We start from the raw sequence: 72,089 nt of genomic DNA, 5'->3' as shown, positions 1-72,089 counted from the left end.
GTATCGCGACATTGTTGCTCGCGTTGGTCGAGATCCAATGAGTGTTACCAGAATATGGAATCGGTCGGTTCAGGAGTGTAATACGGAACGCCATGCTGGATCAGAACGGCCTCGAATCACTAGCAGCCGAGATGACAGCACCTTATCCGCATGGCTGTAACGGATTGTGCAGCCACGTCTCGAATCCTGAGTCAACAGATGGGGACGTTTGCAAGACAACAACCATGTGCAGGAACAGTTCGACTACGTTTGCAGCACCATGGACTATCAGCTCGGAGACCACGGCTGCGGTCACTCTCGACGCTGCTTCACAGACAGGAGCGCCTGCAATGGTGTACTCAACGACGAACCTGGATGCACGAATGGCAAAACGTGATTTTTTTCCGATGAATCCAGGTTCTGTTTACAGCATCATGATGGTCGCTTCCGTGTTTGGCGACATCGCGGTGAACGCGTATTGGAAGCATGTATTCGTCGTCGCATTACTGGCGTATCACCGGGCATGATGGTATGGGGTGCCACTGGTTACACGTCTCGGTCACCTCTTGTTCGCACTGACGGCACTTTAAACAGTGGACGGTGCATTTCAGATGTGTTACGACCCGTGGCTCTACCCTTCATTCGATCCCTGCGAAACCCTGCATTTCAGCAGGATAGTGCACGACCGCATGTTGCAGGTCCTGTACGGGCCTTTCTGGATACAGAAAATGTTCGACTGCTGCCCTGGCCAGCACACTCTCCAGATCTCTCACCAATTGAAAACGTCTGGTCAATCGTGGCCGAGCAACTGGCTCGTCACAATACGCCTGTCACTACTCTTGATGAACTGTGGTTTTGTGTTGAAGCTGCATGGGCAGCTGTGTCTGTACACGCCATCCAAGCTCTGTTTGACTCAATGCCCAGGCGTGTGAAGGCCGTCATTAAAGCCAGAGGTGGTTGTTCTGGGTACTGATTTCTCAGGATCTATGCACCCAAATTGTGTGAAAATGTAATCACATGTCAGTTCTAGTATAATATATTTGTCCAATGATTACCCGATTATCATCTGCATTTCTTCTTGGTGTAGCAATTTTAATGGCCAGTAGTGTACATGCTCTACAGCCGACTGTTGGGCAGTCTTCCGTCTCGTCCGCTTTGTGTTGGTCGTTCGTGAAAATTGACGAAGATATCTGCAGTCATCCCAGCTTTTAGCATGTTCGGCCCTCCATCGCGTTGGAGCCACACCTCCAGAAATTAACCGCAGTAGCCATTCGGTCGCGTCGCGTAAAGATATGCTCGATTACCGTCGGCGCACGCTGTCTGCGCTGCGAGCCGACTGCAAACAGCAATAGATTAAACAGTTTCGCATAAAAAGTTCTCGGTTCACTTGCCGCATCAGATTCGGATAAATGCCACGCTTCCCATAACATCCACCACCATCTTCGTTAGGGTCTAAAACGGACCGTCGAGAGCTAGCATTGTTTCTTCTTTTATAATGCCAGAACGGCATCCAACTGGCTGGATGACGCCATGAGGTGGCGAGCTCTACATCGACAGACATTGCTTGCGCTCTCTATACGAGTAGCGTTGCCTGCACCTCCATCTATCGCATCAGACTGTGAACTGCGGAAAGTATTCGTCTGTGTTTTTTCTTGTCTAGTGCACGTTTACATGTACTGCTGAGGGCATAGCTGGTGCCTCTGTTGAAGCTGTTTTCACGAAATCTGATTTCAGCAGCTTTAATCACGCAGAGTCCCGATAGTTCGAAGCGTGAGAGATTATTTTCGTTTGTTCAAACGGGAGCTTGAGTTGATTTAACAAGCTGGGTACTGCCACTGCTGGTTTATCAAAATGCCTGTATTTAAGGTGAAGATGATCGACTGACCCACGTAACTATTGCCACACTCGCAAAAAATGTTATAATATGTCAGCATTTCAGGCCGAAATTATCTTTAACGGGTCGCAACGTATTTTTCTGGGTGGCCAGAAAACTACCTTCCTAGTAGTTGTACGGCAGAATGGAAACCTCTCTATGTGTTGGTCCTCTTGGCTTGTTTGAACGGCATCTCGTCTTGGTTTTCTCAATAGCGTTGATCTAATGTCTTGGCCAGAGTATCCTTTCCTTCTGAACACCATCTTCAGACGACTAATCCCGGAACCGAGGTGGTGCATGTCCGAAATAGTTCTGGCTCCGCGTCCTAAGGTGTTCAGCATAGCTCTCTTCTGAGCTGGGTGGTGAAAGCTACGCCCGTTGATGTACAAATTTGTACGTGTCGTTTTCTGAACATTGCATGACCATGTCACCCATCTAATTGACGTTTGATAACACATGTAAGAAAGGTAACTTTCCGTCCTTCTTCATCTAAACTGTAAATATTAGATTGGGATGCATACCATTCAAATGTTCATCGAATTGCTGCATCGCGGCACTGCCATGGGCTGAGATCAAAAATGTATCGTCAACATGTCTGAAGAGGCAAGATGGCTGGAAGAAAGCATTGTTCAACGCTCTGTCTTCAGAGTCTTCTATGAAAAACTTAGCTACGATTTGTGACAGTGGCGAAAACACGCCTTTTCCATCAGTCATTTCATAATAATTTCCACTATTTAAGAAATATGAGGTCGTCAAAGTGTGGCGAAATGATTTCAAAATTTTCGGGAAGAAATAAGTGTCCAGCAGTTTTAATGTGTCTTCCACTAGTACCGCTGTAAACAAGACACCACGTCAAGGCTAACCGTGACCTCATTCGGACCCATCCCCATCTGCTTTACAATATGAGTATATTAAAAAATTTTGTTTGCTAACTACAGTTCCGCATACAGCACACGTTGGTACTTTGAACACAGAAACAAACAATGTCAACTGATATGTTATAATTAAAATACTCAGGACAGTAACGGCCAATGGCCATTAAAATATTACAGAAAATAAAAAAACGGCTATAAAGTTACGGCCCAAAGAACAACCGACATCTTTAACGCATTTACTCAGTTATAGAACAACGAGTTCTGTGCAAGAGCCCAAGAGTCTTAAAATCTTATTCACTTAAAGAGAAAGAAAGCATTATTTACTTAGGCAACTTCAACATTGGTGAAGCCACATTTGTTTATAGTGAAGGATAATTTATTTAACTAAACAAACTGAATACATCAAAGGGACCATGACAATTTACAGCAAACAATGGAGGTCGTCACGTATTCCTGACTTACTTGCAACCTTACATAACATTCCAAAAAAAGTGCATGGCCAATAACTAAAATTAGTTTAAGTAAACGTGGCCAGGTTCTACTAAACTCTATAACGCTTGACAGTTTAAACACAACCAAGCCCTACATTACCAAAAAAGCATGATCAGAACATAAAAATTTTAGTTTAAAATTATTTCCTATACTAGCAAACTATTAACGATGGCAAAGGCAAATTGTTTCACGACACGTTTCTTACAATACCAACACCTCACCAATGGCGTTTGCCGGCCGCGGTGGCCGTACGGTTCTGGCGCTGCAGTCCGGAACCGCGGGGCTGCTACGGTCGCAGGTTCGAATCCTGCCTCGGGCATGGGTGTGTGTGATGTCCTTAGGTTAGTTAGGTTTAAGTAGTTCTAAGTTCTAAGGGACTTATGACCTAAGATGTTGAGTCCCATAGTGCTCAGAGCCATTTGAACCATTTGATCCAATGGCGTTTGATGGATGCCGCATTTTCGGGAACGCCAGCTAGTACAAAGTCCAGTGGTTCGCTGTGGTATTGTGCCAACTTAGTTCACACAATTAACAGGTCAGAAGATGAAGTCTTCTCGGGCTGTTAGACGATTCCAGGATGCCTATTCTGTATCTTTCCGCCATTGTGGCGATCGCTTCGGTACTCAAGAGCACCGAACGGTCGAGTACTCGAATTAGAGCGCCTGCATTATACAATATGCATTTTGGAAGCGATACCGTTCGGATCTAGAGAACAGAAGCGCTGTTGTCGGTTCGCCTCGCGCAAGCCAATCAAAAGCAAGTGGCTGTAGAACCGCGCATGCACACTGCAGCGCGCACAGCACCACGAACACAAAGCGGCTAGCAAATGACAGAGGTGCGCCATTCTTCGAAGAACCGAAAATTGTGATTACATTGCCATAACGTATGACTCCGCATTCAATCGATCTGAGCTGGCCGGCCGCGGTGGCCGTGCGGTTCTAGCGCTGCAGTCCGAAATCGCGGGGCTGCTACGGTCGCAGGTTCGAATCCTGCCTCGGGCATGGATGTGTGTGATGTCCTTAGGTTAGTTAGGTTTAGGTAGTTCTAAGTTCTAGGGGACTGATGACCTAAGATGTTAAGTCCCATAGTGCTCAGAGCCATTTGAACCATTTTCTTGATCTGAGCTGCCCGCCTTCATCGCTCTAGCCTCCTCCTTAACAGTATAAAGTGCAGTATATCCATTTCCATGATTCTCAGCTGAAATGCATAGAAATTTTTAGTCTCCCTGACCGCATGTTTGCATACATGCATAATAACGATAGCGAATTTGACTATATTCTGCAGACTGTCGTAAATGCCGCATTATGTCATCTTATTCTCATTCACACCGAAATCGTGTTTTGGATTTTACGTTTCGGAAAATGAGTTAAGAATAGTGTGTAGTACCACATTGTACAAATACATCTATAAAAACACCCGAAAGATTTATTCTGAGAGTTTCAAAGAATAAGGAGATAAACAGAGTATGGTTATAACTCGCCCCTAGAGATCCAAATGATTAAGTAGCCCACTTCCGTATATGATACCTCACCGATTTGGGTCTTAAAAACAAAATTGAAAAAACGCATTTTCGAGAGCTACAGCAGTTCGTCGAATTTTATTACATGCATCTTGTGGTGTCACCGCCAGACACCACACTTGCTAGGTGGTAGCTTAAATCGGCCGCGGTCCATTTAGTACATGTTGGACCCGCGTGTCGCCACTGTGTGATCGCAGACCGAGCGCCACCACAAGGCAGGTCTCGAGATACGGACTAGCACTCGCCCCAGTTGTACGACGACTTTGCTAGCGACTACACTGACGAAGCTTTTCTCTCAATTGCCGAGAGACAGTTAGAATAGCCTTCAGCTAAGTCCATGGCTACGACCTAGCAAAGCGCCATTAGCCTTACATAGTTTGATAGTTATCGTATGAAATGTCTCATCAAGAATGCTGTATTCACAACAAGGATAAATAAAAGTTAAGTATTCGAGGAGCTGCATACTATTCTTATTAGCATTCAATACTTATCCTGTTCCAGAATTCACGCCCGTCTGCGTTAGATATCGTGCATTTCGGCATCCTCTATCTACAAGGTGTTGGCACATTTACCAACACATCACATCTTATAAATGTATATGTTTCGTATATGGTGCTAGAGTCCAAAAATATGTGCCGGCCAGTCTGTGAATGGTTTTTAAGGCGGTTTTCCATCTTCCTCGGCGAATGCGGGCTGGTTCCCCTTATTCCGCCTCAGTTAAACTAAGTCGGTGATTGCTGCACAAACACTTTCTCCACGTACGCGTACACCACAATTACTCTACCACGCAAATATTGGGGTTACACTCATCTGGTGTACCACTGCGGGCTAGGGCGGAGACGAAGCCTCTCCTTCGTTTCTAGGTCCCCAAATCCATTTAATACAATACAACACAAAGTAAATACATCAATATTATGTACATGAATTGAACAGTTTAACCATATGTAAATTTTGTACTTAATCACTGAACATTATGAGGACTAAGAAATCGAAACCAAGCCAATGAACTGACAGCCTGTGTGCCTGACCATTGGCATACCTCTCCGGTTCCTGAACTGCTGCTCAAAAACTCCTCGTACTCTATGCGTCAATCTTTAGAGAGCGTTTTACCTTTTCCTACAGCCCACTCGGACGAAAGGGACAAGTGCCTGGTTCTACTCACACAATTTGAGCCAAATCGATGAGCCACATCTGCCTGTTGTTAGATTTACATTTGTAGAAGATCTACCTAATTTTCCAAATCTCACTTTGTCATCCAAAAATATACTAGAAAAGTGCCTCTGCCTGTCCTTTCCTGACGGCGTTTCTCTTCGCATTATGGTAAAGGTCATGTCCTGGAAATAATGTACTAATAAGTGTAATGGTGTGCGGTAAGGTACGTTGGAGAAATGCCAGGATGTTTCTGATCGCTTTCCATATTTCATGCATCGTTACCTACACAATCCGGTGTTCATCTGTGTCTGACACATGGCAGGTTGCAGAGAGGGTGAACTCTGCCGCGAATCCGTGGGAAGTTTCCTACTGACCACGTAATACCGCAAGACTCTCGCACTCATTTTCAAATGTGAGTGATGGACACTTTTCTATATGATGTTCCGATCGACCTCCCAGTACTTATCTTCTATATCGTTCATGGCATGTTCCGCGATCAGATGTTTGTACACTGCTAGTATTGTGGCTACCTGCGTCTCGCGCACCCCATGTTCATGTATTCGGTCAAACAATATTTGACATGTTGCATGTCATTTGGTATGTGGTAAGCGTCCACTGACGCTTTAAGGTTGGCCGGCATTATTTATTATTTTGTTCAATAAAAAGTTGGCGATACTATTCGTCGAATACTTCCACATAAGAATGTGAAGCTTCCGTAAAGAGCCCGTGTCTTCACATATACGTCACTGAGGTTTAGTCTGCCTACTGCAGTTGCGAGAGCTAACTTAGAATATTTCATACTGAAATTGTGGCCACGGCTGACGAAGGGGCCGAATGTTGTTAGTAATCTGTTGACTATCGTGGGAGGTGCCGAGAGCACTGTTGCCAAATAGTTTACTTTAGATATGAGACAAACATTCACCAAGACTAGCCGTTGTAGTTCGCGCAGGGATCGGAAGTTGCGTACTGTATTAAGTAAATCGTTGTAATCGACTGCAAACCGTCGTCGAATGTCTCGAGTGAGTTTCGTTCCCATGCACTTTATGACTGTGATCCCCTTTATCTGTCTTTGTGTGGGAGACCCTAGTTGGCGCAAGATATTCGGCACACCGAACTTCATCACAGTCAGTCTTCCTGCACTGCTCTGTTCTGCCTTTCGTAGTTGTATCTCAGTGGGGTTTTGACTAGAAAGGCCACGTCTTCTGCGTCGGTGTGGCAGATGAACTTACGGCCGTGTATCATGATTCCGCGGAGCTGTCTGTTCAACGCCGTTAGCAGTGACTCGAAGGCTATAGCAAATACTGCCACTTACCTTGGGCATCCTTATCTGACTGAGCTGTCGACTGTTATCTGCTCCACCTCTTGACTGTTTATCAATATTGTGGACTGAGAGTTTCGCTGAAGACGTGTGATGATTGTCACGTAACGTTGTGGGAAGTTCATTGCCAGCATGGTTTAAGTAGGTAATCGTGGTTAACACTGGCAAAGGCTTTGTCAAAATCGAGCGTGACAATGGCGCAAGAGATGAGACAGGCGGCCGCTAGTGCGATTATATAACAATAATCACATAAGGATGGTGAACGTGGCGGTCTTCGCCGATAGAGGTTTCAAATGGTTGAAATGGCTCTGAGCACTATGGGACTTAACAGCTGAGGTCATCAGTCCCCTAGAACTTAGAACTACTTAAACCTAACTAACCTAAGGACATCACACACATCCATGCCCGAGGCGGGATTCAAACCTGCGACCGTAGCGGTCGCGCGGTACCAGACTGAAGCGCCTAGAACCGCTCGGCCGCACCGGCCGGCGGCGTTTTAGGAATCAGTTTAATCATGCATTCGCCAAAATGTTGTAGGATGTCTTTGTCTGGGACTCTCAAGTCCTGGCATATAAGCATTACTTTCGGTAGCATCATAACTTTTAAATCTGCGGTAGAATTCCACTTGTATACCATCTGGTCCAGGCGACTTGTTTTCTGGGCCTTTCTTCTGCCCATCGTCCACTTGCTGTTCCGTCAGTTCAGTCAGAAAACTGCTTCTTCCACCTGGTCTACCTTGTGAGCTATTCCTGACAGTAGGTCCTTCATCGCTACCTGGTCCAGAGGCATTGCGGTGAAAGTGTCTCATAATATGTCTTCAGCTCAGCTTTAATCTCCTGCTGTTGCAGCAGCAGTTGTCCGCCGGCCGTTCGTAGTTCATTGATGAGCTTCCTGCTGCTACCCATTCGTTCAGTCCACACGTCACCCGATGTCTGGAATGTTGTTCGCTTTGGACACCGTCTCGAAGTCGCGCGCTAATCCTCCACCACTATTTTATTTATTTATTTTTATTTTTTTCACGCTAGCGCTGTAGTCCTAGCCTTTCCCTGTTGTATGTCCTGGAGACTGTCGGCGACCGATGCGTCTGTCCGGAATAAGTCACGGAGGACCGGGAAATAGAAGTTCACGGTGCGGGTATAGCATTACATTCTCTCAGGTGACTACCTCGCGACAGCCTTCCTCACTGCCGGTTTTGCACAATTTAACCGCCAGTCTAGAGCCGAGGCGTGCTGTGGAAACTTTCTTTTACAACCTGCCCATGTCGTGTGAAATATTACATGGCATTCCGAGTCGTCCAAATGCGAGACATTTAACTTCCAGTATCTCCTACCACAGTACGGCCCTTGTCTTTCGAGATTGATTCTGCAAATGTATGCTGCGTGGTCAGAAAAAACTGTGGGCCATATCCCTGTCTGCAAAATTTTCTGACTTAAGGCTACTGTTACGTAAAAACGGCCAAGTCTGCTTTATGAGTCATTCGTGAAATGTGTATATCCTGGCCGACCGCATTTTACGTGCTCCCAAATATCGATTAAAGGCAGGTCCCGTATTATAGTTGCGGGCAAATGTTCAAATGCGGCATCTGGTTTTTCGGGGATATAACGAAATTGGAATCAGTCCTGAAGATCATGTGGTTGTAATTGCCAGCGAATAGAGGGTTCATTTCTTATTTGAAAAATTCGGCCCGTTTACGTCTATTGTCAGCGCCTGAAGATGCGTAGACGTTAATGAAGCGTGTGTCCTGTACGGCAATGGCAATACCTCGTGCTGTTGCCAGATACAGCACTTGTTTCGCCAGAATTCCTTTGTTTGTAACTACCGCTGTCCCATGGTCGTGTACTGTTGCTGGATGAGTGAAAGCCCTGTGTCGAATAATCTTGTGGAGGCCGATGTCGGTCACCACTTGCAGTATGGCAACATCTAACTCGGCAGCGTACAGCATGTCGCGTAAAGTGTGGAGCTTCAGGCTGCTGCTTACACTGTTGATGTTGACTGACCCTATTTTGTATGCTTGTGCTGGAATCATTCTTTGACGGGAGGCTCAGTATCCTAGCCCTTCCCTGGGGTCGTTGTTTTGTTTTCGTCACACTGGTAGGTCATTTCCCCGTTCTTGTGGTCTTTGACTCCGTGAGCTTCCCCTGTCCCGACACCTGCTGTCGTTTCTTCATTCATGCCTTTCATGTCTTTACCCGACGGATTCATCATCCCAGTTTCCTGTCATCCTGAGGTGGCTCGATGGCGTCCCGCAGTTGCACCTCTGGACTGGTTCGTTGCTGTTCCCTGTGTCCCATCCACTTCTATCTGATGGGTGGGCGGAATCCCTTTCTCGGGCTACTCAGAGGTGGCCACCGGATGAGGTAACTTGTGAATTCTGTCTTGGTGGCCGTCCGGTGTTTCTCCGTGGACAATCCTTTGCACTATTTCACGCATTTCCCTCGCCTTTATCTCCGCTTTTGGCGGAGGTCTACCTAGTTTTTTCTTTTATTTTCTTTTATTGGTAATTGCCACGACCTGCCACGTTATTGACTGAGAGTTCGGTCGAGTCCGGCGGCTTCGGGTCTTCCACTTCCTGTCACCCAACACGTTCAACAGGGACCTCTCTGAGTTGAATTACTCAGCCCGTTAATCTGTGGATTAGGGGAGTGATACTGACACCTCTGTCTGATCCATGTCCAATCGTGTGACGCGTTCCCCAATACATGTCATCCGTGGATCCTTTTTTTCAGCTTTTAAGGGCCCCATTCCCGTCTCCCTAGCTGCAATGTAAGTCACTCATAGTGACAACATTTGCAGGGGCCAATTACTTCTCCCAGAGGTAAATGGTCCATCCCCTTCTCCGTGCATTCAGATCATACATGTCCATCCCAGTTCATACATGTCCATCTTTTAAACATCCTGAACACTTTAATGGTTGCCCTTCTTACATTACGATCGCTCCACATCCGCAGACGTTAATACGTGAGGTAACATGTCACCGTGGGCCGACTGAAACCTAACACAGGTTTCAGTGCCAACCAGTGGCACGGCATCATGCTCCCCAGTTTCTGAATCATCACTAAACAACCCATGCACCACTTTGCGAGAACCATTGTGAACGTAGATAGATAACTATGCAGTATGTCCATTCATTGTTAATTCTCAAACATATATATACCAAAATACACCAGACAGCGATCTACATATTTTTTATCACTTCGATCATAGTGAGTAACTTAAAATTACAACTGCCCATCTTTCCCTATATAGATGGGAGTCTCAGAGCATTCTCGGATTGTTTGGACATTGAAATATATCTTTGTTGTCTTAGAACGCCCCTTCCTGCAACACTCCCACTGATTTAATCTGCAGTTCACCAGAAGTAGACCACTACATTCCACGTCTCATAAAGGAACAGAGCGAGCTGAGTCTGCAACTGTTGTTCCACACCAATGTTACTCACGGCGCCCGTCCAGGAGCACAAAATATCTCCAGATGCGTGCATGTTGAGGAGGTTAACACCCCTTGATGGTGTATTGTAGATATGAATGTGTTGCTATGATATATCAAACAGTTAAGAAGGAAAAACGTGTGGTTTACATGCATGATGGAGCTCCAGATGGATGGAGATTGAAGCATTTGACGTAAATCAACTGCACTATCAATTCTGAAGTATTGTTCTAGTGTCTGGGGTCAGTAACATGGAACTTAGGATCACCATAGGCACCAAACGGAAGACTCGATTTTTATGGTACACTATTCTGGCAAACCATGTGAAAATGCGTATGTTTTTGTAATCTCAGGGTCTGGAGATGGCTGTAGAAAGCATGGCAGCAAGCAAGCAAGCAGGTCAGGGCAAGGAACAGTAACGCCTTTGTGCCGAGGGGAACCAGACCAGCCTTTGTACACAACTTCGGAGAGTGACTGCAGTTCACTGAACAGTTGACTTGTGACTGCCGACCATGGTGAATGACCGACTGAATGGTTCGAATGACTCAAGGCATTATGGGACTTAACGTCTGAGGTCATCAGTCCCCTAGACTTAGAACTACTTAAACCTAACTAACCTAAGGACATCACACACATCCATGCCCGAAGCAGGATTCGAACCTGTGACCGTAGCAGCAGCGCGGTTCCGGACTGAAGCGCCTAGAACCGATCAGCCATCGAGGCCGGTTGACTGATTGAACTCACAGGAACTATCTAGTGCTGTGAGAACTATATAAGGTGCATGTGCTTATGTTTTTGGGTGTGTCTGTATTCGCCACATATGTTCAAGTGTCTAGTGGTCAATAGCAAAACACAGGATGCAGAATAAATGATTTTGTATGGTGCAGGAAACCAATTGTGTTTGCTATGTTGATATGGTATATGGTGATACAGCCTGGTTGGAGACCGATTTCACGCTGAAAATTCAAGCATTCCTCGAGAGTAGCACAGCAGTGTAACTGAGGAAGTGTCTTTGGCGATAGATTACGTATTTCACAATCTGAAGATCTTTTGCAGGGTTTAACTGTCAGTACAATATGACTGCTGTATGTATTTTTTTCGATCTATACAAAATTGTTTTGCTGTTCAAAGTCTCGTAATTTGTCTGTCTGCAGAAAACGGCGGACATGCTGTCACACCAGCAGTAGCATCAGCAGTTTGATGGGTAAATTCAGTAAGAACCACTCAGAATGCTTCATTCACAAGACAGCCCAACACTTCAGAGAGTCACAAGACATTCTTTGTTTGGGGCGTAGGAGCCTCTACGGACTGGTTCGAGCAAGATGGGGCGAGGTATCTATGGAATTTTCTGTGAAGTCTGAGAGTCATGTGATATCTTCTTTGTATGAGTATTCATAGAAAAATGCAAGCAGACCATCCTCCTCTTGTCTGGACAGGCAAGATGCTGTCACTCCCCTGCCATAGTGCCATTAGAACTTCTCCAGAACAGCAGCTATAGGACATCTAAAATTCACCAAAGTTCTAGCCATTTTCGCTTTCATAGAACAGTGCTTCGAATTCTGTTTGTGTAATTGTTCCGATTTTCTCATCTGTGGTTAGACACCGGAGTGTGCATCGAGAAGTGGAAAAAATAACGTCTCTGACTCCAACAGAAATGTAAATTGAGCCCACTCTCCATTTCAGAAAAATGATGAACATCACAGCAGCTGTAGGACTCAGAAATTCTTCGCCCCCCCCCCCCTCTCTCTATCTCTCTCTCTCTCTCTCTCTCTCTCTCTCTCTCTCTCTTAGCATAGTGATGCATTTCTACCCTGTGCCACCTTCAAGGTGCTTAAGTGACAGTATTCCGCACATTTATCAAACACCAGATCTAATAACTATTGAACCAGTTCGTGTTCAACGACCTGCGGTGTCTATTTGCAGGGGATGGGAAGGAGGAAGGCTGCGGGTGTGGCCTGCTTAGCACACACCCAGATTTGTGACTACCACGTACCAGCACTATGAGCCAACTGTGTGTATTCTTTCCCAGCGGACATGGAGACTCTGGGAAGAATGTATTGCCTCTTGCACTTTGAAAGACTGCCTGGACTTTTATCAAATGATTTACAGATTCAGCACATGCATTTATCAGCATGAGTTGCGAAGTGTAACGTAGCCCAATCCTGCTGTATCTTAATTATTTGATGAAGCATATTTGGCTGCATCACATATTCACCAGATATCATAGGTTTTCAAACGTGATGCAAATGGCTATCGACACAGTCCTCAGCAGCATCATTACAGCTAATATATCCTTTGAACTCCTCCTTCTCTAGCACAGACATGTCATCCATTGAACACATCGAACACACATAATTGTTACATCCATCCTCCCAGTCCAGCAGCTAGATACAAACTGAGCGAATTTCCCACTGCTTTTTCCCCAGACTGCCAACTCGGATTAAATCACTGATGGGGAAAGGGGATGGCCAGCAGTGTCCTCTGGTGGTGGTGTTGTGAACCAGGTCAGTTTGACTCTGGATTTTAAAGTACACACCAAGGATGGACCCACTGTCTATGACAACTCAAACCGTTTAAATAAACAACACATAGAAAATAAAGACTTACATCATCCTGCCTGGCAGCCGAGCAAAGACTGAGTCCTTTTTCCGCCAAGTTTGAGATGGGGGAGGGGAGGGGACAGAGTAGGGTAGGGGGTAGAGGGAAAGGGGATGAAATTAATGGAGCTAGTCCAATTGACCTATTTTCCCTCCAAAATTTTAATTTCACGCCATGACGTCACTGCAGTGTTGCCACATCTAAGGCTGTCATCTTGAATCTGCCTTCTTGAGTAAAGTTGGCGACAATGCAGCGTGGGATGACGCCAATTTTGCCCTGCTACTCCAGTGTTTCTCAAAAACGCCTCATACTCTGCTGTTTTACAATACATTACACGCAGTTTCAGTGGAAAATACTGACATAGTGCTGTGAGCAATATAGCGCTCATATTTGTGGGTGGGGTCACATCAGAACATACAGAGTCGCAAATTGCCTAAGTTGGTAGTGGCGCAGCTGTACATCACGTCAGCACTCGACACTGGTTTCTCGTCATCGTGGAGAGAGCACCACAAAGCACGTTTGTGTCCGTTTTATTTGCATACTGGAACGCTTTCGAAGAGGAATGGCATAATTTCGATGATACATCCAGCTCCCATTCGAAGACAATTTGCATAATTTTAGTGCGACATTTATAGTGTGTTGTAGCACATTATCACATTATAACGAGCCACCACTGTGTTTAACTACAATTATTTATTATCAGTTATGTAATAAATATTTCTACAGACTTTGATGTAAGTTGGACTGGTTGCTCATTGTGCAACTCTTCCCATTTCAGTCCATCCTCAGGAGAATTGCAAACTGTTGTAACAATATCGCTCTCAGACTTCGAAATGAGGACTGATCTACACTATCACAGGGGCTGTATGTACCTCAGATCAATCCAACACTGTGTACAACTCTGAGTAGCCTTTTACTGCCGTGAGAACAAGTTGGTTGTCATCCAATTGTCCTATCATTACATGGTTCAGCAGCTGCTCCTTAGTATGTTCATATTATTGCATCAATATCGTACAGGCATACTCTGTATGTGCTGAAATATCACGGAATATCCAATTCATTTGTTACAGAAACAATTTTCTACCAATTCGGAATACACCCACATGTCGATATATTATCGTCTGATATCGATTGGACACCTCTTTACTCATAGCCCTTAGTATAGTAAAGCTTTATAATGCACAAAAGCTTTCTTTGTCTCTCTATCAGTATCAACTAAAGATGTAGCCGTTTTTAAACTATTTGACACATTATAGAAGCCTCAGGCCATTCTTTTTTTAGTGTTGCACTTTTTATAAGTTCTACTCTGTTTCTTATATTCTTACAGCTTTCTTGTGAGAATCTTCATATCTTACCACCCGGAATCTTCCGCAATAGCGCTGCCACTTTTTCTCTGTGATCGTAAATTCTTGATTCTATTTTCAAACTCTCCTGTGCTAACCTCTTCGTCTCAGAGTAGCACTTTCAAGCTACATCCTCTATTACTTGCTGGATGTATTCCAATCTCTGTCTTCCTCTACAGATTTTTCCCTCTACAGCTCCCTCTAGTAATATGGAAGTCATTACCTCATGCCTTAACAGATGTCCTATCATTCTGTCCCTTCTCCTTATCAGTTTTTTCCACGCGTTCCTTTCCTCTCCGTTTCTGCGCAGAACCTTCTCATTCCTTACCTTATCAGTCCACCCAATTTTCAACATTCGTCTGTAGCACCACATCTCAAGTGCTTCGATTCTCTTCTGTTCCGGTCTTCCCACAGTCTATGTTTCACTACCATACAATGCTGTACTCTAGACGTACATTCTCAGAAATTTCTTCCTCAAATTAAGGCCGATATTTGATATTAGTAGACTTCACGTGGCCAGGAATGCCCCTTTCACCATTGCTAGTCTCCTTTTGATGTCCTCCTTGCTCTGTCTGTTATTGTTTATTTTACTACCTCGGTAGCAGAATTCCTTAAATTCATCTACTTCGTGACCATCAAACCTGATGTTAAGTTTCTCGCTGTTCTCATTTCTACTACTTCTCATTACCTTCGTCTTTCTTCGATTTACTGGCTCAAATGGCTCTGAGCACAATGGGACTTAACTTCTGAAGTCATCAGTCACCTAGAACTCAGAAATACTTAAACCTAACTAACCTAAGGACATCAGACACATCCATGCCCGAGGCAGGATTCGAACCTGCGACCTTAGCGGTCGCGCGGTTCCAGACTGTAGCGGCTTGAACCGCTCGGCCACCCCGGCCGGCTTCGATTTACTCTCTGTACTCATTAGACTGTTCATTCCATTCAGCACATCTGTAACTCTCCTTCACTTTCACTCAAGGTAGCAATGTCATCAGCGAATGGAATCATTGATATCCTTTCACACTGAATTTTAATTCCGCTCCCGAACCTTTCTTTTATTTCCATCATTCCTTAACGATGTACAGACTGAACAGTAGGGGCGAAAGGCTACGTCCTTGTCTTACACCCTTTTTGATATGAGCACTTCGTTCTTGGTCGTCCACTCTTATTAGTCCATCTAAGCTGCTGTACGTATTGTATACGACCCGTCTCTCCATATAGCTTACCCCAACTTTTTTCAGAATTTCGAACATCCGCCTTTTTACACTGTCGAACGCTTTTTCCATGTCGACAGATCCTATGAACGTTCCTTGATTTTTCTTTTGTCTTGCTCCCATTAGTAGCCGCAACGTCAGAATTGCCTCTCTAGTGCCTTTAACTTCCCTAAAGCCAAACTGGCCGTCATATAGCGCATCCTCAATTTTTTTCCGTTCTTCTCTATATTATTCTTGTAAGCAACTTGAATACTTGAGCTGTTTAACTGATGGAGCTATAAATCTCGCACTTGTCAGCCCTTGCCGTCTTCGGAATTAGGTGGTGATGCTTTTCCGAAAGTCAGATGGATTTTGCCCAGACTCATACATTCTACACACCAACGTGAATAGTCGTTCAATTGAAACTTCCCCCGATGATTTTAGAAATTCTGATGGAATGTTATCTATCCCTTCTGCCTTATCTGATCTTAAGTCCTCTAAAGCTTCTTTAAATTCCGATTCTAATACTGGATCCCTTATCTCTTCCTAATCGACTCCTATTTCTTCTTCTATCACATCACCCAAATATTCCCCTTATACAGGCTTTCAATGTATTCTTTCCACCTATCCGCTCTCTCCTCTGCATTTAACAGTGGAATTCCCGTTGCATTCATAATGTTACCACCCTTGCTTTTAATGTCACCGAATGTTGTTCTGACTTTCCTGTATGCTGATTCTGTCCTCCTGACAATCATTTCTTTTTCGATGTTTTCACATTTTTCCTGCAGCGATTTCGTCTTAGCTTCCCTGCTGTTCCTATTTATTTCATTCATCAGCGACTTGTATTTCTGTATTCCTGAGTTTCCCGGAACATTTTTGTACTTCCTCCTTTCATCGGTCAATTGAAGTATTTCTTCTGTTACCCATGGTTTCTTCATAGTTACCTCCTTTGTACCTATGTTTTCCTTCCCAACTTCTGTGATGACCTATCTAGAGATGTCCATTCTTTTTCAACTGTACTATTTATTGAGCTATTCCTTATTGCTGTATCAATAACCTTAGAGAACTTCAACCGTATCTCGTCATACCTTAGTACTTCCGTATCTCACTTCTTTGCGTATTGATTGTTCCTAATGTCTTAAGCTTCAGCCTTCTCTTCATCACTACTATATTGTGGTCTGAGTCTATATCTGCTCATGGCCACCCCTAAAATCCAGTATCTGATTTCGGAATCTCTGTCTAACCATGATGTAATCTAACTGAAATCCTCCAGACTTTTCCAGGTATACCTCCTCCTCTTGTGAGTCTTGAACAGAGTATTCGCTATTACTAGCTAAAACTTGTTACAGAACTCAATTAGTCTTTCTCCCGTCTCATTCTTTGTCGCAAGCCCATCTTCTCCTGTAACCTTGTCTTCTGCTCCTACCCATACAACTGCATTCCCCCCATGACTATTAGATTTTCATCCCCCTTTACATACTGTAATGCCCTTTCAACATCCTCGTCTGATATGTACAGTGAGGGCCGATACTGAATGGATTTATTAGTATAAAGTTTGATTTTTATCCATGTTTAAGCAAGAAATGTAAGCAAGAGTGTTCCTTGCTGCCCCCATACTGTAGTAGTCAGTAAAAGATCTACCCACAATGGAAGGCATGGCCCTCCTTTAGATGTAAGCAACAAAATATGTGTGTGAAGCGCTCCACCAGTGTTAACACCTTACCCCAACCCCTTGTGGTTTGTGCATCGCCCCTTCCGGAACCCTCGCTTATACGCTTCGGCGAAAGTTGCAGTGCGCCACAGCGCGCCGCTGCCAGCCGCGGTTGGTGACTTCAGCCGCCACTACCGCCACCGCCAACAGCTGATCGTCGCGTTTCGCGCCGCCACACGCGGCGTCCTACACCACCGTCGCACCGCCACCGTCGAGCAAATTTTGTTAAGCAAGCATTTATCAACCAATTTTTGTCATTTTTAATACAAGTCCGACAGGAAATCACAAATTACCAAAATTTACTGTTAAAATTATGTAGGGCCGCCCTCCGCAGGAGCCCCTAAGTAACGGTCAATTTACCATCCCCCCATGCTTTACTCCTGCGGGGGGGAGAAGGGTGTACAGTGAGGGCCGATAGTGAATGGATTAATTAGTATAAAGTTTGATTTTTATTTTTTCACTTTATGTTCGTCAGTGCCTTCTGCCTGGCGGCAAGCTGCAGCGTCTCAGTCACGTTGCCCAGAACCGGACAGAACCATTAGCTGCAGAATTCACGTGTTGCTGACGAGGTAACGCTACCGAACTACACATATTACGATTTGACCGACCAATATGGAGGCTTGGAGGTGGTCAAGTGGGTGTGGAACCGCGGCCGGCTGTCGGGAGCGGACACGCCGTTCGCTCTCTTCTGCAGGCAGCTTCCAAACCGATCAGACGCCCCCCTCATCTGCTCTCTTGGGCGACTACCCATTTAGTCTCGGCGGCTTCTCCAGGCCTGCCTTTCTTTACAGCATTAAAACTTCACACAGGTTAAACTATGTATTATTCTTCACCTCGATGGGTGCCTACCGCTTTCCCCTCCTGGCCAATCCTGACGCATTAGCAGACTCCTCTGTCTCTTCATCTTCAGCTTTGGACGTCGCCATATACACCTGAACTGTCGTTGTCGGTTTTCTGTCGATTCAGATAAGAAGAAACCTGTCATTGAACTGTTCACAGATGGACGCTCTTTGCCCTACCTTCCTATTCATAACGAATCCTACTCCAGTTATACCATTTTCTGCTGCTGTTGATATTACCCTGTACTCATCTGGCCAGAAATCCTTGTCTTCTTTCCAATTCACTTCACTGAACCCTACTATTTCTAGATTTAGCTTTTGCGTATCCCTTTTCAGATTTTCTAGTTTCCCTACCACGTTCAAGCTTCTGACAGTCCACACCCCATCTCGTAGAACCTTACCGTTTCGTTGATTATTCAATGTTTTTCACGTATTAACCTCCTGGAGATCCGAAAGGGGGACTATTCTAGAATCTCTCGCCAATGAAGAGATCATCATGATACTTTTGCAATTACAGGCTACATGTCCTGTGGATCCCATTGCCTTCTGCACCCTCATGATGCTGATCATTGCTGATTCTTCCGCCTTTAGGGGCAGTTTCCCACCCCCAGGACGAGAGAGTACCCTCAACCTTCGCCCGCTCCTCCGCCCTCTTTCACAAGGCCGTTGGCAGAATGCGGATGACTTCTTATGCCGGAAATTTTCAGCCACCAGTGCTAATTATTAATGAAAATTTAAGCAATGGTGGGACTCCAACCCAGACCCGAAGAAGTTCTGGTTATGAATCAAAGACACTACCACCCTTTTTTTATTTTTCATTGTTGATTGTTGTGGTTGGTCTTGCGGACGACACATGACATCCGTTCAAGTTCGTTTCTTGATCCTCGCACTCAGGTTTTTTATTACAGAGGACCCCTAGAACAAGGGTATACCGACCAGATAAGTTTTTACTTCGTCTGAATATGGTTTCACTTCAATCTACTTCAGCTCGCCCTAAGCTAAGACACAGTAAAGCATCAACCATACATTGAAGCAGCACTGAGAGAAAATTTTAGTTGAAATTTTGTCAGCATACCCATCATCAAACAGATTTGTACGAATGTATCACAAGAAAAAGAAATAATAGGAAGCGCATCCATAGATTACAGACTAATCGAGGGGAGAAACTCCAGCTCCCAAAATTGGTCCATGCTCAGTTCAGAATATAAGCGACTTTAGCAGATCTTAAAGAAACAGAAGAAGTTAGAAAAAGAAGAATCATCATTTTATCAGATTTACACTCAGCAATGATACTTTTACAATGCTACGACGTCAACAAAACCATAAACATCTAGCACACCACATTATGGAAGTAGCTAAGGTGCTTTACCACCTAAAGAAGATTACCGTGATGTTTTGGGTGAAGGAGCACAGCGGATTACAAGGAAATGAAGAATTAGATACTGTGGCCAAGGAAGTAGTGTGCCCTGGTTCAGTGAAATACGATAAACACCTGTCCATCTTCTACATACCATAGGGACAAGAAACAGGTTGCGATGGAACAAAAACCTGCACCGGTCTTACAAAAAAAAGGGGAGACCTTTCGCCATCTCTGCTACAGTCCTTACACCTTCCCTCCCTTCCATATTGCTTTGTAGCTTTGCTCCTAGGTACTTAATCGATTTGGCTTGGTCAAGCAGCACACTGCTAGTGCTGTATTCGAACATTACATAATTGTTTTTCCTACACATGTGCACTAACTTACATTATTCTACATTTAGAGGAAGCTGCCATACATCAAGCCAACTAGAAATTTTATTCCTCTACAGCTACCCAAAAATGACACCATCCTGCACACCACACTGTCATTTGCAAACAGTGTAGATTGCTGCTCACCCTCCCTGTTAGACCATTTACGTACATAGAGAACAAGAGCGGAGCTATCCTGAGGCACCCCTTGTCCCTGATGAACGCTCATCATCAAGGAAAATGTGTTGGGTCTTATGCTGAAAAAGCCTTCAAGTTACTCATACGTGTGAATCTATCCGTATGCTCGTAGCTTCGTTAACAATCTGCGGTAGAGCACCTTAGTATATGACATAAATTTCAACGTGATTCATCTACCCGTTCCTGAGAAAAAGGAGTTTTCACATACTGCCATACCCTTTGATAGCATTGACTGAGAAGCTCAAATTTTCTGCACCGCCAAGAGACCATGGATCTTAGCATTTGACACAAATTTCAAACGCGTACCTCAAACCGTTCCTGAGAAAAAGGGATCTTAACAGACGGACAGACAGTCGGACAGCAAAATTATACTATAAGGGTTCGTTTTCAAGCCGTCGGGGTACAGAAACTTAAAAAAAAAAAAAAGCTAGAAATTTAACTTTTGCTGTCTGTTTCACCATCACCTTAGTTCAGATTCATTGATCTACTACACTTTTTAGAATAATAGTTCATTTATGCTCCTTGCACGTTAGGAAAATTTTAAAAGGTATTGCCTATAGATCTCATTTTGGCTTCTAATATCACACGTCGACGATGATCTTACTGCTGTGCTGTTTCTGTTGTATGAGATACTATACTGAAAATTAATGGCATTACGTTTCTTTTTCAGAGGCTTATTTAAAAGTCGAGCTTTACCAGTAAACATCAGAGAAAGTTTGTGTCTAATAAATAGTCATTGATGGAAATTGAAAGTCTGTCTAGCTTGGACTGTTTCTCTGACACCACTATATCTGGATTATCTAGTCAGTAAATACGCTCTTATGGATAACAGATAACAGTTGGACAAGGCAGTTCAAATGCACAGACGTCCATGCGGTCGTCGCTGAATGTCTGCCATGTTGCAGCCGCAGGTCCAGAAAGCTGCACTTCCGACTTGTAGTTGCCATGAAAATGTTGCCCAATTGGACGTCCCCTCCCCCATTCGGATCTTATTATCAATTTTTTTCTCTTTTTTCCCTGTCCGCCCCGTACACTGCTGCAGTACAAGGTCTTCCTCAGCCCTCCGGAGCTCTCTAGGGTTTCTCACTCTCTACGGCACCTTCAGTCCCCCGGGGGGAGAAGGACGAATGTAATAAACGGCGAGAGCTTTATTGCCTCTCCAGCTGGCTCAGGCAATCTCGAGACTGTCTCTCGATGTCCAGTGAAGTCAATTTACCTCCGGGAAGGACGCACACAGAAGAATCGAACCCCTGCAAGTGCAATACAAGATCAAAAAAACCCGTAACTTCACTCTGTGGTACCTGACCAGTTGTTCCCCGAGGGTTGTCTAAAGAGCGGGACACATTTTTGGCACATCGTATACGGCATTAATCACTAAAATACTGGTGCTATACCTTGCAAAAGAGCAAACGGGTTACCGGTACTTTGACATTCTAGATGAAGTAACTTGTTCAGCATTTCATCGCTCCAAATGACTGTTGAAAGACAATGTGTACATTATTTCGACGCAATAATCTTACAGGTATGAGAGTGAAACAACTGTATTCATTTAGTACTGTTCAGAAATCCACAGCTAGGTTACAACGATTTATAAAGAGCGATAAAAAAGTTTCTGTTTCACGGCGTTGCTGTAACATATGCGACGTAGAATTACTCCCTTACGGGTTTGTGTGCACCGACATGTAGACATGGGATTAGTATGGCATTTGTGTCTTTCTGAGGTTCTTGTGGCAAATGCGGAAATGTGGATATGGCGACGCTATTATCAAACGCGTCCAAAGCTTAGTAACATGCTGCTATTCTTTTCTCGGCTGCTGAAGGACAAATGCCGGTAGGCATCCATCGCAGAATGAAGTTGCAACAAGTACGAGGACTCAAATTACGCAAGTGAAAGTAGTATGAAACATAACTATTAGAGTGGGAATGGCGTGTGAACGTGTATTTTGTCTCGTCACTTATGCGCTTTACGCTGTACTAAACTTCATTGACTGCGAGAATGGAAATTTTATTTAGCTGCGAGAATGTAAACTGTCAGTTACTTTAAACCAAACCAAAACTGTTTGAATTTACGTAACACAAAAAATGAATTTGATCCCTGAAATAATAGAATTTCTTACCTCTTTTTGCCCAATGGTAACGCTCTTTGTACTGCTCTCTGTTAGTACTTTAAATTGTATAGTTAGCAAATAGAAACAGCTGTTGTGCAAGGCTGTAGTTTAGCATACATTTTAATTAAATCGAGTATGACTGAGACAATAACTTCTTGAGAAAAATAGTTATTCAAAAGTGACATGTATCTGGGAACTGGTATTGACTTGTGGTAAGTAACAATACGGCAGTAACTTTGGAACTAGTTTTTTGACTCTTTTAAAGTTAATAATGATCATAATTAACACACTCAGTGAACTAATTACACATCAAAATTAGCTTTACAAAACCATTGGATATGAGTGCTGTACATTGTGTCAATCATCACTTACGAATACGCGCATTGCATTACTAACAAAAAATATTCCTTTATCTTATTTCCAACTTCTGTTGAGATTCCTTTTATAGTTGCAAGCATCATAGTATCTTCTACATCTACATCTACATTTATACTCCGCAAGCCACCCAACGGTGTGTGGCGGAGGGCACTTTACGTGCCACTGTCATTACCTCCCTTTCCTGTTCCAGTCGCGTATGGTTCGCGGGAAGAACGACTGTCTGAAAGCCTCCGTGCGCGCTCTAATCTCTCTAATTTTACATTCGTGATCTCCTCGGGAGATATAAGTGGGCGGAAGCAATATATTCGATACCTCATCCAGAAACGCACCCTCTCGAAACCTGGCGAGCAAGCTACACCGCGATGCAGAGCGCCTCTCTTGCAGAGTCTGCCACTTGAGTTTATTAAACATCTCCGTAACGCTATCACGGTTACCAAATAACCCTGTGACGAAACGCGCCGCTCTTCTTTGGATCTTCTCTATCTCCTCCGTCAAATCGATCTGGTACGGATCCCACACTGATGAGCAATACTCAAGTATAGGTCGAACGAGTGTTTTGTAAGCAACCTCCCTTGATGATGGACTACATTTTCTAAGCACTCTCCCAATGAATCTCAACCTGGTACCCGCCTTACCAACAACTAATTTTATATGATCATTCCACTTCAAATCGTTCCGCATGCATACTCCCAGATATTTTACAGAAGTAACTGCTACCAGTGTTTGTTCCGCTATCATATAATCATACAATAAAGGATCCTTCTTTCTATGTATTCGCAATACATTAAATTTGTCTATGCTAAGGGTCAGTTGCCACTCCCTGCACCAAGTGCCTATCCGCTGCAGATCTTCCTGCATTTCGCTACAATTTTCTAATGCTGCAACTTCTCTGTATACTACAGCATCATCCGCGAAAAGCCGCATGGAACTTCCGACACTATCTACTAGGTCATTTATATATATTGTGAAAAGCAATGGTCCCATAACACTCCCCTGTGGCACGCCAGAGGTTACTTTAACGTCTGTAGACGTCTCTCCATTGATAACAACATGCTGTGTTCTGTTTGCTAAAAACTCTTCAATCCAGCCACACAGCTGGTCTGATATTCCGTAGGCTCTTACTTTGTTTATCAGGCGACAGTGCGGAACTGTATCCAACGCGTTCCGGAAGTCAAGAAAAATAGCATCTACCTGGGAGCCTGTATCTAATATTTTCTGGGTCTCATGAACAAATAAAGCGAGTTGGGTTTCACACGATCGCTGTTTCCGGAATTCATGTTGATTCCTACATCTTGCAAATAAAAAGTTCATTACTACATGTAGCGAGTAACAATATATATCCATCACATACCAGCTACAACACGTCCTTACACTTGAGAGTCCTCCATAAGTCACTCGATCTAAAATTACTCTAGCAAATTACCCATAACACCTCGAATAAGCGATCGCTGTTGAGCGGCGATGCTAATACACAATCGATGCTACATTTGACCATCTCTGGTTCAATATAATGTTTTCTTTCAAAACTTGAAATAGTTTACTCTGTGTATATACCTTTCATAACCCTCTGCCTCCTTCTGAAGAACTTGGCAGAGTTTTTATGGAAATTGGCCACAATAACACAACAAATTCTTCACATGAAATAAGTCTAGGCTGATAAAAGGTCAGGAATCTAGCATAAAAGAGATAATTCATAAATTAATACAAATCTTTCTGAGCATCTGGCTCTTTAAATAGCATAAAAATACCATGGTTAATTCGTGAAGCATTTTCTTTAACCATAAAACATCTGTGGGTAGGAAACACGAATATACAAATAGTCATGTATGATAATGTTCATATGCACTATAAAAGTTTAAAATGTAGCTAATACCTAAGAAAAACACAATACTATGAACAACTGCTCTTTACAAAGCACATGGGAATTAAAAGAACATGTGTTATACAACATAGAGTTATAGAAAAACATTACTAAGTATTTTCAAACTTGTTAAGAAATGTATTGCTTATGTGCACCAGTATGTCAGTTCAAGTGTGCATTTATAAGATTCATTTCCATAGTTATGACTAATCATAGGCATTGTTACACACAGTGTAGTGTAACTACACTCCTGGAAATGGAAAAAAGAACACATTGACACCGGTGTGTCAGACCCACCATACTTGCTCCGGACACTGCGAGAGGGCTGTATAAGCAATGATCACACGCACGGCACAGCGGACACACCAGGAACCGCGGTGTTGGCCGTCGAATGGCGCTAGCTGCGCAGCATTTGTGTACCGCCGCCGTCAGTGTCAGCCAGTTTGCCGTGGCATACGGAGCTCCATCGCACTCTTTAACACTGGTAGCATGCCGCGACAGCGTGGACGTGAACCGTATGTGCAGTTGACGGACTTTGAGCGAGGGCGTATAGTGGGCATGCGGGAGGCCGGGTGGACGTACCGCCGAATTGCTCAACACGTGGGGCGTGAGGTCTCCACAGTACATCGATGTTGTCGCCAGTGGTCGGCGGAAGGTGCACGTGCCCGTCGACCTGGGACCGGACCGCAGCGACGCACGGATGCACGCCAAGACCGTAGGATCCTACGCAGTGCCGTAGGGGACCGCACCGCCACTTCCCAGCAAATTAGGGACACTGTTGCTCCTGGGGTATCGGCGAGGACCATTCGCAACCGTCTCCATGAAGCTGGGCTATGGTCCCGCACACCGTTAGGCCGTCTTCCGCTCACGCCCCAACATCGTGCAGCCCGCCTCCAGTGGTGTCGCGACAGGCGTGAATGGAGGGACGAATGGAGACGTGTCGTCTTCAGCGATGAGAGTCGCTTCTGCCTTGGTACCAATGATGGTCGTATGCGTGTTTGGCGCCGTGCAGGTGAGCGCCACAATCAGGACTGCATACGACCGAGGCACACAGGGCCAACACCCGGCATCATGGTGTGGGGAGCGATCTTCTACACTGGCCGTACACCACTGGTGATCGTCGAGGGGACACTGAATAGTGCACGGTACATCCAAACCGTCATCGAACCCATCGTTCTACCATTCCTAGACCGGCAAGGGAACTTGCTGTTCCAACAGGACAATGCACGTCCGCATGTATCCCGTGCCACCCAACGTGCTCTAGAAGGTGTAAGTCAACTACCCAGGCCAGCAAGATCTCCGGATCTGTCCCCCATTGAGCATGTTTGGGACTGGATGAAGCGTCGTCTCACGCGGTCTGCACGTCCAGCACGAACGCTGGTCCAACTGAGGCGCCAGGTGGAAATGGCATGGCAAGCCGTTCCACAGGACTACATCCAGCATCTCTACGATCGTCTCCATGGGAGAATAGCAGCCTGCATTGCTGCGAAAGGTGGATATACACTGTACTAGTGCCGACATTGTGCATGCTCTGTTGCCTGTGTCTATGTGCCTGTGGTTCTGTCAGTGTGATCATGTGATGTATCTGACCCCAGGAATGTGTCAATAAAGTTTCCCCTTCCTGGGACAATGAATTCATGGTGTTCTTATTTCAATTTCCAGGAGTGTATATCATGACTACAAAATATAGAGTAAAAGGTGAAAGAGGCAAGAATAAAGTCATGGTTGAGGTAAATTTAAAGTCGGGATGGTCTGCAAATCGAGGATCCATACACACTGGTTCGTATGTTATCTTAAATATTTTTTTAACATCACTAGGTATATCAAAATTTGTGATATTTGACACTGAGCAGTCTCATTGGTGGCAGGGGTAGATATGGTACCCAATGACAACTCAGACAATTATATACTAAGTGCTGCCTAATACAGTAGTAAGCACAATGAATGATCTCATTACAGCTCTCTCAGTTGTAGTATTATTGTCAACATCAGTAAATTTGAATATATATATATATATATATATATATATATATATATATATATATATATATACAATGTTCCAAACAAGTGAGGAACTGTTTGTTACATGACCATCTTAGTGAATAATGTAGAGAAGGATACAGCATAAAGAGAAAGTGGGACTTAAAGAAGCATTAACCGCTTTTAAGATTGCAAAGTATCACAGCAGTGGATATTAATACAAAATGCCAAACTTATGCAAGTAACAACTGCATTTTAATGGCAGCACCATCAATTTATAAGTGACAAATTGTGTTCATAGTTCATTATCTGACAATGTTTCAGACTCATAGTTGACCTATTCTGGTAGTAGACTAGTAATAAATACATTTACTGGTAGTGACTGTCTGCAGAACAGTAGTGGTTTCATATAGAATAACAGTTGCTGTGCCAGTAAGTAGACCTGAAAAGTTAATTGTATACAGGCAATAAATCTAGACAATGGTACATGAAGATTGACAGTAGTAAATGAAAAATACGCAGTTCATAATTAATCAATCTATATCAGAGATCATAAGAAAGATCTGTGTAGTACAATATCTCTAAAGCACATGAGACTCCAAAATGGTATTTGTGGAAAATATTGTTTATACACAAGTAATATATCTCATACAGAGAATGTAAAATAAAATAATAATATCAGATGCAAGGAATACGCATAACTACTAGGAAAATTGGGAATAAGGCAGAGCAAAGTGCACTTTTGGTGCAAAAGAAAATCATTATCGTCAAATGTCGTCAAACTGGTCAGTCAAAATAAATAAAGATAAAAAGTGCGATCACAAGACTGTTCTAAGTATAGGTACGAAAATCAGAACTACTTAAGAACTAGAAGTTTATAGTAGAAGCATAGATTGCAAATCATACAAAAGAGAAAAAAAAAAACAGATGATGAGAAGTGGCTTCTTGTACCTGTGAAGCATGAGGAAACTATTATGCTGGAATTGTTAATGACATAGTTAATGCAAACAAAGTAATATCAGAAGGTGCTAAATGTCAGTATATATATCCTGTAAAAGCATCATTAGTTCAGAAAAATGCAGTGTATCAAGCAGAATATGCATCACTACTCTACCATTCAAAAGCGTATCTTTTGTCTGTAATGCAAGGAGTAATATTTGTGAATATCAAGTAATTACATGTTCTTCTACAATCGTTAAAAAATATTATCTGTACCTCCATTAATCTGTTATTGTGTTTTCATTATCCTCAAATTATCATAAAAATACCTCGTTATAACCATGTGACCTCTGTGCCATCACTTTTCTTTATCTTATCATTCACATGTAATCATTATTGTCATTAGTAGAACATCATTGTGTCCTCATTATTATCACTTCATAAAATATTACCATAATCAAATTGAAACATATCTAGCACACATGTCATTCTTGGTATTGCTGAAACACTCATGTAGCATGCTGAAACCGAATTGATTAGTGACAGTACATAAATTATTTTTTAGTTATGGATGTTACCCTTAAGTTTTTACTTTGTTGCTTCCTGTAATACTTGCAAGGAAAAAAAATTACTTGATGTGTGACAAATGATGACCTTTTTTGCACTTGTTTGGTTAATTTTCCATTAATGCGTTGCATGTCCTTGATGCTTCAAAATGTATGTATGTTTACTCCTTTTTATTTTACTTTATATGGTAACAACTTGCTCTGAACAGTGAATGAGCATGATGAGTAAGTAGTATAAGATACAGTGTAAATGTGAAATCTTGTCTCACCTGAAACGTGGCCATCTGTAAAAACATAGTAGTGCCTAAAATGGTACTAAGTTATAAGACACACAACAAATACATAGTACATAGTGGAAATAAAAGTGCTAAAACTAGAGAAAAATGCAAAACGAATTATTGTGTCACACTGTGGCCATATATTATCAAATATCGTTTCAATCAGGAAAAAAAGGTTTAGTTCCGTAAAATGCTTTACATAACTGATGTCATGGCTCCCTCGTGACATTTTCATACGCAAAGATTCTACGTGAATAACATTTGGATAGAGAATATGTATGGACTACTCTGCACCAACTCGATCTTCTTGCACCAATTTTTGGCTTTGTTGGAAAGATGATGAGCATGTACTCATACTTCTTGAAGATTTTAAATTCGTGGAGATGACTTACCAGTTTGTGTCGTTTCTTTCTTCGTTCAACTGAACGCTAAATATTGTTAATTGCAATATCGATGACTTCGTGGTGACTTAGTAGTCGTGAAGCAGGAAATGTTGCTAATTTCTTAATTTTGTTTGGCGGTTGAACATTCTTTAATACCCTGTAAGGAAACAACAATGTAGAATCATTTGGAATGGAGGTAATAATTTCTTGAAATGTTTAGATATATTTATCCTAACCATTGTGTTTCTTATGACAGTATAGACAACAAAGCTTATCAATTTCTCTCTTAATACGTTCAAATGGGTTTGGTGAAGCATGGTAGCAGGATATGTTTAGAGGTGTAATCTACCTAGCTTTCAGAGTACTTGTGCATACATCTGATCTGAACTGTGTCCATTATCAGAAATAACTTTCGGTACATGAGTTATTGTGATCGTTTCTCAGTTTTGGTTACTGATAATAACTTGATACCAGTGCCTATGAGTTTAATTTGTACACCACAGCACTGAAGATGATCACTATGTGATTGAAAATCGATTATGCTATCAATAAACCATCACTATTACGGCCAACGCTGACCTTCCTTTTAATTTTAATTTTAATGACCAACAATCGGTAAGAAATGTTTTGTAAACGACGCTGAAACAGTTTTGGCTGTAGCTTTACGTAACGATATAAATGTTACAAATTTAGAAGGGAGTTTTACTGCTACGAAAATGTAATAAAATCTTCTTTTGTTTCTGGGAATTGGCACATAGAGATACACGGTGGGAAAGTGACGTAATTTAATTGGTGTAATGGGATATAATGGAACGAGATAAGAAGTCGTCGACGATTTCGCTTGCTGACAAAGCTTGCATTTTGCTAGGTAACTATACGTTTTTCCATATTTGCAAAGTAGCAATTCTGTCTGAGAATGAGGAAACACTTTCGTAAACCATAATGTGCTTAGGTTAAGTGTGTGTAGCAAATTAATATGTTAGCTAAATCTTAGGTGTACATAAGACCCAATTGTCCCTGTGTAGATGTGAATGTCGAAAGAGAATATTTTTACGTACTAGTTAGTGGTATGTGATTGTTGAATTAGCCTTGTCGTATCATGGCTGCTTAATTTTTCTGTAGATACTGTCCTTATCCTGTTCTTTCGAAAGATCTGTTAGAAATAAAGTTTTCAAACACTGCTTGCTGTATGTGCAAAATATTATAGTCAGTTAGGCAGAAATGTGTGACAGTGTCTTGTTTCCTGGTAGTAAGAGAACGGGATGAGGTATCAGCTACCATACTTTGAGTACCGTAAATATGGGTAACAGTAAAGTCAAATTCTTGTAAATATAACTTCCATCGTCCAAGGCAGTCGTGACAAAATTTTGCAGAAAACAGAAATTGAGTAGCACGGTGGTCAGTATAAACAGCGGTATGTCTGCCATACAAAAAGTGTCTAAACTTAGTACAGGCCCAGAAAACAGATAAGGTTTCCAACTCTGTAACTCAATAGTTGTGTTCTGTAGTAGACTGAATGCGGCTCACAAATGCAATGCTTTTAATACCTGTGATGTAGTCTTCTTCTATCTCTTGGAAAATGTTTACGTCGAGGGCTGTTTTGGAAATATCGATGGCGATCGAAAAATTGTTAGTGGGATCGGGGTGTGTTGGTATCGGTGCAATCAAAAGTGCATGCTTAAGGTTCAAGAATCGGAAAGAGCTTGTTCATCCCATATCCAGACAGTATTTTTGCCTGTTAATTGACGTAATCTCGGGGTATCCATTGCAGAATAATGAATTAGGCAACGAGAGAAATGGCTCAGTCCTAGGAAGCTATGAAGTTGCTTTTTTGAAGTAGGAATCGTAACATCTCGAATTTCTTGAAGTTTTTCTGGACCAGGGGCTATGCGGTTGGCAGAAATAACATGACCTAGAATTTTAAGGAAGTTTTACCATAGTGGGATTTACTCAGATTAACTGTAAGGCTTTGTTGAAGAAATGTCTGAAGTAAAGTTGGAAGACTATTGCTATGGTCAGACGAAGTGGGTTCCAAAATATCACCAACATACGTGATTATTCTCCTTCAGTTCAGCCGGTATTGCTGTGTGCATACCTCGCATGAATACAGCAGGAAATATTGTCAAACCAAACTGTTGTTTGGAGAACTGATAGCAATTGGAAAAACAGGTAATTGCCATGTATTTTTTATCGTTGGGGTGACGATCAATCTGCCAAAACCCGATTTCAGATCTAGTGTTGAATAATCAGATTTACCATGAAATTTCTGTAAAAGTTCGTCTAAGTCTGTGGCCGATCAGTTTCCGTTACTATAATGTCGTTGATCTGGTGCGAGTCAAGAACAAGGCGTAATGGAATGATCCATCCTTTTTAGTAACAATGTGTAGCTGGTTCTATAATTCCTTCGTCGAGCATGGCTTGAAGTTCCGATTTGACCTGTTCTCTGTAAATAAATGATATCGAATATTGTTAAATTTGAAAGAACCCTGAAGAATTTTACCAAAGACTCGTGAATGCTGAAGTAAAATGTCATGTAATTGTCGCCGTTCGTCATCAGTTGTTGTCTGGCTTTCACTTATCTTGTTGGTAATTGCTTGTTCAGCGTCGTATTCCATATAGTCTGGTACATTATTGCAATGAAAATAAGAGTCGATTTAAAAAAAAGTACGCAAATAGATCGTTTTGGTAACAGAAATAAATTCAATCCTATTGACGTTTTGTTCCTCAGATGATAAAGTTAGGTGAAATTCCAAAGCAATCTGGTTACCATTTTCATTTAATATCAGGTACGAGTTTTGGAAATCCAAAATAGCTTTATTTTCAATCAGAAAATCGATACGTAACATTACGTTGGTGGTGAGGAAGGGAACAACCCATAAATTAGAATATGTCTGACAATACACAGAGAAAGGCAAATGTGTTGGAAGTTTTAAGTCGACGCCTTTGTTAGAAACTGCGCCACGTACCAGAAAAGGAAATTCGGACAGCAATTATCGTGGTTACACTAATTAAATGCAGCATCACTTATCACAAAAAAATGGTTGAAATGGCTCTGAGCACTATGGGACTTAACATCTGAGGTCATCAGTCCCCTAGAACTTAGAACTACTTAAACCTAACTAACCAAAGGATATCACACACATCCATGGCCGAGGCAGGATTCGAACCTGCGACCGTAGCGGTCACGCGGTTCCAGACTAAAGCGCCTAGAACCGCTCGGCCACCCCAGCCGGCTCCACTTATTACAGTAACAGGCGAACCTGAAACTATGGCAGCAGTAAATTTATGTGTATCAATCTGTATTTCAATGATGGGGTGTGAAACTGCCTTCTTAGTCTGATTCCTTTCTTGTAAAACCGTTACTCTAATGTCGTCGAAGTGATAACATTTTCGGTTACTGTTTGTTGAGATTCTAATAGCTGATCCTTTGCTAAATATACAATGTAAAGTATTAACAGAGAGCAGTGCGAAGAGCGTTACCATTGGGCAGATAAAGGTAAGAAATTCTATTATTTCACAGTTGCATTCATTAAGCACATGGACCACTATTTTCAAATTGATCAAGTTTTGTTTAATTACCAGAGCCTATTTCAAATCAATAATGTTGCATCAGATTCATTTCTTGTGTTACGTAAATTCATGCAGTTTTGGTTTGGTTTAAAAAAAATTGTTCAAATGGCTCTGAGCACTATGGGACTTAATTTCTGAGGTCATCAGTCCCCTAGAACTTAGAACTACTTAAACCTAACTAACCTAAGGACATCACACACATCCCTGTCCGAGGCAGGATTCGAATTTGCGACAGTAGCTTTCGCGAGGTTCCAGACTGTAGCGCCTAGAATCGCTCGGCCACCTCGATCGGCGGTTTGGTTTAAAGTAATTGACAGTTTACATTCTCGCAGCTAAACTAAGTTTCCATTCTCGCAGTCAGGAAAGTTCAGTACAGGGCAAAGCGCTTAAGCGACAAGACAAAATACACTTTCACATGTCATTTCCATTCTAAGAGACGTGTTTAAGACTACTGTCAGTTGCGTAATTTCAATCATATTTCATACGGACATACTTCAAAATATGTGTACGAGGTAGCATGTTTGTCGACAATCATCGTTGTGGAATTGTACGACAAGGATTGTTGCTGGTTCACGGTAACGCACGTCCCTCTACCGCTAATGCAACGCAGAAGTTACGCCAACTCTGGTGGGAGACACTTGAGCACCCACCACGTACTACTGACCTTCGCCATGCAATTATCACGCCTTCGGTCGTGAAGGGTCGACGATTCCCATCAGACGAGATTGTGCAACAGGCAGTTAACGGACCTCTTCACGGCACTGGGACACCGTGTTGCACCAAACGGGCATCTTTAACCTGTTGAGTCGGTGGGATGATTGCCGCAATGCTCGTGGCGATTTTGAATGATTGCCATTCCGGTTCTGTAATGCCAGGACTTCGAATGATAACTTTTAGATTCCCCATTGTAGATCATCTTCTGATTGTGATGTAAACGAGCTAGATCATACTACCCTGCACCAATTGGCTGAAATTGTGGGCTCTGTCTTAAATACTTGAAGTGAGATAGAATAATTGATCTTAGAAAAAAATCAGATTTCTCATGGTGCTGATCCACACTGACACACCAATAAATAGGGCAACAGTATTCACGGTGTGGTAATGTGCGTATCCAAAGTCCGTAGCTCTTTTCTGTCATTCTGTCACGGCTTCATATCGAGACAGCCTACTGCACTGATTCCATAAAAATGACTGACACATATACACCATTTGACAGCCATGACTTATATCAGCGGTGGAAGGCCACATGACCAATGGCTATTAGGTCCGTATCGTCTACAGCGCTCCTAAGCGAGAAGTGATATATTTCTACGTTGAGCTTATGTATACAGGGTGCTCTATATCTCACGAAATAGGCACTAAACGAAGAAACTACAAAGAACGAAACTCGTTGGTTGGTTGGTATCCCTCCACTGGCTGGGGCTTATAGAGATGCGTCTTTGGCTTGTAATCTCACTGACTTCTGTGAAGAGTCCCGCTTCGAACTGAGCAGTGATGACCAACGAAGTCGTGTCTGGAGACGCCCTGGATAGCGGTAGGATACAAATCTGACTGGCGCCCACCATGAGGCCCAACAACCAGGAGTGAAGGTCGCGTACATTTCAGCAAGATAATGCCCGCTCGTACACGGAGAGAGTTTCTACCGCTTGTCTTATTGCTTGCCAAACCCTATCATCGCCAGAAACATCGCCGGATTTCTCCTCAATTGAAACGTTTGGAGCATTGTGGGAAAGGCTGCGCAATCATCACGGAATTTTGATGATTTTACGCACCAGTTGGGAAAAATTGGGCACGCTATACCTCAGAAGATTATCTAATAACTCTATCAGCAATTACCAGCCGAATAACTGCTTGCATAAGGCTAGAGCTGAAACAACACTTACGGACTTGCTCAATTTATGAAGTTCTTTTTCTTGAATATGTCATCCAGTTTTTCTGATACTTTTCTTAATTAATTGGGCTGTACATATTCGTCTCGATCAGATAATTCCATCATTTCCCGCCGTTTTTTTTTTGTGTCTTAGAGTGCAGGTCGAAGAAGTTTTGCTATGATGTAATATACAGGGTGGTGTATTGATCGTGACCGGGTCAAATATCTCACGAAATAAGCGTCAAACCAAAGAACTACAAAGACCGAAACTTGTCTATCTGGAAAGGGGAAATCAGATGGCGCTATGGTTGGCCCGCTAGATGGGGCTGCCATAGGTCAAACGTATATCAACTTCGTTTTTTTAAATAGGAACCTCCATTTTTTATTACATATCCGTGTAGTACGGAAAGAAATATGAATGTTTTAGTTGGACCACTTTTTTCGCTGTAATAGTCAGAAACGAATAAGTACCTAGTATCATGTAACATTCCGCCAGTGCGGACGGTATTTGCTTCGTGGTACATTACCAGTGTTGAAATGGACCGTTTACCAACAGCGGAAAAGGTCGAGGAGGAGGAGGAGGAGATTAGCGTTTAACGTCCCGTCGACAACGAGGTCATTAGAGACGGAGCGCAAGCTCGGGTTAGGGAAGGACGGGGAAGGAAATCGGCCGTGCCCTTTGAAAGGAACCACCCCGGCATTTGCCTGAAAGGATTTAGGGAAATCACGGAAAACCTAAATCAGGATGGCCGGAGACGGGATTGAACCGTCGTCCTCCCGAATGCGAGTCCAGTGTACTAACCACTGCGCCACCTCGCTCGGTTCGGAAAAGATCAATATCGTGTTGATGTATAGCTATTGTGATCAAAATGCCCAACGGGCGTCTGCTATGTATGCTGCTCGGTATCCTGGACGACATCACCCAAGTGTCTGGACCGTTCGCCGGATAGTTACGTTATATAAGGAAAGAGGAAGTGTTCAGCCACATATGCAACGTCAACCACGACCTGCAACAAATGATGATGCCCAAGTAGGTGTCTTAGCTGCTGTCGCGGCTAATCGGCACATCATTAGAATACAAATTGAGCTACAATCGGGAATCTCAAAAACGTCGGTGTTGAGAATGCTACATCAACATCGACTGCACCCGTACCATATTCTATGCACCAGGAATTGCATGACGACGACTTTGAACGTCGTGTACAGTTCTGCCACTGGGCAAAAGAAAAATTACGGGACGATGACAGATTTTTTGTACGTTTTCTATTTAGCGACGAAGCGTCGTTCACCAACAGCGGTAACGTAAACCGTCATAATGTTCACTATTGGGCAACGGAAAATCCGCGATGGCTGCGACAAGTGGAACATCAGCGAACTTGGCGGGTTAATATATGGCGCGGCATTATGGGAGGAAGGATAATTGGCCATCATTTTATCGACGGCAATCTAAATGATGCACTGTATGCTGATTTCCTACGTAATGTTCTACCGATGTTACTACAAGATGTTTCACTGCATGACAGAATGGCGATGTACTTCCAACATGATGGATGTCCGGCACATAGCCGGGGTTGAAGCGGTATTGAATAGCATAGTCCATGACAGGTGGATTGGTCATCGAAGCCCGCACGTTCACCGGATCTGACGTCCCCGGATTTCTTTCTGTGGGGAAAGTTGAAGGATATTTGCTATCGTGATCCACCGACAACGCCTGACAACATGCGTCAGCGCATTGTCAATGCATGTGCGAACATTGCGGAAGGCGAACTACTGGCTGTTGACAGGAATGTTGTTACACGTATGGCCAAATGCGTTGAGATTGACTGACATCAAAATAATGGTTCACATGGCTCTGAACACTACGGGACTTAACTTCTGAGGTCATCAGTCCCCTAGAACTTAGAACTACATAAACCTAACCAACCTAAGGACATCACTCACATCCATGCCTGAGGCAGGATTCGAACCTGCGACGGATGCAGCAGTGCGGTTCCGGTCAGTAGCGCCTAGAACCGCTCGGCCACTCCGGCCGTCTGACGGACATCATTTTGAGCATTTATTGCATTAATGTGGTATCAACAGGTAATCACGCTGTAATAGTATGCGTTCTCAGAAATGATAAGTTCGCAAAGGTACATGTATCACATTGGAGCATCCGAAATAAAATGTTCAAGCGTACCTACGTTCTGTAATTTAATTTAAAAAATCTACCTATTACCAACTGTTCGTCTAAAATTGTGAGCAATATGTCTGAAACTTACAGCGCCATCTATCATAAAGTGAAACATGTGGTCCAACTAAAACATCCATATTTCTTTACGTACTACACGAATATGTAATAAAAATGGGGGTTCTTATTTTTAAAAACCATAGTTGATACCCGTTTGACCTATGGCAGCGCCATCTATCGGGCCAACTATAGCGCCATCTGGTTCCCCCCTTCAAGCTAGACAAGATTCGTTCTTTGTAGTTTTTTCGTTTGATGCTTATTTCGTGAGATATTGGGCCCGGTCACGATCAACGGACCACCCTGTATATCACATCATGGCAAAACGTCTTCGACCTGCACTCTAAGACGTAAAAAAAGACGGAAAATGAAGGAATTATCTGATTGGGACGAACGTGTACAGCCCAATTAATTCAGAAAAGTATCAGAAAAACTGGATGGCATATTCAAGAGAAAGAACTTAAAAAATTTAGCAATTCAGTAAGTGTTGTTTCATCTATGGCCCATATGCAAGCGGTTATTCGGCTGGTAATTGCTGATAGAATTCTTGAGTGATAGCGTGCCCAACTTTTTCCAACTGATGCGTAAGATCATCAAAATTCCGTGAGGGTTGGACAGCCTTGCCCGTAATGTTCCAATCGTTTCAATTGAGGAGAAATCCTGCAATGTTTCTGGCGATGATAGGGTTTGGCAAGCAATAAGACAAGCGGTAGAAACTCTCTCCGTGTACGAGCGGGCATTATCTTGCTGAAATGTACGCGACCTTCATTCCTGGTTGTTGGGCTTCATGGTGGGTGCCAGTCAGATTTGTATCCTACCGCTATCCAGGGCGTCTCCAGTCACGTCTTCGCTGGTCATCACTGCTCAGTTCGAAGCGGGACTCTTCACAGAAGTCAGTGAGATTACAAGCCAAAGACGCATAAGCCCCAGCCAGTGGAGGGATACCAACCATATGATCAGACAATCAGGAGTGATGGTCTGGGATGCCGTACCTTTGCATAGCAGGACCCCTTTGGTTGTCATGTGGAATATTCTTACAGCACAGTGGTACGTCGATGATATTCTACACCCCGTTTTGTTGCCCTTGATGGCAGGCATCCTGGAATTACATCTCTGCGAGATAATACCCGCCCGCACACTGCAAGAGTTTATACTGTTGGTCTTCGTGCTTGCCAAACCTAACTTAGCCGCAAATGTCGCCGGATCTCTCCCAAAATGAGAACGTTTGGAGCATTTTGGTCAGAGTCCTGGAATCAGTTCTGGACTTCGACTATCTAATGCACCTTTCGGATAGAAGTTGGAACGATATCCCTCGCAAGGACATCCAACAATTCTATCAATCAATGCCAAGCCGAATAACTGCTTGCATAAAGTCCAGAGGTGAGCCTACGTATTGCTGACTTGCTCAATATGAGTAACTCTTTCTCTTGAATACGTCACCCAGTTTTTCTGAATTTGTAATCGTTTCTTTGTTCGTACATTTCCATCCCCGTCAGATGATTCCTTCGTGGTGTGTTCTTTCTTTTCTTTTTGTTTTAGAGTGAATTTTGATCGCTCAATAACCTTCATGAACGCAGTGGTGATAATAGTTGTACAAGCACTGTTCAAAAAACCAACTCTGTCTCTAGTAGCACGCCCATTAAACTAATTCTGAAGAGTTCTTGATGTCTTTTTTTATCTCTTTGCCTACGCCACCGCATGCCGATGTTACGCAATGGATGGTGCAACTACCACACTATATCAATCACATAATTCTCATTTTGAATATTTTATTCTTTGTACTTGAAAATGTTAAAGGAATTAGGAAAGTTATTAAAGCGTTACAGAGTGATGCCGTAAATTTGACCCTGTACTTACACTACGTATTCAGTGCACGCAGCTGTTCATCATCTTATCAAAGTCCGTAGTTATTTCAGCTAGTAACACTGAAACTTTCACATACTGTTCACATGATGATGCTTCGACTTTTTCAAGTGGTGCATCAAAAAGGAACACGCCAGCACGTGGATGTTTACAGGTAACGTGCAATCGCTAAATATCTGTGTGCGTAACTACAAGTAAGTGGTAACAAGTCGAGTGTGATAAGATATTAAGCGATATCTGGCCTGTGTAGGTGGAAAAAGTTATGAGAAGCCTGTTTTCGAATTTTTCTAGTGTCAGATGACGCGGATGCTATCATAACTGGCTTATACTTGTTAGGCATCATGCGATGATCTGTTTCTTTCTTTTGGTGTTTGAACAAATTATCAGATTGTGGCTTTCTAAAAAGTCGAAGATAATAAAAGAACTCTGTATTAACACAGTCCACGGCGGGCGTTCACTGCAGATCATTGGTTACCTACTGTGAAAGCGTCATGAGTTCAAGAAATGCGTTGGCAGCTCCCAGTATATAATAGAAACCACAGATCATTTGATTTATTTTTGTCGGCCATAAACTGCAACTCATGGAAAGAAAATGATTTGGACATTTAACCAGTTCCTGCACTTTTAAATAAACAGACAGTTAGGTTTGTCTATTTACAACTATGGAACACTTTTCTTCACCTTCCACGGCCCTACTTATTAAAATGTCGTTAGATGTCTGTTGATTAAGTACTTTCGATAATCTTTCTGAGGCTCTGTAGGTTTCGAAATAAACTTTTCACATCTAAGGAAATTGTAAAATACATGCAATCTGCAGACCACTTGTTTGCGATGTAGTAAACTCGTATCTAGCAGTTGCACACACTGCTAAAATAAATTTAAAAAAACGAAAAATGTTCTTACCTCCGTAGAAAAAATGAGATGATGTTGCTGTTCATTTAAAAGACCCTGTATGATAAGTGTACCTTCCACAGCACCTTTAAAAATTTTCCAGAAATTTGGCATATGATCAAATTCGTTGTTTTCTTAGCTTGCGACTCATCAAACTCCCCTAATTGTTATTCACTAATACATAGCTGTAAGTCGGTCGTACCCATCCACTCCCCATTTCCCTTCTCACTCACTCAATTACAACTTCTTGTCATTATCTCTTTGTGTCTCTCTGTTATTGTTTCCTGTGTCACAGCCACAGACCTTTCGTTCCGTCCTACTACTACAGTCTTATCTCACTGTTACTGTCTCCCTCTAGCTCTCTCTTACTGCTATTATCTTATTCTTTCCTTCCTACTGCTGCTGTCCTTTCGCACTGTCAGTATCTCTCTCATTTTAGTTATCATTGTCATACACTCCGTCTCCAACTATTACTGGCTCTCACCGACATCCACCCTCTCTTTATTCCCCCTCCCTCCCTGACAGTGTCTCTTTCACTCTTTCTCTCGTACTCTTCTGTCTCTGTCAGCCATGTTCCATTGTCACTGTATCCCTCCTGTTATCTCTCACTGCCACTGTCTTCCTTGTCGTTTCTATAACACAACCACTGTCTTCTACTTTCCATTATTTATTACTTTTCTGTATCTTTGCCAGTGCCCTGTCTTTTTCTCTTCCAGTATAAAAAAGCGTGAATATGTTTATATATCAAAATCTTTGGGGAAATTGTTATAGGTGCTGAGGAAGATAGAATGATACCCCACTTTTCACTCAGAGTCTTTTAAATAAACGGGAATATATTTGCACTATTTGTGCTACCACAGGCGTATTTGTCCGCTGGTTCCCTGTTTTTCTCTACTGCAGCAGGGCACGTAGCTCATATATGAAAATAAATTTATTGGACAGTAAAATTTAGATAGTTTGCTGAGATGAAATCGAAATAACGCAAAACCAGTTCTACACCTCAGACTGGATTTTATGTGCAAAAAATTTTTGTATGTGCTCCAGTTCTACAATATAGGATCACCATATGATAACGGAAAGAGGTTTTTGGGGTATTTCTCAGTAACGGATACAGATTTTTAAAAATGAGGAGCTGTCTCCTCCAGAGAAACGCCTAGAGAATATACCGTTAAGGTCTGAGCAACTTGCTGCACTTATTTATTTTTTTTATTTTGCTTACATCGGATATCATGTGTAGAAGTAGAGTAACTTTGAACCGCTGTATCTTTGAAACGGATAAAGACATCAAGAATATTTTGAAAATAGTTTGAGATCGGGATCTTAGGTACATATCGCTTAATTTTCAACCACTTTCTGTGCATAGCCATCATAGATTCCTCGGTTGGATCTCAGTCCGTTAGTGACGTCGAAAATATTGTAAGGGAACCCTTTTTGTTGAGGTTTTCTGAAGAAGCGCCGTTAAGTCTCAAGTCCAATGTAAACCACATCAAATGCAAAATGAACCAACCGATTTGTTCCATTTTGTAATGCATACATGAATTCCCTTCACGTGTTTAAGCCAAATATTATGCACATTTATGCGATCGGGAATGCTCAGTAGCAGCCAGGCTACATGTACATTTCACAATTAACCGTCAGCAATGAGCATTAGTGATGAAATCATAGGAGGCAATGTTGAGCAAACTTAGTAGGGACAAGATCCGACTATTCAGCAGTTGTTGTTGTTGTGGTCTTCAGACCTAAGACTGGTTTGATGCAGCTCTCCATGCTAACCTCTATCCTGTGCAAGCTTCTTCATCTCCCAGTACCTACTGCAAACTACATCCTTCTGAATCTGCTTAGTGTATTCATCTCTTGGTCTCCCTCTACGATTTTTACCCTCCACGCTGCCCTCCAATGCTAAATTTGTGATCCCTTGATGCCTCAGAACATGCCCTACCAACCGGTCCCTTCTTCTTGTCAAGTTATGCCACAAACTCCTCTTCTCCCCCATTCTGTTCAATACCTCCTCATTAGTTACGTGATCACCCATCTAATCCACAAACTCCTCTTCTCCCCCATTCTGTTCAATACCTCCTCTACCCATCTAATCTTCAGCATTCTTCTGTGGCACCACATTTCGAAAGCTTCTATTCTCTTCTTGTCCAGACTATTTATCGTCCATGTTTCCCTTCCATATATGGCTACACTACATACAAATACTTTCAGAAACGACTTCCTGACACTTAAATCTATACTCGATGTTAACAAATTTCTCTTCTTCAGAAACGCTTTCCTTGCCATTGCCTGTCTACATATTATATCCTCTCTACTTCGACCATCATCAGTTATTTTGCTCCCCAAATAGCAACTCCTTTACTACTTTAAGTGTCTCATTTCCTAAACTAATTCCCTCAGCATCACCCAACTTAATTCGACTACATTCCATGATCCTAGTTTTGCTTTTGTTGATGTTCATCTTATATCCTCCTTTCAAGGTCTTACAATCTGAGACAGTGTTCCGAGACAAACTTTCGTCACAATGCCCGCAAACGTGACGTCAGATCCGCCTAGCAACAGCGATCTGAATGCCAAATATATATATATATATATATATATATATATATATATATATATATATATATATATATATATATATACTCCTGGAAATGGAAAAAAGAACACATTGACACCGGTGTGTCAGACCCACCATACTTGCTCCGGACACTGGGAGAGGGCTGTACAAGCAATGATCACACGCACGGCACAGCGGACACACCAGGAACCGCGGTGTTGCCCGTCGAATGGCGCTAGCTGCGCAGCATTTGTGTACCGCCGCCGTCAGTGTCAGCCAGTTTGCCGTGGCATACGGAGCTCCATCGCAGTCTTTAACACTGGTAGCATGCCGCGACAGCGTGGACGTGAACCGTATGTGCAGTTGACGGACTTTGAGCGAGGGCGTATAGTGGGCATGCGGGAGGCCGGGTGGACGTACCGCCGAATTGCTCAACACGTGGGGCGTGAGGTCTCCACAGTACATCGATGTTGTCGCCAGTGGTCGGCGGAAGGTGCACGTGCCCGTCGACCTGGGACCGGACCGCAGCGACGCACGGATGCACGCCAAGACCGTAGGATCCTACGCAGTGCCGTAGGGGACCGCACCGCCACTTCCCAGCAAATTAGGGACACTGTTGCTCCTGGGGTATCGGCGAGGACCATTCGCAACCGTCTCCATGAAGCTCGGCTACGGTCCCGCACACCGTTAGGCCGTCTTCCGCTCACGCCCCAAACATCGCGCAGCCCGCCTCCAGTGGTGTCGCGACAGGCGTGAATGGAGGGACGAATGGAGACGTGTCGTCTTCAGCGATGAGAGTCGCTTCTGCCTTGGTGCCAATGATGGTCGTATGCGTGTTTGGCGCCGTGCAGGTGAGCGCCACAATCAGGACTGCATACGACCGAGGCACACAGGGCCAACACCCGGCATCATGGTGTGGGGAGCGATCTCCTACACTGGCCGTACACCACTGGTGATCGTCGAGGGGACACTGAATAGTGCACGGTACATCCAAACCGTCATCGAACCCATCGTTCTACCATTCCTAGACCGGCAAGGGAACTTGCTGTTCCAACAGGACAATGCACGTCCGCATGTATCCCGTGCCACCCAACGTGCTCTGGAAGGTGTAAGTCAACTACCCTGGCCAGCAAGATCTCCGGATCTGTCCCCCATTGAGCATGTTTGGGACTGGATGAAGCGTCGTCTCACGCGGTCTGCACGTCCAGCACGAACGCTGGTCCAACTGAGGCGCCAGGTGAAAATGGCATGGCAAGCCGTTCCACAGGACTACATCCAGCATCTCTACGATCGTCTCCATGGGAGAATAGCAGCCTGCATTGCTGCGAAAGGTGGATATACACTGTACTAGTGCCGACATTGTGCATGCTCTGTTGCCTGTGTCTGTGTGCCTGTGGTTCTGTCAGTGTGATCATGTGATGTATCTGACCCCAGGAATGTGTCAATAAGGGTTTAGGAATGGTAGAACGATGGGTTCGATGACGGTTTGGATGTACCGTGCACTATTCAGTGTCCCCTCGACATCACCAGTGGTGTACGGCCAGTGTAGGAGATCGCTCCTCACACCATGATGCCGGGTGTTGGCCCTGTGTGCCTCGGTCGTATGCAGTCCTGATTGTGGCGCTCACCTGCACGGCGCCAAACACGCATACGACCATCATTTGCACCAAGGCAGAAGCGACTCTCATTGCTGAAGACGACACGTCTCCATTCGTCCCTCCATTCACGCCTGTCGCGACACCACTGGAGGCGGGCTGCGCGATGTTGGGGCGTGAGCGGAAGACGGCCTAACGGTGTGCGGGACCGTAGCCCAGCTTCATGGAGACGATTGCGAATGGTCCTCGCCGATACCCCAGGAGCAACAGTGTCCCTAATTTGCTGGGAAGTGGCGGTGGGGTCCCCTACGGCACTGCGTAGGATCCTACGGTCTTGGCGTGCATCCGTGCATCGCTGCGGTCCGGTCCCAGGTCGACGGGCACGTGCACCTTCCGCCGACCACTGGCGACAACATCGATGTACTGTGGAGACCTCGCGCCCCACGTGTTGAGCAATTCGGCGGTACGTCCACCCGGCCTCCCGCATGCCCACTATATGCCCTCGCTCAAAGTCCGTCAACTGCACATATGGTTCACGTCCGCGCTGTCGCGGCATGCTACCAGTGTTAAAGACTGCGATGGAGCTCCGTATGCCACGGCAAACTGGCTGACACTGACGGCGGCGGTGCACAAATGCTGCGCAGCTAGCGCCATTCGACGGCCAACACCGCGGTTCCTGGTGTGTCCGCTGTGCCGTGCGTGTGATCATTGCTTGTACAGCCCTCTCGCAGTGTCCGGAGCAAGTATGGTGGGTCTGACACACCGGTGTCAATGTGTTCTTTTTTCCATTTCCAGGAGTGTATATATATATATATATATATATATATATATATATGTGTGTGTGTGTGTATGTGTGTGTGTGTGTGTGTGTGTGTGGGTGGGTGGGTGGGTGGGTGGGTGTGTGGGTGTGTGTGTGGGTGGGTGGGTGGGTTGGTGTGTAGGAAACGAGAGGTGTGTCCTTATTAGCTGAGGGAGAAAGGGGTTGTCCTTCGGGAAGACAGGGCGAGTTAGTCATGAGGAGCCATACAAAAAGCACGGTGGAGTAACCGGGGCGGCTCTACAATAATGGCCACGATCACATATTTCAGCTGTTAAACAAGATATAAAGTTATTAGTTATCAGAACTCCACGGGTCGTGGGCAGTGTCTATCATTATGTAAACTCAGAAAACTGTGTTAGTGTGTTGCAAGGGATCGAATATAATGGCGTAGCCTAGACTGCCATATTGCAAATTCTGATTCTGTGACGCATGTGACAAAGCAATTTCTGTATTAAAACAAGTATAGTACAACAACTGGCGCCCCTAAACACTATACTTCAGCAGGATCACCTACATGGAACCCGGTGAGTGAGCGCAACTACTGTGCGACGAGGGACTTACCGAAGCAGCAAGACACCAGGTTAGTGATACTGCCCAGAGAAGTACTTCCTTCTCGCTACAATGCCAGGGCATTGTAATTTGCCTAAATGGAAGGAAGTGTACAATATTTATACTTTGGCCCTATGACGATTCTTCTGTTGGGCATATAAACTGCCCCTAATTCAAGGGCTACCCAAAACACTTTATCCTACCTTTTCATCACCAACAGAACATGAGGTTTGAGCGCCGGAAAATCCCGTTTTTTATGTGCAGCTTAATGGGACACACTACGTGCACAAGCTGTCGCATGCATACCAATATCCCATTATAAGTGTTTATAAATGTATTCTCACAATAACGTAATTACAAATTAAACAAATTCTATTCTGTCTAGAAATTTAATAACATGTGTATTTCAGAACATATTGTGTAATGTGTCCTCATTGGGACTTCTGTATTCTGTATAAATCCGGTAAAAATGCGATTTCTGTTTCAATCCCCCGTTTGGCATCTTCGTTTCGCTGCTTATTTCATTCAATGTTTCCTCACGTGTATATCCGTTGTGAAAGTTCCTGATCTTTGGGTTCCACAGCATCTTTGTTCTTTTTTAATTTTATAGAGGCCAGACACGTCTGGATTTTTATTTTTGTCTTGCACAAACATCAGAACTAACGTCTCGAGCAGGACATACTGAAATCTCGCTGCCGCCGGCCCACAGAACGCTCCGCTTCGGTTCGGCGTGCGGCAGGTGCGACCGCGGCAGTTGCCGGCTGCAATAAGGTCGTTTCCCTCTCCAGAAATTACCTTTACATCTGTCGATTTTGTTCCCTTAAGAGCGAAGTGTTGAGGTCTGTCTCCAGGGAGGTTTAGAATAGTGTCACTAATCTGGTCCGACCGTAGGTAAACTCGCATTTTTGTCAAAAGCCATCCTGAAGACAACCAATAAGGCATAAGCTGAACACCTTTGTCTACAGTGCTTTGGATCTCATGGAGGAACAGAGCGAGCTCAGCTCCGCAAGATCCCTATTTGTAGAATCCACGTTGATTGTTATAGAGTAGATTTCAGTGCTCCAGAAACGTCATAATTCTTGGGCAAGAAACATGTTCCATAATCCCTACAATATCTGTCCTACGACCCGTCTTGAAAACGGGAATGACTTGCGCTTTTTTCCAGTCACTAGGTGCCCTTCATAGCTCCCACAAAATACTGGTTCAAAATGGCTCTGAACACTATGGGACTTAACATCTGAGGTCATCAGTCCCCTAGAACTTAGAACTACTTAAACCTATCTAACCTGCCCGAGGCAGGATTTGAACCTGCGACCTTAGCGGTCGCGCAGTTCCAGACTGAAGAGCCTAGAAAAGCTCGGCCACACCACCAGGCTAAAATACTGGTACACTGGCGTAAAATTTGAAGAATCTTTTAGTTATCTCATCTGGTCCTCATGCCTTCCCACTATTGAGCGATAGTAGTTGATTTCCTATGCGGCGATCCGTTATCTCTGTATCTACCATTTCGACGTTCGTTGACAGGAGGGAGCCTATTAAGATCTTCTGTGATGAAACTGTTCAGTATTTCCACCTTCTCTTTCATATTTTCCGTTTCAGTGCGTGTATGGTCTTTGAGTGACAGAATAGATGATTTCGAATCGCTTATTGGCTTTATGTAAGGCCAGAATCTCTTAGGGTTTTTTACTCTGATCTCTTGACAAAATTTTACTTTCAAAGTCATTGAACGATTCTCTCGCCGCTCTCTTTACATTCATCTTCACATCGCTGAAATTTTCTTTTTCTGCTAGACTTTGACTTCTCTTGAATCTGTAATGAAGCTCTCTTTGTATACGTAGCAGTATCCTAACACGGCTATTAAACCACAGTAGATCTTCTCATCCCTTAAGACCCTGCTTGAAACATACTTGTCCAAGCCAAATTCAACGATGCTTTTGAATTTTGTGCATTTGTACTCTACACCTTCGTGCTTGACACTAAATATTATTATTGATTTCTTAGTTCTCCAGGGGATTCTGTTGGAATGAATTCAGTGCTGCTTCAAGAATAACGTAGAGAGCTAATGCATATTTTAATTTCTGGAAGTTAAACGTTGTAGGATCGTGCTGCAAGAGCGATTATGTAGGTCCATTGTTACGTAGTCTGTTGAGCCCGAACCTCGTGATTAGTTCATCTATTCTATCTAGTATGATCTTGGTTTTAAGTGTTTCGTAAAGACAGTTTGTTGGGAAGACACAGTGCAGTACTTTCCTACTATTTTTAGGACAATTGCTTGTTGAGTGTTCAGTTTTTCTGGTAAATTACGTCTTGTAGCGGCCAGTTGTTTTGTATGAAAGATGGTGACTTCTCCTTGAGAACATGTACCTCTGCCTGTTTTGGGTGCCACGCGTAATTAAGGAGGTTTGTGCCTTTGCCGAAGCATTTTGTTTCGACAATTCCAGAAAACGTAATGTTTCGTTTTGGAACCAATTTTTCTAGAAGCTCTTTTTTAGCACAGAAACCATTTGCGTTGACAAAGCATGTCGTTACAGTGTCTATTCTGGACATGAATGCGAAAAGACAACAAAATTTGTAGAGTGTATCAATAGGTGACACTTGGGCAGATCAGTCTGGCGTGTTGCTGATGTAGATGTGTATGATGTTCCAGGAGTGCGTAATTTCCATTTCCCGCCGGATAAATTTACTGGAAATCATCATCTTGGGGTTAAAGCTCTTTCTTCCCGTTTTTGCTTTAACATTACATATGTATTTGGATACGGTCCGCCTTTAGCAAAACAGAATTTTGTTTTTAACCCAAACATGTTTCACTGCAGTTCGAGGATCTTCAGTGGAGTTTTATTTTATGGCTGTTAAAGGTAAAGAATGTACAGTCGTGCTCAAAAGTATCCGAACGACCTGAATTGCATTTCGCCTGATTCGCATGCAATCCACATAACGCAGCTGTCTAGCACGTCCTCTAATCGCTCCTTGGTACAGTCGTTTGACTATTGAAAATGGTTCCAACAAGACGCTACTAGAAAACACTGCTCTGTATCGCAATAACTCAAGATGTAAATTAATACTACGATACTACAAATATCAGGGAACACCTTATCACAGGTAAGACTGTCCTTAAGGCTTCTAAGCTCACATTTATTACAATAAATGACATACCTGAAATGTTATCACTCCTATTATTACGTCAGATAGGTAATGCACGTAGTAAGTTCGTCGTATTCATGATTTCCTCTTCAAAGTAACATACCGTACTTATTACTTAACACAAAATGACATTAAAAATTTACGTTATTCACTAGCATCTAGTTGAGAATATGTATGAACTTCAAATGACACGACGAACCGTCTCGTTCTGCATATGGATTCAAACCCAGGTCATGCAGACTAAGCAAAGATTTCGTGACTGAAGGAAACTAATAGTAATTCCTGATTAGGCATACAGAGAGTGATATACCTCGATTTTAGACAGTATCAATTAGCAAATACCAAGTTTAGATTACATAACGCGAATTCCTACCCAGCATCTATTGTCCCTGTTAACGAACTACGAGAGATGTTAAATATTGCTTCTTGACAAGTAACTTATTAGAAATGCCGTGAGGTAAAGCTTTGTGTTGGACACGGATTCAAACCCAGAACCTAATAAGATAGATATCGAAGCACAGTCAACAGTGACATATCGGATTTTCTCGGCAGTAGCTACATGTTTTAACTGAAATGACGAGACGAAACATTAATTTTTTCCTTCCCAGGACTCCAACCCGGCACCTATCGCTGTTATATTCTAGAGAAAATGAGCGTTAAATATGGGATTGTTGCACCAGCAGCGACATGTGAGCATGTTTGAACTAGAAATAAAATGACGAAGAGTACAGTGCTGACTGGGAATAGAGCTCCACATATATCGTTGTTGACTACACACAAAGAGACGTCAGCTACCGAATTTTTTTCCACCAGCACCTCGGAATAACATCTTGAACTTACAGTGATCTCGAAGATAGTTCTGTGTCTCACTGGGAGACAAAAACGTCAAATATCGTTAGTGTTGACAACGAATGAAAATACATTAAAAATCGAAATCATTATCCACCAGCGGATAGGTGTTCTCATGCTAGAGCTTGATAATACATAATGAAGTCTTTAGTGCCGGGCCAGGATTCGAACCCATTCACGCGCAATATGTGGAGACGTTGAGGAATCTGCAGTTTTGAACAAACAAAAAATTGCAGCCGAGCTGTATTGTCACGATGGGATCAAATTCCGCGTTAAGGGCGGTCTGAGTTGCATTCCCAGTTCAGAACCAATTTTATCGACGTACAGAAAATCAGATAAAAGGTGGATTAAGTGGCCTGTGAGCCTACATAGCGTTTGTTTCGTCACTAGAAATAAATAACTAGTATAAGAAAGGTTACTGGTGATACAGTTTCTACATGTCGCCACTCCAGACTTTATTGTGGCTCAACCCAACGTCTACTTGCTAGAGAAGGAATATCATTTTTAATGTTTATTTCAGACTACAATGCCATTACATCTTCTTAACTTAGTATAGCCAGAAAAGAATGGAATCTGTCTCTCCCTATCTAAGATCATTGACCGAAGTGGGGATTGAACCCAGACCATAGATATATGAACTTATCATCAGCCCAAGAGACATGCAAATCCTCTTCTCAGTGACTCATTTAGCTATCATAACGCCGTTGTACCACAGTGTCTGATAATTCTGATACACAGGCTCCCTGTCTCAGTAAATTCATTTACTTGGTTGACCGAATCACCATGAACTAGCTGCCTCGGCTACCCAGTGCATGCATTCAACTTTATTTTGTAATCACCAAAATAAAATCGCGTAACTGCCACCAACACAGAACTGCCAACAGTGTAGGATGCAGAAATTTAAATGCGAAGTGTTCCTTTCCACTTGAGCTACTCTATTGCGCTATCTGTTTGTTGAAAACGTAATGCAGTGCAAAAGATAAGGTATAACTGTTTGTCTCTCATAAGTATTGACCTGGCGATATGCATTATCCCATAGCGCTGTGGAATGCAGTAGTTCTGGAGAAATTGTTGTGACTTCTGGAGCTGTTACAGCTACATGTCAGCTAGTGGCGTAGTGGTAAGTATCGCGCACGGTAGATAAGACGTCGCGAGTTCGAGTACATTCCCTCCTATATTTTTCAAAACGCAATTCTGATGTCTGCTAAAATTATCAATCTACTGGAACTTGTAACACAATTTCCTTCACTTCTCAACCCAAAATACTCGTATGTGGAAAAGGGCTAACTTCTGCGACATTTTGTTCATTTCAGGTTTAATCGACAGCCAGATAGTAGATGCATCTCGAAACTTTTGTATTATGTATGGGTAGAGCGCATCGTGCCAAAATACGTTGGAAAAGGATTTTCTACACTAGCTGTCGTCTGGTAGTGGCATTTTATTCTTCTTCAAACCTTGTTTGACAGCTTTAACTCAGAACAAGTTTCCTACATGCATGTAATCAATAAACTGCATGTGCATTTTCAGACTTTTATAGATAACATCACAGAATTCGCATATATCGTTGATGATTAATTTCTCTCTCATGTTTACTATTGTTTTAACAACATTAAAGGAAACCTTACGGAAATTGTGAACTGTATTATAAAAAATGAAATAAAACTACCCACGATAACCTTACGACGAAAGTCTGTTTTAATAAAACTGAGTATCTGTACACAAGCGTGCCTCTATGGTCACGAATTGGTAAAATACTACTCACTTAGATTTTGAATGTGTCTGTGTTTAACTGGTATGCTGTGTCATACTTAAGAGCTATGCAAATGTGATATTTCATAAATTAATTTATATATCCCTAGAAACCCAAAATTTGCTCGTCAGCAGCGAAAAGAGACGTTACCTGTTGTGCAGCATTGTAAAATTTTCACCATTGCACTATGAGCCGAAAGTATTTTCTTGCAATTTCCTTATCGATGTTTGATCTGACTGCTTGTAGCTCTTTCACAGAAGGGATAAAAACGATACACTCAGTGCGCCTGGAACTGCGAAACATATCAGACGCTTTTTCGCAGGTCAGCACGTTACCACGGAGCTTCCTCTTACGAGACCAATAGTGAATAGAACTCGTAAACAGCCATTTGAAGGACGAGATTAGTTGCGAATTCCACCTGCAACGACTTTCCTGGGCTGAAAACCGTAAATTTACGATCTTTTGTTACACCTCAAGCGATAATAACTCAGATTATTCAATGGAAACGACAGGTAAAATCAAGTGAACTTTGAGGCTTAATTCCGTGCACACCAGGAAGTAACTCGTCGATCACAGAGTTGCCAAACATACATTGCCTTGTTGCCAAATCTCTGTTACAATACCAGCAGGAAGAAGACGAACCGATGTGATCTTTCAGCGAGCTGGGAAGTGACCATAGCCGGTGTCTCCAAGTCGCGGCTGCTACGGCCTGGAATACGTAATGCATCTGATTTGCATTTCTGTAACTAGGTTTAGGGACTGGAGCGTAGTTACTAATAATACTCAGAACTGACTGCAAACTAAGCATCATAAATCAGTAACTCTCATAGTTGTTTTTATATTTCTTTCGTAAGTGTACTCAAAACTAAGAAGGTCATTCACAGAAGTTTTCGTGCCTCGCCGATAGTCGAGCACAACAAACAAATAAAAATAAAAAATGAATGTGTGTGTGTGTGTGTGTGTGTGTGTGTGTGTGTGTGTGTGTTTGTGTGGGACACAGAGAGAGAGAGGGAGAGAGAAAAAGAATGAGAGAGAGAGAGAGTAAAAAATTGTAAAAAAATTGAATCATGGTATGTAAAGAAATCTTCCATTAAAATGACACGTTCCACATCATTACGAAATACCGTATACATGATCTATGAAACAAGAATGAATCTAATGTAATCTAATCTAATCATATCATATGGATGACTAAGCATGAAGAGTCATGAATTACCGAAGTTTTTGCCAATACCAGTAACCAAATCTAAACTTTAAAATAAAAGATGACAGATTTTGTAATAAACCGGGACTTCTATCAAGACCCTTTCGTCCCTGTTGACTAACCACGAAAGATGTCTGATATACCTCTATTCTGAAGTAACAATGTGTGCATGCATTTAAAGATGAAGTGCATGACGTGAAGTTCTGTGACGGAGATACGATCCCAACACGTAATCGGATTGTTAACTAAGTAAAATCAAATGTTACGTATCGGTTTTTCTTACCAGCGGCTAGGTCTTTGACTCTAAAATAAGGATATAAACTTTTGCGCCTAAGCGAAAATCGAACTGCACACCTACCGTGCATCCACGAACATAGCTTAAGTATCAGTTGCTTACTCACCAATAGTAAGATGTGTGCGTGTTTGACAAGAAATAACGACACCTATTGCGATTGTTGGCAACACTTGAACACACATTAAAAATGCATGTGAATTTTCACTAACAGGCTGGTGTGCGCGTGATAGGGCTTGAAATGAAATTATGAACATTTTTGTACTGGATCAGGATTCGGACCAATATACTTACCTTTGGAGGAAACCTAGAGAACACTGCAGTCTTGAGAAAAGGAACGAAATGATTGAACTATACTGTTCCGAGAGATACAGATCCTCGAATAAGGAGATACAAATTCGAATCACAGTCCAGCTCAGTCCAGCACCAAATTTTTCAACGTCTCTAGTTCAATCAAGTACAAGTAAAGTAAGAGCCCGGTTCCTTTAGATGGCTATCGGTTCATCAAATAAAATAAAATTTTCTAATGTAAGTAAGTTTACAGGCGACTTTATTTCTGTTTACCATGAATTCCGCTATGCCCAGTTGGTAATGAAGGAACGTGATGTTTAATGCGGATTCTGGATTATAACGTCTTTCTCTTGATGTTACCATGGGTAAAGTAAATATGTTTGTGCCTCTTAAAAGTAGATGCCTGAACCCACGCATTGCACCTGTGATAGTTCGTTCCAACAGACCATTGTGGCCACATTTCCCAGCCCCAGGAGTGTGCTGTAACAGGTGATGTACTTAGCTTACAAAATTAGTCACGGTGGAAAAAAACGCGACACTATTAAATGATTAAGTAGAAGCAAGCTTCTGAAGCGGAGACTATGCTATTCTCATGTTAGCAGGATGTAAAGACTCTTCTAGGCATCATAGGCTCGATGTGAAGCCATTTTGAAATTTTCACAAATTCAGCAAATTTCTTAGTTCGAGAAAATCCACTGGGAAGTGTGAAGTTACCGGATAATTCGATTATTACCGTCGTTATTACTATCGTTTTCTTCATACCGCTTCTAGAACACTGTACCTGAATATCATTTGATGCTTTTTGGTCACTATAGAGGTATTTTCCCAAGAACAGGTTCTTTACCTGTCCTTTTCATGTTAATATCAAACATCAGTAATAACTCGTAGATTACATTAAAACTAAAGTAATTGATGAAGACGTTACTTGATAACAAAAACGCTCTGCCTTTCTTCATTTACTTCGGCCTAGAAATGGCTATCGATTACTGCCAAACCAAAAAGCAAGAGATCTTACTGCCTTCCGATATACGTCGCTGTCAGTTTTTCCACGTGATTTGGTCGACATGACCTGTTTCAAGTAGTGTATGACAAACAAAGTTTTAGAAAATCATTTGTTTTACTTTGCAATAAACAGAAAGATTTTCATTCTTAACTATCTAAGAACAAAATTTTCGCAATATTAGTTCAAATTTAATATTCGCTTCTATAATGAAGGAAAGTATTTCACAGTTGCAAAACTCGCATCCGACTCATTGACCTTACACTTAAAATAAGTCACTGACAATAAATTCTAGCTCAGAGTGACACCAGTTTAAGTAACCTAATGTAGCGAACACTGTTTGCCAGTGCTCTTTCTCACCGGAAAATACGCAATTCACTCATTGGGCTCCATAAGTACACTGTAACAGTAATTTCTGTGTGTATCCAATACATACGGATTGGAATTTAGTGGTGCTCTCTCTTCCACATCTGTATACAAAATGCCTGATCTAAACGGGCCCTTTATCATTACAGGCCCTGGGCAGTGCAAAATCATACTGACAACAGTAATGTGCTTATACTGACAACCTGACTGTTCGTTTTACCTAATTTTGTAATCATTTAAATAAAACAACAGGACCTTCCAGTGGGAGACATTTCGTCCCCCTTTTCCTTCTGTGAAACTTGTCAGTAAGCTTTTTGCCTTCCGACCAGTGAAATGCGGTAGAGTACGGCCGGTAAATGATTCACAAACCACGATTTAGTGCCGTTAAGACGGTTTATTTAAACGTCACTAGACTGCACATTGGTGCCATCGATTTCGTGGTGCAAAGTGTTTGGCTCAAATGGTTCAAATGGCTCTGAGCACTATGGGACTTAACATCTGTGGTCATCAGTCCCCTAGAACTTAGAGCTACTTAAACCTAACTAACCTAAGGACATCACACACATTCATGCCCGAAGCTGGATTCGAACCTGCGACCGTAGCAGTCCCGCAGTTCCGGACTGAGCGCCTGAACCGCTAGACCACCGCGGCCGGCGGCAAAAGTGTTTATCTTACTTTTGTGACATGTGGGCATAAGTTATTTCCGAAGACTTTTTATTGTACTAAAATAATCTTTTGTCACAAAGTAACAAGGTAAGTGTTTTATTCGTATATATTTTCTAGCAAACTGTAATCGTGATGGAAGATTATACACCTGAATGTTTGACACAACTTGTAGGAGAAAACGCTGTATATTAACCAAACCCCGCGCCTCCTCTCCATATCCTCCTATGACACGAGCACGGGATTCTCCTCGCATACAGCTACAGAGCTGTTCCTAGCACAGCTGAGAATTGGCAACATCGTCAGAAACATTAGGCGACACTGTGACAGGGGAATCACTTCTGCGTATGGTACTGAATTGACTCGCTAAACTCACTTGATATTCCCTTTCCATTTGAATGACTCATGCTCATGTAAACTAAGACACTGAGACAGAAAATTCAGTTTTTTGTCTAAAGGAATGCTATTCTTCACATAAGTGACAACTTTTATTATCTTTCATGATGCGTTATGGGGCCGAGCGACAAATACCCTGATGGCAGTGGTGTACAGGCAGCAGTGTGTCAGTAGCCCGGTGGTACCTCTCGTGACTTGGGTCAGAACGGCTCAATCAGTCGTCAATTCTAACCATGGTAGGGGCCAGCGTGTGCGAGCTTTTTTTTCTGATATACTTTATGGAGCTGCGAATTTCCAGAAAAAATTCTCTCGAATTCGGAAGAAAACATTTACACATGAAATCCTCTTGGTAGCTCGACTCAGTAAGTTGTGTCAATGGTCAGAAATCTTGGCTTTCTGACTGCCAAACTGCTTCGCAATACCAGCGTCTCTGAAGAAATTCGAATTGACCATCAGCGATACGAATTTCAATATCGTTCTTCACTTAACACTCACATGCCAGGGTGATAAGTATGAAGGAAATGTACCTCTTGATTACTATAGGGCCTCTATGCTAAATTTCCACAGTAGTAATTAGGAACTCCCTGCAGAAATTTGCTAACAGCGGCTCTAGCAACTTACTTTTTCTCTGGGTAGCTTCAAATATGGTCAATTTTGTCGCCTTAAATCCAATTGAATATTTTAAATATCACTTGTGAGTGTTCATTTCTCCATTAATTAAGGTATAGACCTCAAAACAAGCTATTTGCCTGAGTAGCTATAGAGCAGGTTCTGATAGGTATTGACACAATCTTTTGCATCCATTTACCATAGAGAATCAAAGAAACAAACCAAACACATTACATTGTATTTACTCTCTGTGCCTTGAATAACACATACGAATCCATGAAAATAATAAATTATTTAAGGAACTTCCCGTGAAAGGAAAAAGAACAGAATGTGAAGCTTTAATTGTAGTGGACTGGATCAGAAACAATGAAATTAATTCTGTGCCACATTGATGTATCGCATTGTAGTGTAATAAAATAATCATCAAATAAAAACGGTTTTGAGCCTCCTTTGCTATCAAGATTGAAACACAAATCGTAGACAGATTTTATGGGTCACCACTCAACAACATTAAAGCATTTTACATGGTCGAGAATGCGGAGTGGAGCAGACGTTGTCGGCAAAAGACGAGACAACGCAGTGCCTCAGCCCCCGCCGGTAGGCAGTAAACGAGTCCCAGAGAACTTATACGCATGCGGTGTTCAGAGGCAGATGGTCGGCAAAGAAACATTTCGCTAAAACATTGTTGGAACAAACTATTGTTACCAGTGTGACGGAAAGCGAAATCTATTGTAGATTCGCTTGAATTACACTCATAGCTTCAGCACCGAGAGGAAAGGGGAGATAAAAACTTTGTCGACGTGTGCTTTTAGTTACCAGACGTCGTATTAGCTAGTCTCGCGTTTTACCTCAAGACTACGGTCGTAGTCAAGAATAAAGTACTAAGACTGAAGTCAAGACTTCCTCTGGGATGTGCCGCAGTCTACAATGTTGCCAGATCTAGCATATTGCCGGACATTGGATTCTGAGAGGAACACGACTGTATTGCCCACCTTACGTGAACGACTCGGCGGCCGAGTTATTGCTCTAAGACTGTATCTACAACACATATCGCACGCTGAAGACCAAGAAGAATTAAAAAACAAAAGTAGTTTATGAGAGCAACGTTAACTATAGCGTTCGAAGTATTCATAGTATTGTATACGTGTGTGTAAATGCCTTCCAGTTCCCACTCAAGGAAGACAAGGATACACAGTCTAGCTTCAATATTATAAATTCGCCTCAGTTTGCGGATGAACTCAGAGTTAGGTTGATAATCATTTTCAATATTTAGCAGTACTGTACCCACTGGTGTTAAACTCGTTTTCAATCAATGATTCCCACAGCTACAGGAACACTACTTGTGATACCTCATAGACAAAATTCTTATGCAGTGCTATCAGACGAAAAGATCAACTTGACACAAACTGTGGGAAGTTTGTTTTACAACCTTCGTACCTGGATAATGAGCTTTTTTCTATTTGAGATGTCTGTGAACGTTGCTGCTTGAGACGATTTTAGACGAAACTAAATTCCTTCAGCTACGACAATGTTTAAAGAAATAGTCTTAACGGAACTAAATCGTGGTTTGTGAATCGTTTACTGGCCGTACTCTACAGCATTTTGCTGGCTGGAAGGCAAAAACCTTACTTACAAATTTCACAGAAGGAAAAAAGGGACGAAATGTCTCCCACTGGAAGGTCATGTTGTTATATTTAAATAATTACAAAATCAGGTAAAACGAACAGTCAGGTCGTCAGTATAAGCACATTACTGTTGTCAGTATGATGTTGCACTGCCCAGGGGCTGTAATGATAAAGGGACCGTTTAGGTCAGGCATATTGTATACAGATGTGGAAGAGAGAGCACCACTAAATTCTAATCCGTACGTATTGGATACACACAGAAATTACTGTTACAGTGTACTTATGGAGCCCAATGAGTGAATTGCGTATTTTCCGGTGAGAAAGAGCACTGGCAAACAGTGTTCGCTACATTAGGTTACTTAAACTGGTGTCACTCTGAGCTAGAATTTATGGTCAGCGACGAAGTGTAAGGTCAATGAGTCGAATGCGAGTTCTGCAACTGTGAAATACTTTCCTACATTATAGAAGCGAATATTAAATTTGAACTAATATTGCGAAAATTTTATACTTGGATAGTTTAGAATGAATATCTTTCTGTTTATTGCAAAGGAAAACAATTGATTTTCTAAAACAGTCCGTCAAACACAACTGTAAACAGGTCACGTCGACCAAATCATATGGAAGAACTGACAGCGACGTACATCGGGAGGCAGTTAGATCTCTTGCCTTTTGGCAACACACACACACACATTCATTTTTTATTTTTATTTGTTTGTTGTGCTCGACTATCGGCGAGGCACAAAAACTTCTGTGAATGAGTTTCTTAGTTTTGAGTACACTTACGAAAGAAATATAAAAACAACTATGAGAGTTGCTGATTTATGATGCTTAGTTTGCAGTCAGTTCTGAGTATTATTAGTAACCACGCTCCAGTCCCTAAACCTAGTTACAGAAATGCAAATCAGATGCATTACGTATTCCAGGCCGTAGCAGCCGCGACTTGGATACACCAGCTATGGTCATTTCCCAGCCCGCTGTAAGATCACATCGGTTCGTCTTTTTCCTGCTGGTATTGTAACAGAGATTTGGCAACAAGGCAATGTATGTTTGGCAACTCTGTGATCGACGAGTTACTTCCTGGTGTGCACAGAATTAAGCCTCAAAGTTTACTTGATTTTACCTGTCGTTTCCATTGAATAATCTGAGGTGTAACAAAAGATCGTAAATTTACGGTTTTCAGCCCAGGAAAGTCGTTGCAGGTGGAATTCGCAACTAATCTCGTCCTTCAAATAGATGTTTACGAGTTCTATTCACTATTGGTCTCGTAAGAGGAAACCAAGGCACGTACTTCTTCGCCAGCTCCGTGATAACGTGCTGACCTGCGAAAAAGCGTCTGATATGTTTCGCAGTTCCAGTCGCACTGAGTGTATCGTTTTTATCCCTTCTGTGAAAGAGCTGCAAGCAGTCAGATCAAACATCGATAAGGAAATTGCAAGAAAATACTTTCGGCTCATAGTGCAATGGTGAAAATTTTACAATGCTGCACAACAGGTAATGTCTCTTTACGCTGCTGACGAGCAAATTTTGGGTTTCTAGGGATATATAAATTAATTTATGAAATATCACATTTGCATAGCTCTTAAGTATGACACAGCATACCAGTTAAACACAGACACATTCAAAATCTAAGTGAGTAGTATTTTACCAATTCGTGACCATAGAGGCACGCTTGTGTACAGATACTCAGTTTTATTAAAACAGACTTTCGTCGTAAGGTTATCGTGGGTAGTTTTATTTCATTTTTTATAATACAGTTCACAATTTCCGTAAGGTTTCCTTTAATGTTGTTAAAACAATAGTAAACATGAGAGAGAAATTAATCATCAACGATATATGCGAATTCTCTGATGTTATCTATAAAAGTCTGAAAATGCACATGCAGTTTATTGATTACATGCATGTAGGAAACTTGTTCTGAGTTAAAGCTGTCAAACAGGGTTTGAAGAAGAATAAAATGCCACTACCAGACGACAGCTAATGTAGAAAATCCTTTTCCAACGTATTTTGGCACGATGCGCTCTACCCATACATAACACAAAAGTTTCGAGATGCATCTACTGTCTGGCTGTCGATTAAACCTGAAATGAACAAAATGTCGCAGAAGTTAGCCCTTTTCCACATACGAGTATTTTGGGTTGAGAAGTGAAGGAAATTGTGTTACAAGTTCCAGTAGATTGATAATTTTAGCAGACATCAGAATTGCGTTTTGAAAAATATAGGAGGGAATGTACTCGAACTCGCGACGTCTTATCTACCGTGCGCGATACTTACCACTACGCCACTAGCTGACATGTAGCTGTAACATCTCCAGAAGTCACAACAAGTCCTCCAGAACTTCTGCATTCCACAGCGCTGTGGGATAATGTATATCGCCAGGTCAATACTTATGAGAGACAAACAGTTATACCTTATCTTTTGCACTGCATTACGTTTTCAACAAACAGATAGCGCAATAGAGTAGCTCAAGTGGAAAGGAACACTTCGCATTTAAATTTCTGCATCCTACACTGTTGGCAGTTCTGTGTTGGTGGCAGTTACGCGATTTTATTTTGGTGATTACAAAATAAAGTTGAATGCATGCACTGGGTAGCCAAGGCAGCTAGTTCATGGTGGTTCGGTCAACCAAGTAAATGAATTTACTGAACATGCTGCAAATTGATACAGGGGGCCTGTGTGTCAGAATTATCAGACAGTGTGGTGCAACGGCGTTATGATAGTTAAATGAGTCACTGAAGAAGAGGATTTGGCGGTCTGTTGGGCTGATGATAAGTTCATATATCTATGGTCAGGGTTCGTTCCGACTTTGGTCAATGATTTTAGATAGGGAGAGACAGATTCCATTCTTTTCGGGCTACACCAAGTTAAGAAGATATAATGGCATTGTGGTCTGAAATTCGCATTGAAAATGATATTCCTTCTCTACCAAGTAGATTGTATGCCTAATCAGGAATGACTGTTAGTTTCCGTCAGTCACGAACTCTTTTCTTAGTCTGCATGACCTGGATTTGAATCCATATGCAGAAAGAGACGGTTCGTCGTGTCATTTGAAGTTCACACATATTCTCAACTAGATGCTAGTGAAGAACTTAAATTTTTAATGTCATTTTGTGTTAAGTAATAAGTATGGTATGTTACTTTGAAGAGGAAATCATGAATACAACGAACTTACTACGTTCATTACCTATCTGACGTAATAATGAGAGTGGTAACTGTGGTGTCACCGTCACACACCACACTTGCTAGGTGGTAGCCTTTAAATCGGCCGCGGTCCGTTAGTATACGTCGGACCCGCGTGTCGCCACTATCAGTGATTGCAGACCAGCGCCGCCACACGGCGGGTCTAGGGAGACTTCCTCACACTCGCCCCAGACGTACAACCGACTTTGCTAGCGATGGTTCACTGACAAAATACGCTCTCATTTGCCGAGACGATAGTTAGCATAGCCTTCAGCTACGTCATTTGCTACGACCTAGCAAGGCGCCATTATCAGTTGCTATTGATCTTGTGATGCATGTACCGTCAGACCGACGTTCACCATTAATGGATTAAAGTTAAGTATTCCACCAGCTACGTCCGTTTTTTCTAAATTCTAATTTCCTTGACCTGTTCCAGACCTCACGCCAGCCTGCGTGAGCTAAAACGCGTGCCTTTCGGCTTCCTCTTGTATCCCGGTGATGGCTCTCCTGCCAACTCACAACAGTAACATTTCAGGTATGTCATTTATTGTAATAAATATGAGCTTACAAGCCTTAAGGACAGTCTTACCTGTGATAAGGTGTTCCCTGATATATGTAGTATCGTAGTACTACTTTACATCTTGAGTTATTGCGATACAGAGCAGTGTTTTCTAGTGCTGTCTTGTTGGAACCATTTTCAATAGTCAAACGACTGTACCAAGGAGCGATTAGAGGACGTGCTAGACAGCTCCGTTATGTCAGCTGTATGCGAATCAGGCGAAATGCAATTCAGGTCGTTCGGATACTTTTCAACATGACTGTACTTTACTGTTTGTATACATGTAAATATTAGTTTTTAAATCGTAACTACAACCGCGTACACCTTAAAGTAGACAAATTACTTGAGTCAAAATTACGATTTGAAAATTACATTTTCTTTCTCCGCATCTTCATCACTGTCAAACACCATATATTGAGCAGTCACTGTCACTGTCACTGTTTTACTGTTTACCAGCTGTAAAAACAAACATGCCAGACAGTGGAACAGCTGAAGGTGTAAAAATAAGATGGCTGAAGGTGCAACAGGTGAAGGTGTTCCTAGCGATTGTTCTCAATCTTTCAGAGGTGTCTGTGCATTTTGTGTGTGTGTGTGTGGGGGGGGGGGGGGGGGCGTAGGTGTGGCGGGTCTTTTCTAATAATTCTTTAATTCTTTGAGGGTGGTGAACAGGGTTCCATTGCAGAAATCTGTGTATTTATTTATCACTTATTTTCCTTCTACTATGGCTTTTTATGTCTGATAATTTTCTTCAATTACTTGTTTTTGTGGGGGGCTGTTCCTACATTTGAGAATTTTCAAATCAGTATTGATGTTTGTTGGGTTATGTTTCTTGTCCACAAGGTGTTCAGCAAATGTGAAATGACAGCTAATACTTCTTAACGCTCTTCTGTCTTCTGTGTATCTGGTATTAAATTTTCTGCTTGTCTGTTCAGAAGTGCACCCACATACCACTTAGCCAGCCGAGCGGTCTAGGGCGCTGCAATCATGGACTGTGTGGCTGGTCCGGGCGGAGGTTCGAGTCATCCCTCGGGCATGGGTGTGTGTATTTGTCCTTAGGATCATTTAGGTTAAGTAGTGTGTAACCTTATGGACTGATGACCTTAACAGTTAAGTCCCAAAATATTTCACACACGTTTGAACATATTTTTGAACTTAGCCAGAGAAATGAACACGTACTTGTAGAAACACTACATATACACAAATAACAGAAGCATACACAACACCGAAGAGCTGATGCAACAAAATAAAGACATCAACATACCCACAACAGCCACCTCATTTGACATCATATCTATGTAAACCAGTATCCCCACCACAGAAACCACTAACATCATCAAACAACAATTAGAAGAACAAGCCTAAATTCCCAAACCCCACATAAAAGAAATAGCTAGCATTCTAAAACTAATCAGAGAGCTAAACTATATACCATTTGACAATCACTTCTACTCACAAGAAGACGGGCTTCCAGTTGGGTCACCAACATTCATCCAAATCAAATTGATGAGAAAGTATTTGAAACAATAGGAAGACCCAAACAATACCAGATAATATATTGGTATCGTTATGTAGATGACATCATATGCCTTCTAGATGAAACAACAAGTCCCATCTGCACAGTGACATCAGCAAAGTACACCCAAAAATAAAATTCACCACAGAAACAGAACACGAGAAAAGGTTAAACTTCCTTGACCTCACAATATACAGACACAACAACCAACACCAATTCTCCCTATTCAGGAAAGTGACCACCACCAGCACAGCCATTCACAAACATTCTAATCATCTGATTACTCACAAACTAGACAGCTTCCAATATATACTACACAGACTGAACAAAACCCCACTCATTGAAATCAGCTAGAAGAATGAATTACAGCTCGTTTTGTATTATCACGTAATAGGGGAGAGAGTGTGGCAGATATGATACGCGAGTTGGGATGGAAGTCATTAAAGCAAAGATGTTTTTCGTCGCGGCGAGATCTATTTACGAAATTTCAGTCACCAACTTTCTCTTCCGAATGCGAAAATATTTTGTTGAGCCCAACCTACATAGGTAGGAATGATCATCAAAATAAAATAAGAAAAATCAGAGCTCGAACAGAAAGGTTTAGGTGTTCGTTTTTCCCGCGCGTTGTTCGGGAGTGGAATGGTAGAGAGATAGTATGATTGTGGTTCGATGAACCCTCTGCCAAGCACTTAAATGTGAACTGCAGAGTAATCAAGTAGATGTAGATGGATGAAATCTTAATTACAATATCCCGTAGACATGGAAATATTGCATTACCGTTTTGTAGGGTTCAGGAACTGTGGTGTGGGGTGTCGGACGCGCTTTGCAAAAGTTGCAAAAGTGGTCACTATAACACTCAAGTTTACTATGGAAAATCAAGATACGGATTTAAACAATTGCACATTGAATATTTCGATAAATGATAGACTTTGACCTAGGTTCTACATCTACATCTACATCCATTATGCAAATAATATCGAATAAGGCTAGTTTCTAACACCAGTGACATCGACAAGGTCCATATTAAAAGCGTGCATGCTGGATGTGATGTATTAAAGAAGAATAACTAGCTCCTGAAGAGAGTGAACTAATATCGAGTTCCCACAGAAACGGCGATCGCAACTACTGCCCATCTTAGCGAACCATAGCGCAGTGCGGAGGGAAGTGGCGGTGACGGCTGGAGACTCTGAGTTCACGGAAGTCTGAGATCACGTCTCTCTCTCTGTCCTCTAATCAAGGGGAAACATGCTTCTGTGTGGCCGCAAGGTTCTTCTCATCATTCATCCAGCAACAAGTCTTTCCTCTTCAGACTGCCAACATGAAGTCATCACATTTACGATGCATAGCGTGAAACCTTTACTCAGCAAAAGCCTAACGTTGTCGTTTTTCTGGACGCTCTGTAACTTCGGTGTTTCTGTCAGAGCTGTGATCTCTCTGGTCAACAGTGGTAGACATTGCGAGATTCGTCCGGCAAAACTCAAGTAAAGATGTTAAACAATCTCCTACTCATTCCGATTTTTGCTCCTTCCTACCACTAATGCTCTGGGATTGAGAGCCAAATAGGAAATCACTCCCACTCCATGGTACATGTTTGAAATAGACCTGTAACATGGGTGGCACTAGACACGGACGAGAAACGGTGTGCCCATCAGAAGACAACAGTAAGAAACAACCAGAACGCTGGATTCCGAAAATTTAAACCGGATGTCATTTTGTGGCGTCTTTTCGGGGACAATGAAGAGCCACACGCTATCCTGCGTGCAGCGACGTCTGTGTAGAGATTCCTTATCTTGTTAAAAGGATTTTATGGACAATGCTGTGTTTTTTTAAGACAGAAAAGGCATCCTGTGTTATGCCCCGAGAGTTTGGTCTGGGAGACACGAAAGGACGTGAGTGCCCGTCTTTTGGAACTTCACCAAAGACTATGAAAATTTTTATGTAGCCAGCTCCTCTTATATTCTGCTAGCCAGCTCATGGGCTCCCAACTGTGCAGTACCTTCACCACTGATTGATTGATTGATTGATTGATTTTAACAGGGAAGCTAAAACAGCTTAGGTCTGACCCGCCGCTGCCCGCACCGAAACTAGGTTTGCTGAGCGGTATCGCTCCCTGTATATCTAGTAAAGCCAACCAGTGCCCTTAAATAGTGCAAGGAGTCCCTCTACCAGTTTTTTGTTAGACACAATTTCTTCAGGTCTAGTTGTTCCGAAGATTCTGTATCTTTTACTCTCCAATGCCATGAATTCGAAGGTTATGTGTAATGCAATTTCTTCACCCTCATCACAGATCCTACATTTAGGGTCCTCTTCCGTTATACCATAGTGTGTAGATGTTTTTTGAAATTCCCATGGCCAGTCATCAGTCCAGTCATGAGTCTGACCTCTTTGCTGTTCAATCCCAGGATTACAAAAAATGGTTCAAATGGCTCTGAGCACTATGGGACTTAACATCTGAGGTCATCAGTCCCCTAGAACTTAGAACTAATTAAACCTATCTAACCTAAGGACGTCACACACGTCCATGCCCGAGGCAGGATTCGAACCTGCGACCGTAGCGGTCTCGTGGTTCCAGACTGTAGCGCCTAGAAACGCTCGGCCACCCCGGCCGGCCCCCAGGATTACAGATCTTCTTTTAAAACATAGCTTGGCCACCATTACCTTACCTTTTTTTTGTTTATGGACCTTGGTCCACCTTCACCATACTAGGAAGTAAAGTGGAATGAAGGGAATCTTTGGCGGTGTCGCTGGCAGTTTCATGATTCCCTGTTCAACAGGGACGCTACCGAGGAATTCAGACGGGAGACCTGCCGTGCACTAACATGGGCACCAGCGCTCAAGCATAATATCTTGCCTGCACAGAGGTCAGCGCTTCGATCTCTTCGTGAGGATCCTAATATCGTGATCTTATCGGCGGATAAAGGCAACACAACTGCTACGCACTCCAAACCGATGTACTTAAACAATATAACCCAGTTATTGAAGGACTCTGCATATAGCCTTCGAAACAAGGACCCCACGACCAGAATACAACGGAGAACTTTAGAATATGTCAGGAACAGCACGATATCTGATGTTGCGGCCAAGAGACCTCGTACAACACAGGCACCGTTCCTCCCAGACTATACGGCTTGGGTAACACTATTAAGGATACCGTCCGTCTTCAACCAATTGTTAGTAATACTGGAGCATCGATACACAGTCTGGCTAAACACATAGTAGCGCAGCTGAACCCTTTAATGGGAAAATGTAAGCGCCACATTCGCAACTCACAGAAGGTTTCGTCCGTCGGCTCAAGAAACTGCGACTTATGTCCTCACATATTCTCATTAGTTCCAATGTGGTCTCACTTTTCACTCGAGTGCCATTGCAGGAATCACTGTTGTTCATTGGCGAGAACATAGAAGGGGGACTTGTTGATTTGTTTAAGCACGTGCTGACTTCGACTTACTTTCTATTCAATCACCAACACTTTGAACAGACTGACGGTGGCGCAATGAGTAGTCTCTTTTCACGCACTATGGCGAATCTTTATATGGACGATTTCGAGGTGAGAGCACCCGAATCAATGGAGTTGACACATAAGCGCTTTGGGCGATTTGTGGATGGAAATTGCGACCGAACCGCCGAATCTTTCCATCAGTAAATGGGGTATGTTCTCAACTGACTCGGTTGTTTTAACCCCCTCCACTGACAGAATGACCCGCTTCCTACTTCCGTATGTATAAAGCCGATACGGACTTGTAGCTGTCACGCCTTTGCGCTTACTGCTACGTATTTTAACCGTAAATGGCTCAGCCCTAATGGTAAGAGGTAGTAGTGAATTCACGTTATTAATCTTTGAAGACAGCACAGCTGCCACAAGCTCAGCTCACTTTTACTCCACTCCTACCCTCGCCATTGCACCACATTAACTAGGTGCTACATGGACCTTGCTAAATTCACTTGCGTATACATTTTTGACCGTTACTCGCCAGTATTTACCTAATGATTAGTACACTCCTAACCGGACTATTTCCCAAAGAGCTGTGATGATTGAACGGGTTCGATCCACGGCCTACAGTGCCCTACAGTTCACACGGTAACACTGCCTACCTGACCCACTTAACTTGGTAGTGAGCTTATGTATCCAATCACCACTGCTAGCAGCAGTGGATAATCCTATCAGCACGACGAGAGCAGCAGACTTACCGTCGAATATACTTATAACTACGGTCGCCAGCTCTGAAGGAGCAAAAGAATAAATCAATTTTTTGGCTCGTTTCAAAGTGAAAAGGCTTGAGTTGAATTTAAACTTAATTCTGAATATTACTATTTCTGATCATTCTAGGTGATTCTACAAAGCAAATACTCTCTCAATTTCTGTGAGTTGGCTTGGTAATTACCACCAAGACAACTTACGCAACTTAGGTTAACAAAATTCTATCCTTCAACTTATTTAATGATTTTGGATATTACTCTTTGGACGATTGATATAGAATTAGTTAAGTGACTTTACTTGAAAGGTTACTCCGAAAATTTAAGTAACTATAAATAGGCGACTCATTCTGGTGTGACCATTACACTTTTCAACATTCTTATACGCTAAAGTATTCTACAACCAAAAGAATTGTACATGAAAGAGGCGATGGTGGCCTCAGTCTGATTTCACTACACTATGTTTCAGGTTACTACACTTTACAATGAACAACATGCGTCGTAATTTTACTCATTACTATATTCTGTCTTCTGCACTTGCACAAAAGAAAACTGGTATTCTCCTTTTACATGTATACAAAGTTCGACTTAACAATTGCAAGCAGTCTTGCCTTGGGTAGACGTGTCGGTGCTGGTGGTGAGATGCATGTGGCTAAAGCAGCTCTTCACGCCTCATGCCCTTAATGGCGGCGGGAACTACGAGCTGTAGCTGGCGTATAAGCTACTGCACGTCCGCCATAAAATATGGGCGCAGGAACTCTTACAATCAGCACCAGTGGCATAGAGACGGCTTCGACAACCATTTGTCGCGTTCTACTCCACAAACGGCGACGATGTTCGCCTCTTCGCTGTTGCACAATCACTTTTGCGTGAGCACAGTTATGCACGTCCGGTCACGTCAACACTCCCCAGGCCATTCCATTGTTCAGTCCCTGTGTCTCCAGCTACCTCTAGCTACGCTCGTATCACCAAGAGTGGGGGCGTTCCCCTACCACCTTTTCACCGAAATCATTTAGTATTTAAGAATATTTATATTTATTACCCTGGAGTTCATACCAGTCATAATAATTTACTACTAGCGCTTTATAACATTAAATCATACAGTAATAACTTATAATTACCAAGAAAAAGAATACATTTTACTCCGAGAGCTTAGTGCATTGTCTGACAGGCAGCGCTAATTCCCAGTTTCGCCAATAGATGGCATCAGGGTGCACTCCCTGGCAGTCTCACACCAGCGCGCCCGTTTCCGACGCGTGGGCTCCAAATTACTGTCAGCCCACCATCATTTCAGTTCCGTTACACATGCCCCACTTCTTATTGAAGTATCTAACAGTGATAATTCAATAAGAAGTCTCTCCTATAATGAATCTGAAATTTTCGTTAAGCTTTTTACCAAGGGTTTTCCCTTTCTTACTGATACACCTCGGTACTTATATTACATATTTAAAATTAAACACCAATTCTTTCTATCTTTCCTGCTAAACATTACATAAATGATTTACATATATTCTTTCCAATTTTCTTACTTCTATACACACTACACTTTAAACATCTTTTTTTTTTTTTACAAAAATTTTAAATACACTTCTTTTATCTCAGGCAAGTAAAACACACGTTATGCGCCTATGACTTTATAGCCCGTCCTTTTCACTTTACCTCCTCACTTTTCTACCTCTTCCACAACACTTATTTACACATCTATTAAGGCTTTCTTAGAAGCTCAGTCTTTCCCAGTCAGTTTAGTCTCTACTTAAACTAGAAGTTTCATTAGAATACTGCAACATATTTTAGTGAACATTTACCTTTCACATAGAACAAAAGAAACAAAACTATTTACATATTGGTTTACTTTAATATTTATTTATATATTTATTTTCAATCTGGTAGAATTCGTGGTTCATACCTTTTGAGATCCTCTATGTTTCTTACTCCCAGGCATTTGCCTGTTAATGGGTACTCTAAATAATAAGCATTCACATTGGGTATGGACACTATTTTAAATGGTCCATTATATATATATTTAAATTTGCTGATCTCGTTATTAATTTCACTTGACTTTTCATGTGTTTTTACAAGAACGAGATCACCTATTTTGAATTTAGGATTCCTTACTTTTTCGTCATGACAACGAATTCTCGCATCTGCTTGTTTTCTCATCTTGTCTTTTACTAAGTTCTTTTTACTAACATAATCTAATTCAACTCTATCTGGAAATTCTAGTAGGTCTTCTACTAGACTTTTACTTCTCGTCTTTTTCAGGATTTCTTCTGGAGTAAATCCAGTGCTCTCGTTTGTTAATGAATTCATGATTTCTTCGAATTCACTCACACACATGCCCCACTTCTTGTGGTTGCTATGGCAGTACGTCCTAAATAACCGACCTATCTCACGCATATATCTTTCTGCCGGATTGCTTGATGGGTGATAAGCTGAGATATGTACCACTTCTACCTGTTTCTCAGTTATCCCATCCTTCCACATTTTTGAGCAAAACTGAACACCATTATCTGATTGTATTCTCTTTGGCTTCCCTACTTTCACAAAATAATCACACACCATTTTATCATACACAGCTCTGGCAGTAGCTTTTCTCAAGGGATATAGCTTTATATACTTTGAGAAAAGTTCAACTGCTACAAATATGTACACAAAACCCCCCATGGTTTTCGGTAATGGTCCAAAGATATCTGCTGCTACTATTTCTAATACTTCATCAGGTTTTATTGATTGCATGGGCCCTTGATTGGTTGCATTTGTTACTTTCGCCTTTTGGCATAGATCACAAGATCTTATCCTCTGTGCTACCCTTCGTGCCAAGTTGTTAAAGGTAATGCATTCATCCAACTTATCGGTACACTTCCGTGCACCACGATGGCCATATGCCAAGTGAACATAATCTATCAGCACTTCAGTGTGTTGTTCCGGCCAACATACTCTCCACTTCCCTGGATTATTTAATCTTTGAAGATACAGTACACCTTTGTGTATTTTATATGAAGCCCTTATGTTAGTTGCGTCCGGATTGTCAAACTTGACCTTTACCGACTTGAGTGCATCATCATCACTTTGATATCTTCGCATATTCCGACATATTTCCCTAATTTTTTCTCTTCCTTCCGCTTTTTTGAAGTAATTCACCTCAAAAACATCTTCCCTATTCTTTAGACTTTCTAGTGTCTCACATCCTTCCGGTAATCTCGACAAAGCATCCGGTACTGCATGTTCTTTCCCTTTAACATACTTGATCTCTATATCAAATTGTTGTAAAAACAGCGCCCATCTGGTCAACCTGTTATGTAACAATCTGCAGTCCTTCAAAAATATTAAAGCTTTGTGGTCTGTATGGACCACAGTCTTATGTCCCCATAAGAAAAGTTGAAATTTCCTAAAACCCCATACTATAGCTAAAGCCTCCTTCTCTGAAACCGTATAGTTTCTTTCATACTTAAACATGGTTCTACTCGCAAATGCTATTTGTCTATGAGTTTTTTCCCCATCTATCATTACCTCCTGAAATATGGATACTCCCAATCCATAATCTGAACTATCTGTTGCCATGTGGAATGGTTCACACAGGTCAGGGTGCCATAACTTTATGTTTTTAGCCAAATTGTCTTTTAGCCGGTTGAATGCTGTTTCACATTCCTCAGTCCATATATACACACTGTTCTCCTTAAGTAGGTTGTTCAGATGTGGGCTATTGGACACCTGATCATCCACATACTTACGATAAAAGGAACAAAGTCCTATAAACGACTTTAGTTTTTTTTTTCTTGGGAGCCGGACAATTTCTTATTGCTTTGACTTTATCGGGATCCTTTTCAATTCCCTCTGGTGTTACTATGTGACCTAAAAACTTTATTTCTTTCTTCACAAACTCGCATTTTTTCAGGTTCAGGGTCATTCCTCCTTTAATTAAAGCTTTGAACACCCTGTCGCATAACTCCATGTGCTCTTCCCATGTCTTTGTAGCAATTAACAGATCATCTACATAAACCGTGATTAGCGAACTAAGTTCACTTCCCAAAATTTTGTCTAAAGCCCGAATGAACACTGAAACGGAAGTATTTAGGCCAAATGGTACCACTGTGTAATGGTAGCATTTGCCATTGAATAAAAATGCCGTGTACTTCCTAGACTCCTCACTTAATGGGATTTGCCAGTATCCTGCAGTTAGGTCTAAACTAGTCATGTACTTTACACCATTAAACTTCTGCAATAAATTATATATGTTCTCTGGACGATCCAACTCCCTCTTCACTACTTTATTCAGAGCACGAGCATCTATCACTATTCGTACACTTCCATCCTTCTTACCTACTATCACCAGTGGGTTATTATATGGGCTAGAACTCCGTTCAATGACCCCACATGAAACCATTTTATCTATTTCTTTTTGAACTGCTTCTTTCTTAGACACGGGTACATTATATGGTGGTTTAAAGAAAGGTTCATGCTCCTCTACCTCCATGCAGTACTCATAATTTATCACTCGTCCCGGTCTGTCCGAAAATACCTCCTGATTTCCTTTCAGAATTTGCCATATATCCTCCCTTTGGGCATCAGATAATCCTTCCGTTTTATCCACTACATTTCGAAGGAGTGTCTCCTTATTTCCATCTTCAACTATCTGCCTCACCAGAAACCAATCGCATTTTTGACCTATTCCTGAATCATGATCATCTCTAAATTCTACCCATCTCAGCTGGTTCTCTTCCATTACTCTAGATGATTCAAATGGTATTTCTAATACCGCACTATCGACTTTACAAACTATTATCCCTTTGTCACAATCTATAATTACTTTCTGTTTTATTAACCAGTCAATGCCTAAAATGATCTTGGCACTGAGCTCTGGAACTACTAAAAATGCATTCGAAAATTGCTTGTTTTTTATCTTAAATTCCATCATCACTTGATGTTTAACAGGTTTACTACATTTCCCTGTCGCCCCTATGACTTTAACACCTGTTACTGGCATCATGACTACTCCTCGTTGTTCTTTGATCATCTCAAAAAATGCGTGCGAAATAGCATTTATTTGAGCACCCGTATCCAACAATACATATAAATCGTACCCACATACATTAATGGGTAGGATTGTTTGCATCCTATTGTCCTCTTTCATACTTTCTTTATCTTCCCATAATAAATCCTTTTCCACCACCAAGTCTTGCCATATTATTTTTCCGGTTTTTATACTGACCATTCCATCTGGAGGTTTCTTTCTCCTTTTCATCCTAAATTCTTTCACCACTTTTTCCAATAGTCCTTCGCCTAGGCTCTTTAATGCCATCTCGTTCTCATTCGAATCTGTCATGCCTGAACTCTCCGTTGCGGAATCGGAAACTTCCTCTACTTCTTTTTCTCCCTGGATGCTTTCTGATGATTCTGACGATAATTCCTCCTCCTTAGAAATATGACCTTCTTCGGATTCAAATAATTCTCGCAAATTATAATCCATTTCTCCATATTCCCTTTGTTGGATAATGCATTCGCCACTCTTACTTTCATTATTTTCCCCTACTAATGGAATTCCAGTCTCACTCAACTCATTTGCTTCAGTACTACAGGGATCACAACACTCTTCCTCTTGGTTAGATACACTTTCTCTAATTTCTTTAAAAGAATCTTCATCACAGTCATGTACTCTTGCTGTCACTAGGTACACATCATAATCGGTATGGCTCTCTTACACCGTCAGATTCGGGTCCAAACTAATCACTTGAGTGGAAGATCTTTCTAATTGTGCTGGCTGGCTTTTGAGCTGATGTGCAT

The sequence above is a fragment of the Schistocerca piceifrons genome, chromosome 7 (assembly GCF_021461385.2).
Source record: "Schistocerca piceifrons isolate TAMUIC-IGC-003096 chromosome 7, iqSchPice1.1, whole genome shotgun sequence".
Taxonomy (NCBI): domain Eukaryota; kingdom Metazoa; phylum Arthropoda; class Insecta; order Orthoptera; family Acrididae; genus Schistocerca; species Schistocerca piceifrons.
The sequence above is the reverse complement of the archived record's forward strand: the minus strand, read 5'-3'. Positions refer to the sequence as shown.